This window comes from Sceloporus undulatus, chromosome 6 (genome assembly GCF_019175285.1).
Source record: "Sceloporus undulatus isolate JIND9_A2432 ecotype Alabama chromosome 6, SceUnd_v1.1, whole genome shotgun sequence".
NCBI lineage: Eukaryota > Metazoa > Chordata > Lepidosauria > Squamata > Phrynosomatidae > Sceloporus > Sceloporus undulatus.
In genome coordinates, this window is record NC_056527.1 from 102423411 (window position 1) to 102495139 (window position 71729).

Genomic DNA, 71729 nt, shown 5'->3' on the forward strand with positions numbered 1-71729 from the left:
GCACACATTTCACATAGTGTTTTTGTGTACATTTTTAAAAAAATCAAAGAACTGTATTGCAAAATTAGAAGTGTGAAAACACAGCTAATCATATTCCTGTGTGGGTATTAGTTGCAGGGGGGAGGGGATGTGAGTTTGGATTGTATTAGAATGCCGGTGTGAATGGCTGTGTGCCTTTCAGACACATTTCAGTAGCAAGGCTACTGTTGTTGGGCCAGCCCTGACAATATTTCATTTCCATCTTTTGTACTGAAGAATCTCTCCTTACTCAGACAGGTGTAGGTTTCCAGAGACAGAGGGGCTCTTAACATGAACTCCATCCATCTATCTGTCCATCCATCCATGTGATTAATGACCCAGATCTGTGAACAGAAGACAAGTGCTATCACCATCCCTTCATTCTACTTCAACCCCATTGTTTAATATCATTTCTCCTTTTGTGCTGTAGGAATGAAAAGTTCAGATCTGACAAAAATACAGGAGAGAGAATTGTTCTATAGCAGGAGTAGGCAGGCAACTGCAGAGAATCCAAGGCTTCCTTTCAAGGGGAAAAGCCTGAGACAGAGAAACAGGAGGAGTGTGAGTGTCCCCTTTTTAGACTGCTCTTTCCTGGGCTTTTTTTCCTGCAGAGGAAGCCCAGGATGGAGCAGCCTGCAGGGCTCCATGCAAGCCCTCCTCCTCCTCCATTGCAATAATTCTGGAGCAGCCAGGAAGGGGGAGGAAGGTCCACCTGGGTGTCACCCTTCTTCTTGGTGTCACTTGGTGTGATCTCAACCCCCCGCCTGCACCCTCCTAGTGATGCCACTGAGTGTGGCCATTCCCTGTGCCTCCCTGATGTCACACACTATTGTATTTCAACATGCTGCAAGTAACATGACATCACTTCTGGCTGTGATTTTGGCTGATGTTTGGCCTTTGGGGGGATTAGGGGGCACTGGGAGAGTGAGGGGAGTAAACTGCCACATTTTTGGCTGAGTCTGGTTGCTTTTGATTTGTTTTTAAGTGAAAAATAATGCTACAATTAGTGCAAAAAGTGGGATGTCTAGGGCCTTGGGGAGATTCAGGACTGCACTTTGGGATCCCAATGGTCCCATCTGGCACACTATGGCTCACTTCTGCTTTGTAATGAAAGATGTCATTAGAATCATTTGGAAGACTGAAATACCTGGTGTTTTAATCATCCTTCACTGGAGCAGAATCATATATGAGCTTCAGGGGAGAATGAAGAGACAGTAATAGCCATTTCAAGTACTTGAATAGCCACTAGTGTTTGTTTGTTCAAATCCATGCTTGGCCATGGAAATCCTCTGGATGACCTTGGTCAAGTCAGACACTCTCAGCCTTCAGAAAACTCCATGATAGGTTCACCTTAGGATCCCCATAAATTGGAAATGACTTGAAGGCAAACAACAACAAGCAGCTTTCAAAACACTTTTCAAGGGCAGCCCCACCGTAGAGTGCATTACAATCATCTAACTGAGAGATAACTAAGGAATGAACTACTGTGGCCAGATCTGCCTTCCCCAAGAAAGGGTGCAGTTGGTGCACCAGACAAAGTTTGGCAAAGACACTCCTGGCCACTGCATCCACTTGGCTTTCCAGGACCAACACTGGGTCCAAAAGCATACCTGATCTTTAAGAGGGAGAGAAATCCTTTCCAGAACAGGCTGCAATCCCAGGCTGGTTTTCCTACTGACTAGCACAACATCCATCTTTTTTAGATTAAGTCTATTTACCTGCAACCAGTCATTTGCTGCATCCAAACAATGATTCCTAAAAACAGTCTAAACTACCACAGCCTCCTTGGCATCAGTTGTAGAGGAGAGAAAGAGCTAGGTATCATGAGCATACTGATGACACCCATATTGGACGACAGAACAAGGGAGGAGGCACAATGGTATTGTCAGCTGCAACAGGTATAATTTTTAAATAAAAATACTTTCAAAAAATTAGCCTGCCCAATAGTTGCAGCTACTGTGACTAACAGTGGATGAAGAAATGATGAACAGTTCTCCCACTCTTCCTGGCAGAAAGGCAATGAATCATGCACATTGGATCTGCTATATAGGACTGGTAGGCTGCTGGGTGTTTAAGAAAACTGGAGTGACAAAGTATATATGTATACTTATGCTAGCTATTCCTCTATAGCAGAGCTCTTTATTAACTAAAGTTGTGCCCCTTACAGCCCTCTTTGTAGGGATAGGCAAATATGGATGACTTATTGTCCCAGCTGTTTCAAGACTTGATGAAATGCTCTATAATTTTATTCCTTTGAACTAAAATGTGTGTGTGTGTTTGTAAGACATGGATCTGAGTAACACAAGTTTTGATCCTTTCACTGTTCAAAATATGGTTTATAAAATAGATTTCTTTCTTAATCTTAGAAGGGTGCAGTCAAAAAGATTCTGGACTTTATTGCACTACTTCCGATTTGGAAAAAAAATGGCCACTGAAGTTATTAACACATCCTCTCAGCCTCAGAGGAAGGCAAAGGCAAATCCTTTCTGAATAAATTCTGCCAAGAAGCCCTTGCTGTAGATTCACCTTAAGATTGCCGTAAGTCAGAAAATATTTCAAGGCAAAGAAAAGTAACAACTATCCAAGTAAAATTGATGCAAGCTAAATGAGAACTGGAGTGAAGTAAGAGAAGGACCTGCAATAAAGAAAAAGATTGGAGGGAAGAAAAGAAATATCACTTGTGGTGCAGGGTGTGAGCTAACGTGTTTTGAATTCAGGTGGAGCTGGACTTTTTTTCCACTTGTCAATAGACATATGATACAGAGTCTCTGTCACAGCTGTCAAAGCATGAAACCAGCCAAATGAAACTTAACATGAATATTACAAATATCACGGGGCTATTTAGTTTTTAAAAGGTATATTTGGTTTTTTAATTTATTTTTATGTGTAAATATGCCTGTTACTTTCAGCATTATGTTGAGTTTGGAGGCAGAAAGTGCAGTGGGAATAAGAGAGCACCTGAGACCAAAGGCGTGGGACAGACTGCCCCAAAGGGGTGGCCTGCTGGCACCCTAATTCCCTCCAGAGAGAATACACAGCCACCAAACTGCACGGCTTCACTCCAGAGGAAAAAGAACCCAGAAAATAATGGGTTCTTTATGCATCGCAGGTCGGACGTCACGAGTGCGCCAATGGCGCACCCATGATGTAAGCGACACGTGATGCTGTGTGGGCAATGTGTGGCGCTTACGTCACAATGGCGGTGCCTGTGTACACAGGACGTCGCCATTGTTATGCTGCTGCACCATACTAGGGTTAGTACTAGGGTTGCCACGTGGTCCCTAACCCTAAAATAGGCACCAGCACAGTGCATTTGCGCAGTCTGTACCCCACCAAAGTTATCCAAAGGAGGGGTCTCCGCAAGAGCCAAAGCCTAGAGATTTGAATCAAATGCTTACAGCTGGTTTTGGGCAGGGCTCTCAAGAAGCAGCAAGGCTTCTTCCTATTGTTCAGCATGTCCATGTGTAGAAGTAGGTCTTCTCATGAGGACCACTCCTGACAAAGTGCCTGTAGCAGGAGACCTTTGGGAGTTCAGCTTGGTATGTCTCATTTCTAAGCATCAAGGTTCTGTTACTGGCTGTAGTTCTGATAAAGCTTGCCTAAACCCCTGCTTGTGATTTAACGTGGACTGAGTTTGAGTCTGCCAGTGGCATTTACCAGTGGCATCACAAGGGTTCATGCCACCCCTTTGCAGTAACTCATGGTGCTACACCCAGGCAGGCAGGCAGGCAAGCCCACAGCTCCAGTGAATGGGATCTGCTGGAGGGGGATCTAGTCTTGGATGCTTCCCTCTACCCATGGAGTAAAGACAAGGGCAGGAAGGGACCTGGACAGGGGGTCCCAAGAACTCCCACCCCTGGCCCTGCAGAATGGTGGAGCAGAGAAGAGAAAAGGATGCTACTGCTACCAATGTTGAAGCAGATCTGCCCTCTACTCCACAAGTAATGCATTACATAAGCAGTGATGTGTTTTAGGTTTCCAGCAGTATTTACTTGTGATAAAAATTAAGATAATAGGAGTCCATTCATTAGCTATCTTTTGAGTTAACATGGAGGGGTGGGTGGTCCAGTTTCTTTCCTTTGAAATGTATAGCCCCAACCATATTTTTTGTTCCATCAAACAGTGATGCCTTTATTGGCCAACCAAAATGCACAATATACATGTTGCAAGCTTTCAAAGCTTCACTGGCTTCTTCCTCAGGCAAGGTGTTACAAACCAAACAGCAGAAAAAAGACTGAAGATGTTAATTCTAGGCCTGCATTTTGCTGTTTTTGTTCTCAGTTCAGATGGTGTGGAGGGGCTTCTCTTGCAGGCTGGCACCTCCTCCTTGTGGCCAGGTGGCAACTGGGAGATTTTCAAAGTACAGGGAATTTTAACATCCATTTGCAATGCAAAGAAGACACTTCCTTTGCCATCCAATATGTCTCCATTCTTGTGAAGCTACAGCTCCTTTGTAAGGTGGAGGACACTGAATTTCTCAAGAAGCCTTCATGCTTTTGCATCAGGAAATTTTTAGATGGTGTTGAGGTAAAACAATCCAGCCCAAATTTAAGAAGAAGAAAAAATGTTTTACCTTTGTTTGAGGTGAAAGCCTCAAAGTCCACTGGTTCTCTTTAGGGTTCCCTTGTTGCATCTATAATGCGGTATCTTAAAATCCAGAAAATATATAGAGGTAACCGTGTTGGCCATATAGAAAATTCAATATGAAACCCACCAAACAACGATACCTTTGTTGGCTGTGTGCATATACATGTTGCAGGCTTTCAAAGCTTCACTGGCTTCTTCTTCGGGTAAGGTAAACTGACTGAAACTTTAGAGGCCTTTTTCACCTACCTACCTACCTACCTACCTACCTTTATTTATTTATTTACTTACTTATTTTTACTTATTTATTTATGTTGTCTTTAGGAATAGCACATACTGTTGTATTATAGCAAAGGGAATAATCACTTAAATCCTTCCCTTTTTTCTTAAGAACTGCTCTCTACTGTTCAGGTCTGGTCTAAGCAAAAGAATGTAACATTTGGGAGAAAAAATGCAACCCAATATTCCTGTACTGGAGGATAAAATGCAAAAGATCTCCAAAGCTACTGTACATTTCCCTTTGATGCTTAAATAGGTTGGAACAAAAGGTACCCAAACACTGCAGAAGACCAACATGCTGAAAGTAATGAATTTAGCTTCATTGAAAGTGTCAGGCAACTTCCTAGCAAGGAAAGCCATGATGAAACTCACACTGGCCAGGAAGCCCATGTAACCAAAGACACAGTAAAACATAATGATGGAACCTTGATTACATTCTAATACAATTTCTTCAGCTATTGAGTGCATGTCCATATCTGGGAATGGGGGATATGTTCCTAGCCATACAATACATATTCCTGTTTGGAAAAGGGAGCAAGAAAGAACAATGAGGATAGGTAGCTCCTTCCCAACCCATTTCCTTATCCTGGATCCTGGTTTGATGGCCATGAAAGCCAAAACTACTGTGATGGTTTTTGCCAAAATACAAGAAATAGCCACTGAGAAGATGATGCCAAAAGCAGTCTGTTGGAGGAGACATGTCACCTTCTCAGGCCGGCCAATGAACAACAATGCTGAAAGGAAGCAGAGCAGGATGGAGACGAGGAGCATGTAAGTGAGGTCCCTGTTGTTGGCTTTGACAATGGGGGTATCATGGTGCTTCATGAATACTGCTAGCATCAGAACTGTGATCAAAGAAAGCGTAAGAGCATAACTGGCTAAACCGATACCAAAAGGCTCTTCAAAAGTCAAGAAATTAACAATTTTGGGAATACACAAACTCTGATTCTTGCTTGGATAATCATTGACTGAGCATTTCTTACAGTCATCCATATCTGAAAAAGAAAATAAGTGGTGTTACTCTGGAGTGTGAATATGTTTACCTCTTTAGACTTTTAACTCTCAGGATCTCCTAGCAGCAGGGGGGTTCACCTTCCATAACAGCTGGAAGGTTCTGAGAACTGATGAACAAGAAACATTACTTTTCCAAACTGTGTTTTATCTCAGAAAACATCTCAATGACATGTTGTAGTTATATTTCTCACATAGGCAAAAATTCTTGATTTTACTTGCAGAATATGTTCAGCATTGATGGTGTGATTTGGGACCACCTGAAAGAGGTCAGAGGTTGTAGGTACAAGGTTTCTTTAGGCCAGGGATGAATTAAGAAATATGTCTAGTGTCCCATGATTGTTTAGAAATAACCTTCTGCATGAGCTGAAACAGTGTTTAAAGACTAGTCCAAGTAAAGTTCACTGGAAGAGTCCAGGGCAATATTTTCATAGAAGTCAATTATTGCTTATAGGAGTAGAGGAGAAACTTTCAGCTACCTTTTCAATGATTTTTCAATGTGACAGTTCTCACTGATGTTTAAGGAGCAATGTAATAATTCAGAATCTAATCCAGTAGTGGAAGCTAACTTCCATCTTTGAAAAGTGTGTCTAAATAGGGACACACCTTTCAAAGATGGAAGTTAGCTTACACTACTCGGTTAGGTACCAAAAATAATAAGGAGACAGGCTCCAAATGCTCTGAAGTAGTCAACTGTTTATTCCTTTTTGAAATAGCCCAAAGCATTTCAGCCTATATGGCAAAAGGCTTTCTTTGAGGTCCCTTGGAAGAAATCACTGGAGTTGAGAACACTCTCCAAAACACAGGATTATTGAATATAAAAAGGTATTTCAAAAGTGTATGCCTGTTTAGATACCACCAGATCTGCACACCATCCAACACACACACACACACACACACACACACACACACCACATACTGTGCAGCAATATCCTCTTAGGTGATATTTGCTCAAACTTTCCAATCCAATAAATATAGGTAACGGAAACTGACCACAATGTCTGCTCCTCTGAATTTCATCCATGATTTCTCACCCTCCTGATTTGAAATCTTCCCCTCTGGACATGGGATGCAATCATAACAGCAAAATGGCTCTCCTTCTTTTATTTTCTTGCTAGATCCAGGATGACAGCTCTTGCTACATACAGAAACTGGATGAACCTAATCCAGAAATGAAAGAGAACAATCCTGAAAGTAATCATAATAGAATTCTCCACATTCTGGATTTTTCCACATTTTATTAATTCCAATGAGGAGCATTTGAGATGCTCTAGGGCAGGGGTTCACAACCTGTTTGACATACGGAGCCCTTCTATGGCAGAGTCCCAAAGAGGCCTAGCCTATGTATTACAAATTAATGCTGTTTAGGAGTATATATTCTTATTCCTGAATTTTATTCAATTTTTATTTCTTTCATTTCCCTTGAATGGCCGCAGCGCCAAAGGGCTCCTCAGACCACAGGTTGGGAACCACTGCTCTTGAGTATTGTTACTTTATTGAAATTAACACTGTATACAGTTTATCTGCATGATATTTAATTTTTCAAGCCACCTGGAATCCTGATCTGGGGAGGAAGCCAAGATATTAAATAAATAAATAAGCAAGCAACAGATTATAACAATTTATCAGTTCCTTTATCTGCTTTTTCAGCTTTGTTTCATGGAAACTTTTCCACAGACAAATTTAATGAATACTATGTTATGTCCTTGTTGTTTTTTTATTATTAAAATAAGCAATAAAGAATTTGAAATACATATTTTTGGGTTGTTCATTTTACATCTGTATATCTGAAATAGTCTGTTTTGTTTTGTTTTATTTTATTGAGGTAGAGGGTTGTTTTTTTCCTTTTTGTAATTGTAATTTCATTAACCCTCTTATTTTATTTTATTTTATTTTATTTTTATCCCTCCCTTTCTTCCAAGTTGGGATCCAAGGTGGCTTCCAATAAACCACATTTTAAAAAACAATTAAAATAGTCAGATTAAAACAGTAAAAAGGTTTAAAAATTACAACATACAGAATTAATAACATACAAGGTTAAAAATAATCTAAACCAATCCCCCATCCCCCAATAAACTAGGCCTGTATGACTTTAAAAAGCTTGCTTGAATAAAAATGGCTTTGCTTGCCGGCAAAAAGCCAGCAGGGAGGGAGTTCAACAGGGTGGAAGCAGCCACTGAGAAGGCTCTCTCTCATGTCCTCACCAAATGAGCCTGGGATGCTAGTGGGACCTATATATATATATATATGATATATTTCATATCTCCCCATAGAACCACCTAGAGTCCCAAGATCCTCAGGAAAGGGCTAGAACATTTCTCTCATTCACTGTAGATGATATTTGTAATATGAAATTACAGCTTCTCTTAAATACATTTCTTGTGTGTCATGGCTATGCTTTCACTTGTAGTGAGTGAACAAATCTAAGGCTTTGATCCATCATCCTGCCATCAAAAGCCACCAAATTTCCATAGTTATGGTGAAGTTAGCAGTAAGCACACACAGCAAACAATACTACTATGTTGTTTGCATAGCACATCAATGTAAGATGTGATCTTTAGCCAGTGCAATACCTTGCCATTTTTGGAGTTTGAATGAATCTGTAATGTTACTTGGAGACTTTCTTCATATATTGTGCTCCTTTCAATCATCTATCAGTTTATTATTGAAATTAATCACTGCCCAATAAAATTGGCTTAAAACAGCAAGAGAGCCAGTGCCCACTGAAAACTAGATATCTTTGCAAACTGTGTGTTTAATGCCTGCAACTATCCAGGTCTCCACTGCCCTATTGTCATATTGAGAAGTCAGTTCTCCAAATGCCCCCTCATTCTGAAATTTGAAGTGGAATTTTCCTAGTTTGCTGGAAGTGAGAATATACCTGGTTAAACAAGTGGGGCCATGTTATGGCATCCTCATTGATGGTGAATGCTTCACCTGGATCTATGTGGGGATCCACCTGTCCAACTTTCATACGATTAAAAGATTGGTTGGAAGAAGCGATCCAATTGACCACATCAAATCCAGCTATTAATTCCCCATGGTCAGTCAAGGAAACTTTGTCCCCAACACTGTTGTTAAATGAGACACTTTTCAGAAAATGGTGGAGCTAGAATGAAAAGAAAAATGTAAGAATCTCAAAAAGTGTATAGCTGGATCTTTTGAACTAAGGTTTAATGGCAGCAATATAATGCTGTTATATATGGTTATTGTGAGAATATTGAAGAAGAATGTGCTTTTATGAATCAAGGATAGCATGATGGGATGCTAAGAAGAAAATTGCAAAATTATGAACCATTCATTGAGAATGTTCACAAGACACAAAGAAGAAAGTAGAGGCTATTTGGAGCATAGGCTGTTATTTCAAGTACACATGATATGAGGATGAAGGAAATAGTATAACAGGCACAGAAGAAACGTAGTCGTTCCACAGACTAGCCTGCTTGGATGTCCAAAATACAATTTTTATCCAATAAAGATATGTAGACCTTTACCTCCTGCCACAATTGTTGGTTCTGAAGCTTTAGTCTTTCTCTCTTCACGATTTCTCTCTGTTTGAGTGCAGATGAGAACAAGGAGTTTAAAGCATGAGCCACAGCATAGACAGCATTGTAGATGCTGTAGCTATGACCAGTCATACTCATTTCAAATAATGATGTTGGGAGACTTTCCAGCTTTTCATCGCCGGTGCATATATCCCCATTCTCCAACTTGTCCAGAATTGTATTTGGGATTACACAGTCAAAGGCCTGCTGCCAGAAGTCCTTGATGAAACCATCTCTTTTTGTGCTGTAAGGGTTTCTGCTTTCAGCAAAAGCCTTAAACTCTGGTGGGTTATTGGAGTGAATTGTGAAAGCAAGAGCACCGTGTAAGATCTGTTCTCCATCCCAATTCTTTTGGTACAAAAATGAAACAAGTTCTACCTGGGCTGTCATGATGTACACTTTGGCTTTGGGTTTATTTATCACATCATGTACAACTACAATATATGAGATCCATTTCAGAAACACCATAAAATCGGAGTCACCATAGAGAACTATGACATTAGACTTGCTACCCATGACCTGATCATATATTTTTGCCCCTTCTTCTACCATATCATTAAATGTATCATCAAAACTGTATCTGGGGATTCTTCCTATGAAGGCAAAGCAAATACCACTTTGAGAAAACTCTGGAAACACAGTCTGTACAAGTCTTTCTCCATTTTCATCATTCATAATAAGAACTCCAATCCATGTCCACTTAAAATACAGCAGTAAAGAAAGAATGCTTTTATGCTGAAGAGTTTCCTGAGGAACCATCTGATAGAACGAAAGGCCTTGACTTTTATCATTCATTACTGGAGCAAAACCATATATGAGCTAAAGAGAGATGAGGGGAAGAGAAATAATTATAATTACATAAGAGTTTCAAATCATCACGCGAGCTACAAATATGGATTTTAGACTCAATATCAGCATCCAAGAACTGAATTTCTTGATCTTTGAGTAGAACATATAGAGGAGTGGGAAAATTAACTGGAACACTGGGAGGCAGAAATTGGGGTGCTGGAGCAAAATATTTTGAGCGGTTAGAGATAGTGCTAATAATTTGACAAGGTGAATAGAATTTTCCCCATTCTTTTTTACTTATTTTAAAACGAACCAGTTTGATGCATTTAGTAATAGGTTGGTGCTCACTGTGTGCCAGCCATTTTTTGGGGGGGGGGGGCCCTCAATGCCATGTCTCATATCATTGAATACCAAGGTCAGGAACATCCATGCAATTGTACTTCTCTGGTTGTGAAAACTGAGCAGTGAAGAAAACTGATAGGAAGAGAATCAATTCATTTGAAATGTGGTGCTGCAAGAGAGACCAGGGTTCAATTCCCTGTTTAGCTATGAAGCTCACTGGGTGATCTTTGAGTGAGTCACATACTCTCAGCCTGGGGGAAGAGCAATGGCAAACCTCCTCTGAATAAATCTTGCAAGGAAAACCCCATGATAGATTTGCCTTAGGGTCACCATCACTTGGAAATGATTTGAAGGCACACAACAACAAGTTCGAAGAGAGTTTTGTGGATATCATGGACTGTCCGTGGACTGCATATCAATCTTAAATTCCCCTTAGGTCCAAATGGTCAAATTAAGGGTATCATACTTTGTTCATTTCATGAAATGACATAAGGTGAAAAGACTGCAATGCACAATAAAGTAGAAGGCAGTAGGAAAGCTGTAAGACCACATTTCAGGTGGATAGATTAAAATAGAGGAAGCCAGAGCCCTGAGTTGTCAGATTTTAGTAGAGCTGTGGACGGCAGGTTTTTGGTCTCTCATTCCCAGGATCACCATAAGTCAAAGTCTACTTGACAGCAGTTATCAACAGCCTCAGAAACATCATAAAGAAAGTTTCCTAGAGAAATATTTGAAAACTGCATCACTAGGGAAAGCAGGGGTTTCAGACTGCACCAGGTGAAATCCTAAGTGGGGGTGACACCACTGCTCCTCAAACACCTACCCTTTAAAGTGCTTTAAGAGATGGTGGGAGTGGGGTGAAGCTAAGTGGAAAATGAAAGGAGAGGCCCCAGAATTTAAAAAAAATCAAATTTCAAAATTTTAAATTTATTTCTTTAAAAAATGAAAATGTTAAAAAAAATATTCTTTTAATTTTTTCATGAAAACATCACATTTTAACCAAATCTTCACTATGTATATGTATATACATTTAGGTTGTGCTTCTGATACTGTAATTTGAAGGTATAATTTTAATTTTGCTAATTGTTTTTGTCATAACTATTAGCACTACATTCAGTGGTATATGGGAATTGTGATTTACAAGTAACATTAGTGCAAAACAGCATTACTTAGGATTCTGTATGGTGTGAAATAGGAGGAGGCCAATGGGGGGGGGGGGGGGGTGACACCATGAGTTCCTGCACAAGGTGACACCAACCCTAATGAAGCCACTGCTTTCTCAATACTACTAGATCCAACAAAATTCTTTTCTGATCTTATGATTCACCCACACTAACATGTGCAGAAGTCCTACCTGTGGAATATTATAGATTTGCAGGATATTTGCCAAATGAAGGGAGATATTGGAGTCCAGTCCCCCGATGACTGCTGCTAGATTATTCTGAATGCCACATATATAGTTGGCGATCAGTCTATCAATTGCTGACATTAATAGCATGGTGCCATGACAAGTCTTCCTTGCATTGCCATAACTACCATAGATGCGGAATCCCAAAGTGAAATTGGGTAAGAGCTGAAGGTTTTCATTTATCTCATTTACTGCAAATGCCAAGGCCACAATATGCTGGTAATTCTTAGGAATTAAACTAGAAGAAAAAATAATTCTCTATCAGAAACATGTCTCACATTTTGTTTAATTATGACTATTTCCCTTATCATTAGAATACGTATTAAAGAATTTACATATCATTTTTTCTCAAAACACTCTTTATTACTATCTGTCTCAGTGGCTGTACTTTAGCCCGCTTATGGTTGTCATCAGTGTGTTCTTTTTAAGTAGGTACTTTATGGTTTTAACCTTTACTGTAACCCAAACACAGAATTTCTTGTTGTTGGGTTATATATAAATTTTGTAAACAGATTTATTAAATTAATAAACAGTACAAGGAAAACAAAGACAAGCAAAATTAGTGCTCAGCTTCAGAAATAAATGTAATAATTCCTTTCAGATAAGGCTTCCTAAAATTAACTATATAAGTACTATTTTACATTCTAAAACAAATATCTACATTCATGTCTTCTCTTCTATAATAACCTTCTCTTCTCTTGTTTATAATAAAAAATAACATGGTATACTTGTAATTACATTTCTTATTTATTTTCTGCATAACCACACTTGTGAGAGATTGTACATGAAGGCTGATCTCTTCCTTTCCCTGAACACTGCCTCCCATCACAAAAACCCATATATTTTCATTTTGGAATATTTTTTAACATTAAAAAAACTTTTTTTCACCAAATCTTTGGTGAAATGTTTGCAAAGGGGTCCCAGAATATGGAAAACCTTTCAAAAAACTTATAATTTTGTCTGACAACGAGAGAACTTTGAAAATGTTCATTCTCATAGATGAGCATGAGATCAACAAAGATTTACTTCCTTAGTTAAGGGCTTCGACAACTCAGTTTGTTAATAGCTTCAACAACAACTCAGTTTCATCTCTTTACATATCTACTTTACTCAGAAAAAAATTGGGAAGGGGCACAAAAGAAAGTTATCTGTATTTACTCAGACACAAGAAGTATTAGATTACTCATGAGTAAACAAGTGCAGCAAATTGTGGAAGCATGCAATAGCACTGATGACAAGCCACAAAGCCACACAAAAACATTCATTTGCAAGGACATTCTCTTGATCCAGGTCCACCTTTACCATGTGAAAATGAATCACATACAATAATGAATGCAAATGGAGCAAGAGGGGTACAAAAAACCTGTCGCTTAGAAACCCATTGATCTGTTACAACAATAATCCTCATTGTACACAGAAGGAAAATCAATCTAATGGTGAAGATTATGAAGCCATGCCAGATCTATAGAAAGAATTACATTTAAAAGTTAGACTACATAAGGAGTACATATAATCTTAATGTAATTTAATTCTAACTTTATTATGGAAAAAATAATTATAAGGACCTCATTATTTGTAACGACGGAAAAAATCAAGTCCATCTCTAATTGACATTCATTGATAATATATTTATTGTGACATTAAGCCCTGATGCAGTTCCATGAGAAGTAAAATAATATCCATCCCAGTAAACGAAGTGTTACATACAACAGATTTATTTTCTGAACACTACTGTGCAGCTATGTAATGCGCACATAAGTACCATCTTATACCATAAAGCTGTATATAGTTATGCATAATATTTGCCTGGAACATAGACCTACAACCAAACTATACAGTGCAATCACATCTGTCCATATTCATCCCATAGAGACTTACAGCTCAAGGATTTTAACTGGGCATTTTTCCAAATTACATTTTCCAGAAAGTGACAAAACAGATCAACAAGGCCAGATCTGAATCTGGAACAATCTACTATAGGACAGACCCATAAAAGAAAACAGCAGCATAGCAGCTAAAAGCACTCAAATGTATACTCAGTTATACAGTTTGAAAAATATTATTATTAAGAAAACACATATAAGGAAAAATACTATGAAATCAGAGGGGGGGGGTTGTGAAAAGATCCATGTTATAACAAACTTCAATGTTATCACCAGCTTTATTGTTCAAAAAGTGCTCCATCATTCTGTAAATCTATTTTCAAATATTTCATTTTCTCTAAATTTTACATCATATGTTAATGTTCCTAATAAATCAAATCCTAGGAAACCCATCGGAAAGGCAGATTCATACTACAGACACTTTTTCTGCTGTGAATAACATCTATGCTTTCAATAGCCTTTTAAATCATTGAAAAGGATTCTAAGAGTAGCTATTGGAAACTCAGATATTTTGTAACAAGGGTGTCACTTGGAGTGTGTGGGCTGCACCAGGTGACACCGTAAAAGAGAGGGGGGTAATACCACTGCTTCCCAAAGGTTCTGCCTTTGTATCCATGGTACAAATTATCTTTTGGCAAAAGCAGGACTGTGGTAGTTGTCTGCATCCCTTCAAAATGCTGAAGAGATGGGGTGAGTGGGGTGAGGCTCAGTGGAAGGAGAAACGAGAGACTCCGGACTTTTTTTTAAAAAAACATAAATTTATTCTTTTAAAATTTTCTTTAAAAACATCACATCTTACCAAATTTTCACTTTAAGCACATGAAACTATGTACATGTAAATACTTTTGGGCTGTGCATATGATATTGTAATTTAGAGGTGTAATTTTAGCTTTGCTAGTTGTTTATATCACAACTATTAGCATAACATTCAGTGATGTATGGGAATTATGATTTATGAGTAACATTAGTACAAAAACGTTACCAAGGATTTTGTATGATGCAGCATGGGAGAATGGCAATGGTGGGGTGACACCGTGAGTTACTGCACCAGGTAATGCCAACCCTAGCAGTCTTTCATGCCCAGTTCCAAAACAGTTTGATCTGAACACAGATCTAGGGCATAGTTTCCCAAGTTCTTTACTTATTACTGTAAGACTTTATCATTTGGATGCCCCCTTGATTTTCTTCTCATCTCAAGATGACCAGGAGATGGGATGGGGTGCGATGGCATGTCACACAGTATTAAATTACAAGTGTCCTTTTAAAAGTTTCAGCTTGATTTGATACAATGCTGTCTTTGATCTCAGATTACATGCCCCCCTCTGCAGATATCTTGACCACTCTAGTCCCAGTTTGCATTTTTGCTTTACAGACTCTTTGGGGGCTATGTAGCCATGTTCTAGAAGAGTTTCTTCCTGACGTTTCACCAGCATCTGTGGCTGGCTATTATAGCACTTTGATATCAGTTGAACTACCTTGGTTGCATCCTATGTAATTCTGGGATTTGTAATTTGGTGAGCTGTGCAGAAGATATTTCTAAATACCTCCCTAAACTACAGGATGAAACCATGACTGTTAAAAGTGATATCAAAGTGATATCATTATGTTGTGTGAAAGAGCTCTGACAGGAGGAATTGCAAAAGGGCAAAGCTGGCAAATGGGAAACACTGGAATGGGGACAGGAAGGAAGGTATATGATGTAAAGGATCCAAAGGGGGACTTGATGTAACATAAGGCGGTGAGGGAAAGAAGTGAGGAAATGTAATTAATGGAAATGAGATAGCATTTGAAGGCTTAAAATGAAATGTATCCTACAATCACCTGCTCCAGTGAAGAAAGAAGCCTAATATGGTTTTAGAAACTATTCCTGTAACTGTAATACCTTCTTTATAGAAATAAACAAATAAACTATGATTCTGATGATGCACTTTTAGGATTCATCTTTTTAACATTACATATGGAAATAACAACAATGGCAATTAAATAGGATCTTACACAAGGTCTTCATACAGTTCTGGAGGTGGTTCTTCAGTGAAGATTGTTGGACTGGAGGCAAAGAAACCAGGAGTAACAATGCTGCCAATGATGAAATCTCCTGGCTGATAATACATGTGAAGTGGAGGGTAGGGATCGTGGATTCTGCATCTCAACAAGTGAGTCTTGCATATGAGGGAAGAGAATACTACTAGTAGCAAAACCAGTAAAGCCATAATTCTCCGTAAAAGTAGTAATGTCCTTCTTAGGTGCAATTCTTGATTTTTGTCTACGATGTTATCATTACAGTTGTTGCAAATAAAGGTGTTACATTTGAACCCTGATAAGCTTCATAGCAAATCCTTCTGTGTTCATGGCCCCATCTCTCCTTGTAGGACTAAATAAATCTGGACAGATACGTAAATATTCTCCATTGGAATGGTAACAGAAATTCCATTGGGTGAGGTTGTGGTGAGGAGGATTGGAGAGAAACAATGGAGCAAAACATGACTAGAAAAATAATTGTTATATTTAACTTTCAGGGAGCCCCATGGGATTACTAAAGAGAACTTGTGTGTTGCATCTGAAGATACTTTCTTATTTTCCATTCAAGTAGGAAGAGGGAGTGATAACCCACAGAAAGAAAATAATGGCTGAAACAATAAATTACAAATTGCTTTGTGGCCATGTTCTAGAAGAGTTTCTTCCTGACATTTTGCCAGCATCTGTGGCTGGCATCATCAGCATTTTCTGATGATGCCAGCCACAGATGCTGGCAAAACGTCAGGAAGAAACTCTTCTAGAACATGGCCACATAGCCTGAAAAACCCACAAAAAACTATGGATGCTGGCCATGAAAGCCTTCAACTTCACAATAAATTACTAGTGGAAAATGCAATAAAAATGGGAGGGGAAATTCTTCCTCATTTACCACATGTTGGGAATTTTTTTAGCATGAGAGCAAAAGAAGGGACTATGGTACCAACTATACCAACTATGGTAGTTGGTATGACAGAATATGGTACTTGTATCTATGCATACATCCTTTGGGTGTTTGAGTAGACATTGGGAAACCTCCCAAATTGACCAGCCTATCCCTCACATACATGCAACCACCCACCCATGCGCACACACAAATGGTCCTTCCCCAACCCCTTCATTCCCACCACCAGATGATTTAATATAGCCAGATGCTCCTGAGATTTCTCCCCACTCTCCGCCAGGCATAGAAATGGCTCCTTTGAAGAACTTCAGTTTCTCTACAGTAGGTCCAAGGGTAGTAAATTCCTCAGTGTAGTGTAGTTCTGAAACCATGCAGAATTGAAATCATGGTGTGAGACAACAGGCAGGGAATGGGAACAGGGCAGGCATGATCAAATCCCCCCCCCTCCCCGGACCTTGTATTTGCCATTCCAATGAAGCTGGACAATAAAGTTGCATTCAAGAACATATAGGCTGAGATTCTAAATGGTCCATGTGGAGTATAATTGCTTTGCACACCTAACTTGGGGCACCATTCAAAACAGGACATATGCATACATAACCCATGTTTACATCACAACCGAATCACTGCCATATTGTTTGGTAGATTTGTCTTCTTTGGGAAGTGTTTAGATTGAGAAGGAATTTAGAATGAGAAAACTTTAATGAAGATTTTTTTTCTGAGAAGATGGCTAATTTGCCTGTGTATTGCCCACATCTTTTTTTATTCCCTCCCCTAATCTTTATCCTTATCCTTTTCTTTCTCTTAAATGTATGTTCTGCATACCATAAGATTTACTGTATATACTCATGTATAAGTCTAGAAATTTTAGTCAAAAAATTGACCCCAAAAACCTAGGTCAACTTATCCACGGGTGAATGAAAATTCTACATTTTAACTCTTATTTAAAAGGGAACCTTTTCCTGGTGAAAGGCAAGAGAGCAATTTGCCCTGGGAACATTAACCTCCCTCTATTCTCTCTGCTATTCAACCTTTACTGTGAGCCAAAACAGTTATGCTTGCCATAATTTTGTAGGTTCTTTGGCATTGTTTTCCTTTGCTTCATCATTTAGACCCATTGCTGCATGTGCTCAAGTTTCACCCTCAACTTATCCAAGGGTCATATCAAAATCCATAATTGTCCCCAAAACCTACCCTCAACTTATACATGAGGTCGACTTATAGTAGAGTATATACAGTATTTTCCTTTTATAGAGAGGAATAAATGGTAAGGTAAAGGAATGGAAATGTTAGCATGATGCTGTGGTAAGATGGGAAGTCCAAGAATCAAAACAATCCCATTGTCAAAATCAGTAACATCACCTAAACTTTTCTTCTCTCCTTCTCTACTTCCTTTGTGCACTACTCTCAACTGGACAGCCTAGAAAGGTGAAATCTCTTCTCTGACAGAATGCCTTTATTATAAGTTTCACAGTTACTTTTTCTTTTGTACACTCAGGTCCTATGAGAAATGTTTGGTCCAAGACTAGACTGACAATCATTTCGCAGAGGACCTCTTTGTCTGCTGCCCCTAAAATGTGGACTGACTGGCCAAAAGAGATACAACCACTGAAAATGCTGACTGCATTGATCTAGTTTATGGATGGCATGCCTATCTCTGGTATGATAAAGGGAAGAACAACAAAGGATTTAAGAATCATTATATCAAATGCACCTCACTAAGGGTCTGGACAATATATAAACCAAACCAATAGTTTGTGAAAAAGCTTCCGACATGGGCTTCACCCCATAAAGCTCTATATAGAAGAAAAATGATTAAAGACAGGGGTTGGGCAGATATAAAGAATTGTTACAGAGAAGGTAGTAAAATTACATTAAAAACTAGATAAGAACTGGAAAAAGAAGGGATCCGGTGTTCGTATTTTTTTTATATAGGCAGTTATCTGAGACATATAAAATGTACATGAAATAAATGGGTGTAGAGACAGAATTGTTTGAATTTGATAGAATAATGTGTCAGGATAATAATCATGTAATTACTACACTATATAAACTATTGCTAAAATATGATATGGAAGAAGAATTGATTTGTGAGAACATGATTAGATGGGCCCAGAATATTGGCCGCACCATATATTTAGATAAATGAGGGGGAAACTAACATAAAATTTACTTTGACTTATAGATTAAGGGGAAATTGGTACAAAATGTTTTACCGATGACACTTAACACCGGGGAAATTAGGTACAATTTACAAATGTCAAACTAGCAGTATATTGGAAATACAAGTCTGGTGAAGGTATCTATTTTCATGTATTAATTTTACTTAACAGTATAATGTTGATAAAATGAAAAAGAACTAACAAGAGTAGAGACACTCTAGTAGAGCTGACTGTGAAGTGGTTTAACAGTTTTGGTAATTGGGTAACTCCTCTTCTGTTGCAACTATTTTTTCTATTAATTTTTCTAAAAGGGGCATAGACAGATGGAAATAAAGATAGAATTAGAAATAGAGGTCAAGATTAGAAGGAAGAAGGAGGAAGAAATGGAGACCAGAACATAGTAGTAAAAACCAGTTCTCTAAAGGTGGGAAGTACGTTTATATCTGTACAAATTAATGGAATATTTAATGATTTTGGAATTTGTTCAATTTTAATATGAAAAACAATTATAATAAAAAGAAAAGAAAAAAGAAAATGCATTTAAGACATCATTCAAAACATATGTCTTCCAGCAAGCATATCCAGTCAGTTTTAAATCATGACTTTTTAATATATATAATGGTCTTAAGAGTGTATTTTAATAGTTTTATAATATTATATTTTAACTGTGTATTTTTGTGTTTTAATAGTGTTGTGTAATTTAACATACCATGCCATGCCATGCCCCAAGTCTTGAGAAGAAGTGAGAAAGAAATTGTTGTTGTTGTTATTTTGTCCTGGCAGAAACCATCACATTGTGTCTAGATTTTAAGGCCACCAAACCAGGAGCAGCATGAAGAAAGGGCTATTCACCTCCATTATTGTTTCCTGCTTTCTTTTTCAAGTAGCCATCTGTACAGTATGGCTGGGAACCTCTCCCCCATTTCCAAATGAAGACATGGACTAAGAGGCTCATCTAATTTCACTGGAATGTAATGATGGGACTTTGTGCATTTGTGTATTTTTGAATTTGTGCATTCTTACAGATATTGATGGAGTGCACCTCCCATCATTTCTCACTATCGGCTGTGCTGAATAGAGTGCTGGCAGTTGTAATCCAACAACATCAGGAACGCTGCACAATACCCAACACTAATTTAAGCCAAAAAAACCTCCATCCATATCTGGGATATTTGCTATCCTCTTGTTTATCATTTCACTTTTTTCAGGCACTAGAGTAAAATGATATTTCAAAGTCATGCAACGATTATTCTTAAACTATAGTGTTGTGCTTTGTCTACAGAAAATGGCTTCATTTACTATTTTTATCCAAAAGAGATATTTCCTGATCAGAAGTCATTTTCCTCACAATAAAAGACAGTTATTCAGTATCAGTTGACTGCCCCATGTTTTATTTAAGGAGAAAAGAGTCACTGTATTTTGCCTATATTTCCACTTTTCCTCTGGGATATCTGCTATCCATTTCCTGATGTCAGTCATTCTAAAGTCAGGTATTCTTTGCTAAAGAAAACTTCAGTTTTGCTGTTATAAACATGTTTTTTCCAGTTATTCCACAGAGAATTTCTGATTTGGTGGTAATAACTACTTTCCTGTTGGTTTATTTCAAAAGAGGGGCTGTAATTAACTCCGGTAGTTTTAATCATCACGAGCAGAATTAATAGAAGGAAAGATGAAATATATTCCAGATATCCCCAGCACCTTTAAGAGTTGTAGGGATAGATAGAAGGTAGGGCTCCCAAGTGTAATAATCTTGGATACGCTGCAATTGAGGCCTGTCAGGGAAGAGTGGCATTCAAGTCAAGCAGTTTTGTCACAGAGATTCAAAATGACAGCATGACAGAATAAATGAGAATAAAATATGCCCATGTTAAGAGAACGGCTCTACTTGGATCTAGGATGGTGTTTTTCCTGAACTTACTACTGGTTTTCTTTCCTCACACAGTATGCAAGCCTCAGTTTTTTAAATGCAGGGTGCACCATCCACATCCTCCACCTCACAGGTACCATCAACCGGGAGACTTCATCATTGGTGGCATTGTTTTTCATGGTAGTTACATATCCAGGCCTATAACCTTGACTGAAATGCCACCACGGCGATTACCTGAAGACCTAATGTAAGGATTTCATTTTTTCTTAAGTTTGATTTACATGTGTTTTGTGATTGGAAAGACACAGTTCTAGTTCTGCAGCTTTATGGCATTGGGTTAAGGGCTTAAGATGATAACATAATCACTTTTAATATTCAAGACAAGAAGCTCCATTTTCTAATCAGTGAAAAAAGTCTATGTTGGTTATATTGAAGATTTTATATTTTACTTGCTTTTACCATATTCCCTTCATTATTCCATAATTTATTCTAAATTCCTAAAAAAATCTGCTGTCCAAACACTTTCTGATGCACACTGTAATTGTCATTCTAGGGTGCTGCCTAAGAATTACCAGCACATCCTTGTCTTGGCATTTGCAGTGAAAGAGATCAATGAAAATCCTCAGATCTTATCAAATATTACCTTGGGTTTTGACATTTATGATAGCTATGATGATGCAAGGAGGACATATCAAGCCACAATGCTGCTTCTATGTGGAAAGGCAAGACTGATTCCCAACTATCTATGTGAAATCAAAAATAACCTGATAGGCATCATTGGGGGACTAGAATCCCAGATATCCATGGATATAGCAACTGTCTTAGATATCTATAAGATTCCACAGGTAAGATACCTCTGCTTTCTTTCATTAGAGCAGTCATGGCATCCTATTAACTGTTCAGTTGCACTTGAATACAGTAAAAAAATAATTATCTATTACAATTTAGTATCATTGAAACAATAGATCAAGACTTAATAAATTGCAACAGACTTTGATATAATCCCTCAACAAACAACATTTTCTTTTGAAAAACATTGTGTGTTTAAAGTATTATTGTATGCTGTTATAATCATAGAAGAGAAAGAGGATGGAGAGGGGGATAAAAGAAAAAATTAGGAAGAGAGTACATAGCATCTGAACATGGGTGAGGCATCTGCATTAATCTAAGCTAACCACATTTCCACAAAAAAAAAATTGAATCTGTAGGGTCTTTGAATCACTGAATGACAGATGTGTTTATAGATGAATATTTCTCTTTCTATCCTTGGAGTATGGGATAATATTAGAGTATAAGGAAAAGGAAAAGCATAAGCATGAAAAGGACCATTATGCTGTAGTGCTGAGCTAATGCAGTTTGATGCCACTTTAAGTGCTATAGCTCCTTCACCCATGCTCTAATGGGGAGCAGAATAGAACCTACCCCTGCCCATGCTGTTGATGCCCACTAATGGAGGAGAGAGTCGCAATTGTGTCAATTGTGTCATTATCATGATTATGTTTAAGACCCCTGGTGGCAAAGTGGTTAAAGCCTGTACTACAACCACTCACTCACAGACCACAAGGTTGTGAGTTCAATACCAGCCAGGGGCTCAGGGTCAACTCAGCCTTGCATCCTTCCAAGGTCACTAAAATGAGTAGCCAGCTTGTTGGGGGCAATTGGCTTACACATTGTAAACCACTTAGGGAGTGCTTAAGTGCATTGATAAGCAGTAGAAACATACTTGCTATTGCTATTGCTAAGTAGCTATTGTGAATACAGGACAGTTACGAAGATTTATTCATCCTAAAATATTACCTATGCATGATCATTACTTAATCATGATTGTGACACTGTTGCCACAATCATAACTGCTTTCCCCAACCTATTTTTTCCTGGAATCGGCTGTATGAGAAAAAGGAGGTCCATCCTGTCTGCTGGGTGGGTAGGATAGTGTACTTAACTAAAAAGCTGATATAGAATACTGGCCGCCATCATTATCTGTTTTCTCCCCATCTCTCCTTAGCTCATATATGGTGCTGCAACAGTGATGAATACTAAAACTCCAGGCCTCTCCTTCTACCAGATGGTCCCTCAAGAAGGCCTTCAGGAAAGAGGGATTCTCGCTTTGCTTCTGCATTTTGGCTGGACATGGATTGGGCTTCTTGTTATGGAAAATGACAATGGAGAAAGATTTCTACAAAGTGTAGTTCCACTGTTTTCCAAGAGTGGTGTGTGCTTTGCTTTCATAGAAAGAATGCCCAAAGGTAATAATTATGATAACTTTTTTGAGGCTTATCTACAGTACACAAAAATGGTACGTAAAATGATGGGCAGCAAAGCCAAAGTAAATGTGCTCTATGGAGAATCGTATTCTATGGTCTTGTTGAGATTCTTACCAAATATGTCACAAATGGAAGGTGAGACAAGTAAAGTAAAAGGTAAAGTCTGGATAATGACAGCCCAGATGGAGCTCACATCACTAGCCTTTCAAAGTACCTGGGATACAGACATAATCCATGGAAGTTTGTCTTTCACACTTCACTCCAATCATCTACCAGGGTTCACCTCATTTGTTGAGCTGAGAAACCCTTTTGTCACAACAGAAGATGGCTTTCTGAGGGATTTTTGGCAGCAGGCCTTTGAATGCATATTCCCAAATACTGGAAGCAAAGTCTATGACAATATTTGTACAGGGGAAGAGAAGCTAGACAGCATCCATAGGACTGTTTTTGAAATTAGGATGACTGGCCATAGCTATAGTGTCTACAATGCTGTCTATGCTTTGGTCCATGCTTTACATGCCATGTCCTCACTTAGACTGAGACATCGAGCAATGACAGATACCAAAACACAAAAGCCTCAGAATCAACTGGTGTTGCAGGTAAATGGCTTTACCTCATAATATGACAGTTTACCATACCCTGATGTCAAGCAATTAATCACATATGTGCTGAATAGACAACCCAAATGTGTACGTTTTTGTGTGTTTTGTTTGAGCATGTATAAATGCTGGTTCATTTCATGACCTGTCTCTCTTTTTTAAAAAAATTCTTTTTATTATACATGAATGACACAATGACAAACATAAATATTTATTTACAGTATTTATACCCTGCCCTTCAGCGCTAAAGACTCTCAGAGCGGCTAGTTTATACACACACACACACACACACACACACACACATATATATATGATGAAAAACAATCATACAAAAACAAGAAACAAATAAAACAACAAAAGATATTTGATGTTTGATGTTTTTAATTTATTGCCTGCTTATTTTATCTAACTCTATCTTGTACTATTTTCTAGTATTTTGTAGAATGTACGCAACTGGCAGGTTTCATTTTTATCGATTTTATTGTTTGTATGTACGGCGCTATATAAATAAATCTACAGCACTATATAAATAAAATATAATAATAATAACAATGCTAAAGTAACACAAGGGAGAGAAGGAAGGAAGGAAGGAAGGAGAGAGAGAGAGAGAGAACATAAGGAAAGACAGGAGGGAGAGAGAAAGGGAGTCTGTTGTTCTTACAGTTTCAAGGATCCTGCAAAAACTTGTATATCTGTCTGGAAAACACTCCCAGTAATATGAGACTTGCTTTTGCATCCCATGAACTGATCATAAAACATGTACAAACTTTCATAAAACAGTCCTGTAGACCTCATCATATGAAATTTCTGGCTGCAACCATTTCTAAATATTTGCTCCCCTTTTCCACCTAGCTCCATCACTTGCTGAAAGGTGTCTCATTTAACAACAGTGTGGGAGATGAGATTTCTTTTAACCATAATGGCGAGTTAGTAGGTGGACTGGATGTGGTTAACTGGATTGTTGCCACAAATCAATCTTTTCATTGTATGAAAGTTGGATGTGTGGATCCTCGGGCTCCTTCAGACAAAATATTGACCCTCAGTGAGAATGTCATAACATGGAACAGGTGGTTTAATCAGGTAGGATGCACTCATTAACACTTGGGAAGACTTTTTCTGCAATCTTCTGTACAGCTATTTAGAAATAACACCCATATTTCCCAAAATTTTCATTCCCTACTAATTAAAAGTTTTCTTTTCTCCAAGCTACTTCTTTCCTTCCTTACCCAACTGTTCAATCAGCTTGTGTCACACGGATGGGGAGTAAAATCCCTTAAGTCTACCCCTTGGTCCATTTTCTCTTTACAGTTCCTCATTCTTTCTCTCTCCTTAAACACGTCTTTCTTTTTCTTTTCTTTTCTTTTTTGCTGGTCTTTTGCTCAGCCTTTCGCTTTCTTAAATCTTTACCCCACCTTTACTTAGTGCCCAGAACCACTTCATCCTCTCTCTCAGGTTTTCTATGTTCTTGTTCTCCAGACGCTGGTAGTCAAAAACTTATGCATACATCATATCTGCATTAAGGGAGTAATTGTCCTATCTGCATATCTACATCCTATCTGCATAAAGGGAGCATGCTTGTCAATCTTTACTCTTCTTTTTAATGCCAGCATAATACAGTTAGAAAGATCTGTCACTTGAATCTTTTAACAACAATGCCTTTTAGCATGCCTACATTAATTGTCATTCATGAAGTACAGAGACCAATAGATCACTCCACAAATTTAGACCTAAAAACCTGATGGCAGTCACAATTACTGCAGTGATGGGTTGTGTTAATACAGCACTGTATGATTACACTAGGGTGTTAGTCCCCTGCATCCATGATTGAAAGGTAGTACTGTATGCCTTTAGTTACTTGTTTTACAAATTCTTCATCAAATATCAAAGATGCAAGGAGCATATTTATTATCATTATAATTATCATTATTTTCTCCTACATTTGGGGTGTAGGCACTGCCTGTTTCTGTCTGCACTGAGAGTTGCCTTCCTGGGTCTAGCAAGCAAGTGAAGGAGGGAGAGCCATTTTGCTGCTATGATTGTGTCCCATGTCCAGAAGGGAAGATTTCGAATCAGAAGGGTAAAAAAAAAGCATATATCATGCAGAAATATAGAATAGGGTGAAATCATATTGAAAGGATATATGCAAGTATGCCTATATTTTCTTCTGTGTATGCAGTATATTTGAAAGTTTTGCTATGGACAGATTGCAAGGCTTCATCAGAAAAATTAAAAATCTAATGTATGCAGGAAGAGGAAAGCTAGTGGGAAGGGGTTAACATTTAAATTAACATTTAATAAGCTAAAGCAATCTACTTCAAATGCATTTATAATCAAAAGGGTTTTTAGATACTTAATCTAATGTTGAGGTACTGTTTACATTTATGTTACAATGTTGTTGTTATTTGCTCTCAAGCAGGCTTTGACTTGTGGTCACCTAATGAATATCTTCAAAAGGGCCAGTTATTAACCACCCTGGTGTTTCACATCAGGAAAACTGAGGGCCATAGCATCCTTTACTGAGTCAATCCATTGCAAGATTCAACCTTCCTCTTTTCCTGGTGCCTTGAATGTAATTTAATTTAGTATGCAGTATTTCACATTTAGCTTAATCATTTGGGTTAGATGAGAGCTGAAATTTGATTTGCTCTAGGTCTAGGACCTACTTATTTGGCTTTCTGTCAGCCTGTGGGATCTGTAAAGCCTTACAAAAATGATATCGTTTCCGTCATCCTTTATAACCTCCATATAGGTTTCCTTGCCTGGGAGAGATACACATTTGGTTGTGCATTTGGTTCCCATTCAAGCATAAAGCACGGCCATTCAACACAAGGATGGTGTAGCACAATTGTTGCAAAACTCCAGACATGGAGAATTCCACTTTGTAAGCCAGATGCAGGCTAGTGGCTATTGGTCCAAATTTAGATCCAGCACACATAGTTTGGGATGGATGGAGGAAATGATGACTGTGAGATTACCAGTGAAATTAGCACAAAATATTCTGATAGTGACAATTACATTGTGAACATTATCTTATCAAAAAAGCATTGCCACCAAAATGGAAAATCCTGGGCATGGAGTAAGCCCATTAACAATTATAGCGTGATAGCAAACCTTGGTTGCAATTCTTTGTATATGTACTAAACTGACAAAATGTCAATCAGAAATTTCTCAATCTAATCTTCCATGAATATTTCTATGTTGTACAATTGTCATGACCCTTCATGTGCCTAGTGTTTCTTGTAGTATTGCCTGACTTCCATCATTACCTTCTTACTTTGAAAATTGGGGTGAATCTCATGCATGCAAACACCTATGTCCAAAGCAGTCTGGCTTCACAGCTACATCACTGGTCTCCACAAACCTTTCCAATTTTTTTGTTCTCTGAGGTAGATTTCCATAGCCTTATTATCAATGCACAATGTTCTGTTTCAAACATCAATCCTCTCTCTCAACTAAGAAAGTGTATGTGTATCAGAGTAACCATTTTATTTATCGATGGCCCCATACAGACAGGCCAAAATGAAGCTGCTTCGGGTCACTTTGGAGGTATGCTGTTTCAATGGTGCATGTGTCTTTGGAAGCTGCACCAAAGCTATGCTCCAGTTCTTAGGACTGGGACGTGGCTTTGGTGCAGCTTCCAGACTCTTAGGACACATGCATCATTGAAACAGCATACCTCCAAAGTGACCCGAAGCAGCTTTATTCTGGCCTGCCTGTATGGGGCCTATAATTAGTTTACTGATTTATACTGTACCTTTCCCCCATGGTTGGAATGTAGGATGATACCACAATATATTAAAACTTTTCAATAAACACAAAACAAATTATAAGTATTAAATTACACATTGATTTAGAACTTCCATTTAAAAAAAATCTTATGAGACCTCATTCATTTTTAAAAAATTAAAAGATGAAGTCCAGCTCCTTCATTTAGAACCAGTTGGCCACGGAAAGCCTGATGCATAAATATATCTTTGTCTGACCTCTGAAGAACAGCAGGGTGGGGGGCTATCATGATCTCCCTGGTAAGGGCATGCCACAGTCTAGGAGCAGCCACCAAGAAGGTTCCTCTGATATTTGCACCAAAAATACCTCTGCAGGTGGTGGGATTGAGAGAAGGGTCTCTACTGTGTATACCTTAAATTCCAGGCAAACTCATACAGGGAGATAGGGTCATTTCAGATAACCTGGAAATGACTACAAACATTAAAAGTCATAGTTGTGAATTATACCATATCTGTGAGCTTCAGATCAAATCATTTCTTTTTCAGAAAGAGAGTACCCAAGCAAGAATCGGGATTTCTGTATTTCCAAGACCATAACTTTCTTATCTTATGAAGACCCTCCAGGATTCACGTTAGCCTGTTTGGCTCTTTCCTTGTCTTTGATCACAGCCCTGGTGCTACAGACATTTCTGAAACATCACAACACTCCTATTGTCAAAGCTAACAACAGAGACCTCACCTACACCCTCCTCATCTCTCTCCTCCTTTCCTTCCTTTGTGCCTTGCTGTTCATTGGCCAGCCCCAGAAAGTGACGTGTCTCCTCCAAGAAACTGCCTTCAGCATCATCTTCTCAGTGGCTGTTTCTTGTGTGCTGGCAAAGACCATCACTGTGGTCCTGGCTTTCATGGCCACCAAACCAGGATCCAGGATGAGGAAGTGGGTTGGGAAAAGAGTTGCCAATTCCATTGTCACTTCTTGTTCCTTAATCCAAGGAGCAATCTGTACTATGTGGCTGGCAACGTCTGCACCTTTCCCAGATATAGACATGCACTCAGTCACTGAAGAAATAGTACTGACATGCAATGCGGGATCTGTGGTCATGTTCTACTGTGCCCTGGGTTACATGGGCTTCCTGGCCATAGTCAGTTTCACAGTGGCCTTTCTTGCCAGGAAGCTACCTGACAGTTTCAACGAAGCCAAATTTATTACTTTCAGCATGTTGGTTTTTTGTAGCGTGTGGTTATCTTTCATTCCAACATATCTAAGCACCAAGGGAAAATACACTCTTGTGGTAGAGATTTTTTCTGTCTTAGCTTCTAGTGCTGGGCTGCTGGGCTGTATATTTTTCCCCAAATGTTTTATCATTATCTTGAAGCCAGAGCTGAACAACAGGGAACAGCTAATCAAAAAAGTAAAGGATCAAATAAGTCTCTAGCACTCTACAAATTTTCCTTAACTGAAAATTTCATTTTGAAAAGAAAATTCACATTGGATTTTCTTCTGTAGCACTCCCTCTAACAGCTCTATTTAAATGGCATCTTAAAAAAAATATGATTCCTTTCGACTGGTGTCTTCTGAAGATACTCTCAAAATAAGAGTGAGAATCTTTGATCCTTTCATTCCCATGTGCATGAACAAAAAATTCAAACATTTTCTTCCAGATCAGGGATATTATGGGAGTTAAAAAATCAGAAAATGCAGGTATTTTAATAAGCTTTCTTTTATCTGAATTGTCAGACAGCCTGACAATTTCAAGGAAAGTCACTGCTTTCATCATGTTTCTTTGCTTGCAGTGGTTTATTTCCCTTTTCTCCAACATGCTGTACCAGATCTCCAACAGATAGATGGTAGCTGTGGAGATCTTTCCTATTCAACCTCCAATACTCGGCTGTTTTGTTTAAGATGAAGAAGTAAATTCTTGCCCTAGGTTACAAATTGTTTTCAAGCCCAGTGTGCATGCATGTGTCTGCGAGTGTGGAAATTATCAGATGGGAGGACAAAGGATGGGAGCAAAGCTGATTGCTTCCATCCTTGTCCTGTCTTTATTGTGTGATTGCATGAAAAACTGGAGAGGAGTGACCAGTGGGGTGCCACACATTTCTGTTCTGGGCCCAGTGCTATTCAACATCTTTATTGATGACTTGGATGAAGGAATAGAGGGCATGCTTACCAAATTTGCAGATGACACCAAATTAGGGAAAATAGCTAATACCTCAGAAGACAGAATCAAAATTCAAAATGACCTGAATAGATTAGATAGCTGGGCCAAAGCTAACAAAATGAATTTCAGCACAGAAAAATCTTAGATACTGCACCTAGGGCAAAAAAAATGAAATGCATAGATATAGGATGTGGGATACCTGGCTTAACAAGGCTACGTGTGAAAGGAATCTAGGAGTCCTAGTAGACCACAAGTTGAACATGAGTCAACAGTGTGATGCGGCAGCTAAAAAGGCCAATATTATTCTAGGCTGCATCAATAGAAGTATAGTGTCTAGATCAAAGGAAGTAATAGTGTCACTCTATTCTGCTCTGATCAGGCGCCACCTGGAATACTGTGTCCACCACAATTCAAAAAGGATGTTGAGAAACTGGAGCGTGTCCAAAGGAAGGTGACAAAAATGATGAGGGTCTGGAAACCATGCCCTATGAGGAACGACTGAGAGAGCTGGGGATGTTTAGCCTGGAGAAAAGAAGGTTAAGGGGTGATATGATAGCCCTGTTTAAATACTTGAAGGGATGTCATATTGAGGAGGGAGCAAGCTTGTTTTTTGGTGCTGCAGAGAATAGCACATGGAGGAATGGATGCAAACTGTAGGAAAAGAGATTCCACCTAAACCTTAGGAGGAACTTTCAGGCAGTGAGAGCAGTTTGACAGTGGAACACACTTCCTCGGAGTGTGGTAGAGTCTCCTTCTTTGGAGGTTCTACCAGGGATGCTTTGATTTTGAGTTCCTTCATGGCAGGGGATTGGATTGGATGGCCCTTGTTGTTTCTTCCAACTCTCTGGTTTTATGATTCTATGACTATCACATCACTCTTATCCTGTTATTATCCTGTCAATGAAGTAGAATTGTCCTGTCACTTTTGAATAACGGAAACTTCTGTTAATGCAAAATGACAGGACAATTCCACTTCACTCATGGGAAAATGGTGGGATAAGTGTAACATCTTCTGACAGTCTTTTGTGTGATCATGCAATAAGGAAAAGGAAAAGGACAGTAAAAGGTCCCCAATGGCACCGCATGCATGCAGTCACATGGCCATTAGAGACAATGCTACTAAAGTCCTCCCTCCCTCCTTCCTTCTTTCCTTCCTTCCTTCCTTCCTTTAATTCTCCCTCCCTCTCTTTCTCTCCACTCCAAATATATACATAGTGATTGTTTAGATTTCAACAATGTCCATGGAGAAATCTGGAAGGTGTTTCACCACATATCCCACATTCTTTGGATTCTGTAGCCCACATTCCTAAGCTCCACATGTCAAATAAGTGCTTGTTTCCATCAAAAGACTTAGGAATTTTGGTACATCAAGAGGCCTCATACTAGAGTCTCGGGCACAGATGAAAAGAACGTTTGAAACTATCCATAAAATGGTTTTGAAATGGTTTTGAATGTTTAAAAAAAACTGATGAGAAGAATTTTCACTTGTGAAGAATTCCAAGTAAGGGTAATAGAGAAGAAATATCCTGAGGGATATAGATAGCCATGGGAATGCAGTGGCTCAAGTGGTTTAGACACTGATTCTGTTGATTACAAGTTCAGCAGGTTGGTAGTTTGAAGCCCAGGTGCTACAAAAGGGGGTGAGCTCCCATCACTAGTCCCAACTTCTGCCAACCCTAACAGTTGGAAAGCATGCAAATGCAAGTAGATAAATAGGTACCACCTCAATGCTGGCCACATGGTCACAGAGTAGTCTCTGACAATGCTGGCTCTTTGGCTTAGTAACTGAGATGAGCAATGCTCATAGTTGAACACGACTTGACAACCTTGTCAATGGGAAATACCTTTACCTTTACCTTTATAAATAGCCATAGTGGAAGGTTTATTGATTAGTTTCAAGGAAAGTAAGCCAGAAGAAGGACTGGGTGAGGGTCCTTGGTAACAGTAACTCTTATTCTCTGAAGAGAGTGGTGTAAAAGAAACTGTCATTGTAATAAAGTTGAAATTAAGAAAGTAAAACTCCTAAGCGAAACAAGTAACACAAATATATGAAGTAACAAATGTATTACTCACATATAATTAAGTATCTATTGTTTGAAACATCTGCTAAATAAAGTTCTGTGATTATTTTAATAAAATCTTGTCTGCAGCTTGATTAAATATCCACGCTACTAACAGTCATAGTATTTTACAGCATAGTAAAAGTGCATTTATACAAGAATGGAGCAGTTTCACAAATAGATTGGAAGTCATAAGAAAAGTAAAGTGACTTTAGGCCCTGGACAGACGGGCTCTTTGCGGCATCATAGCGACATGCTAGGGTTGCCTTGGGGGGGGCGCGTGCACACGCCCCGCAACCCTAGCAAATAATAAATAATAAATGACGAGGATGTCGCAGCAGTGCAGCATCCAAACAGCACAGCGCACCTGCGACGCCATCGTGCTGCCTCTGGTGGTTTGCGGTGGTGCAACTGCACCGCAAAAAAGGAGCCACTTCTGGGAGCTCCTTTTTTGCTGCGCAGAGGTATTGTGCAGTTTGGTTGCTGTGGTGCTGCTGCAAAGCAAAGAGAGGCCCCTCCCTACGTGAGGTAAACAATAAGAGGGAGTGTCACACACCCCACATGCATCTGGGATTTTTTGTATGGCTACTTCAAAGCCCCTTCTCTTTACCAAAGAAAACAGATTATATTGTTCAATTCTAGAAATATTCTAGTCCTAAATAAGCTAGACCTACTGGTTTGTGAAATGTACATAAATGTTGACTTAGGGACTGTACAGATGAGAAGAAAGAGGTGGACAGAGGCCGCTCCTTTTTGCCCCAGATCATGGCCACGCCAACCAAACAACACAGCAATGATGTGCCCAGAAAAAGGAGCCATGAAACATGGCTCCTTTTTCCACCAGTGCTGTGGCGCCATTAGTGCCCTGGAGTAGCAGGGTGATGTTCCTTGTGCACCGCACCATTTGGACATGGCACATGAGGCACATCATCATCGCACATGCTGTCTGAATGGGCATGTGCCAAGATGGTGCCCAGACAACACGGTAGGGCTCAGGACCTTTCTGATGCTCCGCTTTCCTGAGCCCTAAAATTGACTGCAGGCCGGCGCAAGGCACCTGTCTGTACCAAGCCTTAGCATTCAATAATAAGGTCTATGACTTTCCTTTGGTTGGGGCTACAAAGTGAATTTTGGCTAAGGATGGAATTTTTGCAGATGTTCCCAGCATTTCTCAAAATTGGCTGTGCTGAATGTGGCTGCTGTGAGTTGCAGTCCAAAATGTCTAGAAAGCTGCACAACTTCCATAACTGATTGAGGCCAAAGACTCCATCCATGTTGCTTATCATTTTACTTCTTTCAGGCACAACAGTAAAATGACATCTCAAAGTCATGCAACAATTATTCTTAAACTATAGTGTTGTGCTTTGTCTACAGAAAATGATTTTGTTACATTTTCAAAGAAATGTTTTCAAAGAGGTATTTATTGATCAGGTGCAGTTATTCTGGAGCAGGGGACTGCTCCAAGTATTGTATAGGGAGAAAAGACCTGCTGTATTTTACTGTAGATTTCCACTGTTCCTCTGAAATACCTGCTGTCCATTTCCTGCTGTCAGCCATTCTAAGGTCAGGTATTTTTTATTATCTAACAGGAAAAGAAAACTTGTCTTCTAGTGTTACAAACATGTTTTTTCCAGCATTCCCACAGGGAATTTCCACCTTGGAGTTAGTAATTCCCTTCCTACCAGCTTATTAATAAGGCTGTAATTAACCCTTCTTCTTCTCAAAAGTCTAAAAATGATATTCCAAATATACCCCACACTATTCAGAATTGGAGGGATGGGTAGCAGGTAGCATTCCCTAGAAAAATAATCTTGAGTTCTCTGGGGTTGAGGCCTATCTGGAAAGAACGCTATTCAGTTCAAGCAATCTCATCACAGAGACTCAAATGACAATGTGGCAGAATAAATAAAAATACAATTCAACAGCAAGGAAAGACATTTTATTGAACCAAGTGTTTAACTGATCATGTCAGGGGGTCTTTGTACAGGGTCAAGATAATTTTTAAAATTTTGTATATTTTTACGTCATTTTATATTACATTTAGCTAGTTGATTTGAATAGTTTTTAACTTTTTATTATACAATCTTTAAATAATTTTATCTTTGAGCTACCTTGGGTTCCTTCTGGCAAAAAAGGCAGCATGGAAATGAAATGAATAAATATGCCCATTTCCAGGGAAATGTTTTATTTCTACCCATGATGGTGTTTATAGTGAACTTGCTACTGATTTTCTTTCCCCGCACAGTAAGTAAGCCTCATTCTTTAGAATGCAGAGTGTGCCATCCACATCCTCCACCTGAAAGGTACCATCAGCGGGGAGACCTCATCATTGGTGCTGTTGTTTCACATGGTACTTTCATATCCAAGCCCATCACCTTGACTGAAATGGCACCACCACCATTGCCTGAGGAGATTCTGTAAGGATTTGATTTTTTTCTTAATTTTATGTACTTGTATTCTGTGGTTGGAATCACCCAGTTCTACTCCTGCAGCTTCATAACACTGGCTTAATGGGTTTACGATGTAGAAGATGTTAACATAATTAATGTTAGTGTTCAAGACAAGAAGTTCCATGTTATCCATGGAAAAAAACCCTATATGAGATATTTAAAATTTAAAATTTTACTTCTTTTTAGCATATTCTTCTAGGTTGTTTTATTTACTCCGTATTTTATTCTAAATCTCTGCACATCTTCTGTCCAAAATCTTGTGCTACTTTTCCTCTTCTCTCATACAACTATACTTTATTCAGTAGTTTTTTTCATACTGAATACATCATACCAGGATATTCAGTCATTGTAGGGATATTCATCACATTCAGAAACAGTCCGTTTCCTGAGCCAAAGTGAGATACATCAAAAGAGTTCTCGTTCTTTTTGAGACAAAGCAAATTCTCTCCAAAACCAACAGAACTGGAGGTGGGAAGGTGGATGCAGCACTTCAGGTTGATAAAGGCAAAAGCAAATACAAAACCTCTACTAACGTAGAATTTTATTCTGGAGAAATGCCCAACGTGGGTTAAAGGAGAGAGGAAAAATCACATTTATTGACTCACAGGTCCACCTCCTCATGCTGTGGGACATTTTATACCATGATATCCACTCACCATAGTTTTGGTGTAGGGCAAGATGGGACAGTTCAACATGTTTCAACAAACTTTTTGTTAAAAATTGACAATAAGCACATATTAAATGAAATAACCAGGTCAGATAAGCCTTGTATAAGTAAGGACAAAAAATACATGAACCTTTCACAGACCTCTTGAAAGCTTCTTCCAAAAGTTATCCAGAAATGATTTTTTTTCTTATCCCAGTCCCCCACTTTTCTTATGATTTCGATTTTTATGGACAATATGTTTGAGTAGCTGATGAAGCAGGCTTATCTACTTTTGCCTCTTCTCTGTTTTACTGTTTGCAGATATATGGTAAGGGATTCTGGAGCCAGCTGATGTTTACCTTGCATGCTGAAAGCATGTACATTGATCCTTCAGTCACTTTGTGTACATGCTTTCAACAGGCAAGGTAAATATCAGCTGGATGTTAGAACAGAATCACATTCTTGTTCTGCTCATGCTTTATTGGATTGTTCACTGCAGACATTGGATTGTTTACTGCATAAACTACAAATCTCAATGTTTCATAGTCTGGAGTCATGACAATTAAAATGGTATCAAGCTACTATCATTGTGTAGTGTGAAAGACTGTGCTTATGTGGTGTGTTATAGTAGTTGTAGGTGAGGCAGATTGCAATGGCAGCAATAAAGTTTCAGTGTTGCAAATCTTTCTGATACAAAATGTTATTGTAATTCTAGAGTACTGCCTAAGAATTACCAGCACATTCTTGCTTTGGCATTTGCAATAAAAGAGATCAATGAAAATCCTCGGATCTTGGTGAATCTTACCTTAGGCTTTAACATTTATGATAGCTATGATGATGCCAGGAGGACATATCAAGCCACAATGCTGCTTCTATCAGGAAAGGAAAAACTGATTCCCAACTATCTGTGTGACATCCAAAATAAACTAATAGGCATCATTGGAGGACTACAGTCCCAGACATCCATGAATATCGCAACTGTCTTGGATATCTATAAGATTCCACAGGTAAGATACCTCTGCTTTCTTTCAGCACTGTAGTTATGATATCCTATCAACTTTTGGCTGTTTCTAGAAACAGTAGAAATTTTAGTTTCCTATCACAATTTTAATACTATTGCTTTGAAATGACAGAGGAAATCTTAGTAAATTGCAAGATTGTGATATATTGCCTTTTAAAAACTCAGTTGTGTTTTTAAAGTATAATTATATAAATGGAGAGAGTGGGGAGGAAATAGCTATGGATATATATTAATCTATGTTAATTACACTTCCAGGAAAAAAAACATTATTGAATGTGATGTCTATAAAGTATATGTTCATGCATAGTTAAAGGAGTAAGGTTTTTGGACATTGAATGTGAGTGTTTATATATGAATGTTACCTTTTATAACCTTGGCATATAAAGTAAAAGTAAAAGCATGAAAAGAACAAGCAAGGTGTAGTGGATTGATCAGTGGAGTAAGACTCTTGAAGACCAAGGTTCAAATCTCAGTCATGAAAATCTTTTGGGTAACCTTAGGCAAGCCATAATGTCTTGTTGTGGTTGTGTGCTCTCAAGTTATTTCCAACCTATGTTGGCCTATCAACTGGGAACCACTCCATTTCTCCGTGTTTTATTCTAACAGTGGCCTCTTACGCTAAGTACAGATTTCTCCTCAGGACTATCAGATGTGTTGGCACTCCCATGTTTATAAAGGCATAGCCATTCTTATCTATGCACTTCTACAGCCTTTCATGTCTATGCAGTTAAAGGCTTTCCTTTAAGAACATGCTGATTTTCCTTTGGAGTTCCCTGTTGCACTCTGTTAACCCTCATATGTTTGCAATGTGATCCCTAGTGCCTCTTCCTCTCCTGAACTCCGCATGGACCTCTAGAATTTCTCTCTCTGTTTATGGTTGGAGTCTATGTTGCAGAATTTTGAGCATGGTTTTGCTTGCATGGGAGATTAGTTCTGTGGTCCTATGCTCAAATACCTACCAGTCCTAAAACAGACAAACAATGGCGCATTACAGACGGGCCCATGAGGCACTGTCATCGCACCATAATTACGCGTGAGGGGCGGCTCTTCCTGACACGCCTTGCCCCTCATGCGTAATGAGTGCATCAAAATGGCACCGCCGCATATGGATGGGCACCGCCATTTTGATGTCGTGGACGCACAGGGTCCGGATGTCGCAGACCGGAAGTGGCCCGGGGAAGAAGCACCATTTTGGCGCTTCTTTGTTGTTGCGCCCGGGAACTGCACGGTTTGGCTGCTGCGGTTCCCGGACGCAGCAACTGGCAGCGGCGCGAGACCACCACTTTTGGCCAGTTTGTAACGCGCCAAAGATTTATTGTTGTTGTTGAAGTGTGCTGTCAAGTCATTTTTGACTTATGGTGACCCTAAGGGGAGTCTATTGTGGGTTTTTCTTGGCAGGTTTCCTCAGAAAGGGTTTGTCATTGCCATCCTCTGAGTCTGAGAAAGTAAGATTTGTTCAAGGTCACCCAGTGGGTTTATATGGATGAGCCAGGATTCAAACCATGGTCTCCAGAGTCATAGTCCAATGCTCAAACCACTATGTCATGCTGGCTATAATGCTTTATCATAGTATGGACCCAAGGATTTAATTTATGGCAGGGAGGATTCCTAATGAAATTGTTATGACACAGGCACTGCTATATAAATGCCATTTCTTATTACTGGCCAGCATTCTGTATCAACTACATAACCCAGGCTGGCCCCCACCAAAATATGATGAAAACATCCTTTACCTATGTGTTGATGGGCAGCAGAAGGGACCTCCTTCTCCTACAGATGATACCAAGTAATGTACCTTGTGGTGAACAATTGTGACTGTGGTAATAATGTCACAAGTGTGACTATTGGGAATAGCACACTCTCTGTTCACATGCCTTATCCTCAACAGGAAAAAATAGGGTTTTTTTTTCACCTCACTTATGGCCAGGAGAATGCATCCCATAATGCAGCCTAGACACCAGCCGAGCTTATTCTGCGGCTTTTCAAGAACACAATTTTCCCATTCTTGAAAAGGCTCAGGATAAGCCCGGCTAGAATCTGGGCTGTTTACGGGACGCATTCACTTGGCCATGAGCAAGTGCAGTAAAATCCATTTTAAAAATAAATGTGCTTTTATTCCATCAGGTGCACTCATCACCTAAATAGCAATCAGGAATACAAAACAGTTACCTAGATTTACTCATCCTTAATTTTCCATATTCACAAACACTACTTAGTCATGATTGTGATGCTATTTCCACAATCATAACTCTTCACTGCAACCTACTTTTCCAGAGTTCAGCTGCGTGAGGAGAAGGGATTCCATTTTGCCAGCCATTGCAACCTAAGTGAATAATGTTTCCATTGGGTTTCAAGAGTCACATCAGAAGAGAGTACTGTACTTCTTAACTAATGGCTTATATCATTATCTGTCTTTCTCTCATTTCTGATTAGCTCATATATGGTGCTGCAACGGTGATGAATACTAAAACTCCAGGCCTCTTTTTCTATCAGATGGTCCCTCAGGAAGGCCTTCAGGAAAGAGGGATTCTCGCTTTGCTTCTGCATTTCGGCTGGACATGGATTGGGCTTCTTGTTATGGAAAATGACAATGGAGAAAGATTTCTACAAAATATTGTTCCACTGTTTTCCAAGAATGGTGTGTGCTTTGCTGTCATAGAAAGAATTCCCAAATGTAATACTGAAGGAATGATTTCTGAGTGTTTTGAACTGGGGTCAAAAGTGAAAGCTATAATAATGGGCAGCAGGGCCAATGTAATTGTGCTCTATGGAGAATCTTATTCTGTGGTGATGTTGAGGTTCTTGGAATACGTGTCGCAACTAGAAGATGGGACAAGTAAAGTAAAAGGTAAAGTCTGGATAATGACAACCCAGATGGAGTTCACATCACTAGCATTTCAACGTACCTGGGATACTGACCTAATCCATGGAGCTTTGTCTTTCATGCTTCACTCCAATCATCTACCAGGATTCACTTCATTTATTGAGCTCAGAAAACCTTTTGACACAAAAACAGATGGCTTTCTGAGGAATTTTTGGCAGCAGACCTTTGAATGTATATTCCCAAATAACGAAGAAAAAGACTATGGGAATATTTGCACAGGTGAAGAGAAGCTAAACAGCATTAATGGTGCTGTTTTTGAAACAAGGATGACTGGGCATAGCTATAGTGTTTACAATGCCGTCTATGCTTTGGCCCATGCTGTATGTTCCCAGTCCTCAATTAGATTGAAACATCGAACAAAGGCAGATACTGAAAGAGATAAGCCTTGGAATCAACATCTGTGGCAGGTAAATAGCTTAACCTGATAATCTGAAAGAGTTTTACATATTGGATATCATCCTGTTAGTCATATATGTGCTGAATTGTCACCCCAAAAGAGCTTTACGTACATGTGTGTGTGCGTGTTCTTTGAGGAAGTTTAAATGCTGGATCAGTTCAAGGGAAGGTGGATCAATAGATTTACTAGTCTTCAAAAGCACACTGAGTCATAACCAGTGTACTAAACTGATATCCTATATTGTGGATCTAATTCAAAAGTTTAAAAGGCAGACAATACAAAAATCAAGGGATCTCATTCTTAGCCATCATTCTTTTTAAGTTCTGTACTTGCAAGTGAAGGATCATGAAACAGAACTTTTGAAAGAATATGCTCAGAGAAAAGTAAATATACATCACAATCTCCTGCAGCTAGCTATATGCATGCCACATTGGCAATGAGGCCTGTTTTGGCTACATTGATGAGCATCAGACTGTTTGGCATTGTACCTGTTCTTTCTAGGTTAGCCTAGGAGGGTGCCCAGTTCAGACAAGGTGAATATTTCATTCACTTTGATTTTTCTTTTGCTTTTAATTCCCATTTAGTTGAAACCTTTGAGTCTGATGCTCACTTGGGGCCTATTCACACTGAGCTATTTGCGCTGGAAGGAACTGGGAAGCTTCGATTTTCTCCTCCCCGAATCCCTCCGGAAGCAAGTTCTGACTACCAATTCAGGGGTATTTTAACCCGAATGCTCTCTTGGAGAAATCGGGCTTAAAATGAAGGCGGCTGGCTGTCAATCAAATTTCATTTCCGCGATCGTCATAGGTGACGTTTACAGCACTCATTGGGGCATCGGAAGTGTTCTTCCCCCTCCTTTTTTTTTAAAGAACCAGGTGCCAGAATGCACAGATTTTGTCAATTTTTTTAAAAAAAACCTCCTGTGTGTGTGTGTGTATTTGTTGCAGGTATTTGGGTCAGTGCAGGTTATGATCTGCCCTTGGCCCCATTTTCAACCCCAAAATGCAAGCTAATGCCATCTCTGCATCCTGTATCCCCCCTCCTTGCCACCCCAGAATGCCTCATACACATGCAACAACAACAACAATAATAATAACAACAACAACAACAACAATATATTCCTCACCTCGGAATGCCAGAAAAGGATGTGACACCATGCATTCTTTGCTTTTCCTAGGCTACCCCTAAATTTCTTAGAGACAGTAGCAAAAGCATTCTGTGTATCAATTTGCCAATTTGCCAAATTGGAAAAAGAAACGTTGTAACATTCGCATTGTAGCATTCATTTGCAAAGGGGAAAAGGTCATGCAAAGTGCCCTTTGCAGCATTTCCCCTTTGCTGGAAGTGAAGAAATGAAAGGGAAAGGGAACAAGCAGCAGCTAGTCACATTCTATCTAATATATATCTACCTGAAGCAAAAAACATGTGCATTTTTGGCCAAAAATAATTTTTAAAAAATCAAAATCAAAAGAGAAAGTTCCCTGCTGGAGAGCAGAGGCTTGGCTTGCTCTGGCCCTCTGATCTGCCCTGAATTGATCCCATCAGTCACCCCAATTCCCTCTTTTTGACTCCTGTCAGATTCCCCTTTTTTGCATCCTTCCTCTGGCTCCTTTCTCCTTCTCCTCCTTCTTCACCCAATGAAGGGGAGGGAATGCTCTGCCCACTGCCATCCCTCTGACCTAAATCCCTCCCCTGAACTGGCCCCGATCATGATCGGGGACAAGTTCATATTCAGCAGAACCTGGGTTTTTTGAAAAGAGATGGCTTTTGCCCTGATTGCAAATGACCCACACTAAGGGGCATTTGCCACGAAATGCTTGTGCAAGCCTCTGATTCGCTTGTAAGAGATTCGGGGCCAATATGAACTTCACGTGAAAGAATCGATTTTTGATCTGGGGTAAAGTGTAGTCGAATGGCCCCTTAGAATAGGATCAAACACTGATCCTCCCAAAAAGCCAAAGATTCTAGTGACAAACTTCACCTGTTCTTTTTTCCTGTACTTATAGTACGGTTGGCCTTCCATATACATGGATTCCACCATCCAGAGCTTGAAAATCCCTGCCACCCAAAAAATTCAAAAAGCAAGCCTTAATTTTCCCATTTGGTATCAAGGCTGCCATTGTACTATTCCAATGCATATAACAGGACTTCAACATACAAATATTTTAATATCATCAGGGGGTTCTGGAATTAAACCCCAGTGGATATCAAGGGCCCACTGTATTTGTTATTCCAGGCTGATTTGTATCACTTGGCTCTTTGAATCCCACAAAATTCCTGCTTACAAAAAAGAAAACCCTTTTGTTGCTGTGATTAACTGGATCCTATCTGTCCAAACATGCTATTAACAGCGTCAGAGGATTCCTGATATGCATATAGTCCTTAAATATTACAAAATTATATTTCTATCTGGAAAACACTCCCAGAATATGAGACTTCCCTTTGTGGTTCATGAACTCACAATACAATATGTGTACAATTTAATCCCAAAACAGTCCTTTGGACAACTTACTATGAAATATCTGACTGCAACCACTTCTAAATATATGCTTCCCCTTTTCAACCAGCTCCATCACTTGCTAAAAGGTGTATCATTTAACAACAGTGTGGGGGATGAGGTTTTCTTTAACCATAATGGAGAGTTAGTAGCTGGATTGGATGTGATTAACTGGATTTTTGCCAAAAATCATTCTTTTCATCGTATTAAAATTGGAAGTGTTGATCCCCAGGCTTCTTCAGACAAGATATTAACCCTCAATGAAAATGTTATAACATGGAACAGGTGGTTTAATCAGGTAGGATGCACTGGTTGACACTTTGGGAAGACCTGTCATGCAATTCTTTGTAAAATTATTGAGTAATAATTCCCATTTTCTTCCCAAGTTTTAATTCCCTATTAGTTAAAATACTCTTTTTCTACATGTGATAGTGGCAATGTGGAACTACATAAATCTCGCCAAATTCTAACCTGCCTGTCTTCTCTCCACACCAAGCTACATTTTTCCTTCTTTACCCAAGCATTCAATCAGCCTGTATCAGACTGAGGTGGGATAAAATCCTTTAAATCTGCCCCTTTATGCATTTTTTCATTACCTTTCTGCACTCTTATTCATCCTTTTGACAAATCATTTTCACTGGTCTTTTGCTCAGACTTGCTATCTGCATAAAGTATCATACCCTCCAATCTTTCAGCTTTCTTGCAAAGACCTGTCATTTTAATCTTTTAATGACCATGTCATTTATCATGCCTGCATTTACTGTCATTCATGAAGTGCAGAGATCAAAAGATCACTCCAAAAATTTAAACCCAAAAACATGATGCCAGTGAAAACTAGGATTCCTGTGATTGGTTGTGTTAACGGTGCAATGTAGCAACAGTCTGGGTTATAAATCCACTTCATCCTTGGTTGAAAAGTAGTGTCCCTTTGTTAACTATTTAAAAATCCTAGAATATAAGCAACCCCAGGGACATTATATGAATATTATAATTCTCCAATTACATTTGTGGTTTAGGCACAACCCCTTTCTGTCTGCACTGAGAGTTGCCTTCCTGGTTCAAGCAAGCAAGTGAAGGAGGGGGAACCATTTTGCTGCTACGATTGTGTCCCATGTCCAGAAGGGAAGATTTCAGAGCAGAAAGGTAAAAGACAATGTATATGCCAGGTGGCAAGAAAGAGCAGGGCAGTGGTTCTCAAGCTGTTGGGTAGGATCCCTTGAGAGGGGGGTGAGGATTACTCAAGAGGTGCATGAGACATAGGGGACCTGGTTCCTCCTCTTTCCTGGGATTTTTACTTTTACAAAGCATTTTGGAAAATAAGCAATATGAGGTACAGTATGAGGTTTGCAGATGAGGATGCAATTCTAAGACCAACTCATCACTGGTTTTGTTGGTAAGGAGTGTTGAGAACATCAGAGGAGTTTTGCGTTTGCCGTTCCCTGAGGCTGAGAGTATGTGAGCTGCCCAAGGGATTGCATGGCTGCATAGAGAATTGAACCCTGGTCTTCACCTTTACTAATCTCGACACCACACTGGAAACTAGGGTTCAAATCCCTGCTCAGCCATGGAAACCCACTGGGAGACATGGGACAAATCACATGCTCCCAGCCTCAGAGCATGGCAATGCCAAACCCCCTCTGAACAAATCGTACATGATAGCTTCACCTGAGGATTGCCACAACTTGCTGACCTACCAATCTTACAGTCATTAGAGTCAGTGTCTTAACTGCTGACCCACCATGCCCACATTTGCAAATGAGCCATCTGAAAATTCTCACACCTAGATGATGAAGCACAATTCTCAGCTCCTACATAAAACAATTAAAAGAGTCAAGAATTCAACAATTTGTATGGCTGGCAAACCATGACGAATGATCATCATATCCATAGGTGGGGCTGAGGGACGCACCTTTCCTGTGTAGACCTTAAACTCTGGACAACCTCATACAGGGAGTACATTCATGAGAATTATAGCATCTATATGAGCCTCTGATCATATCATTTCTTTTTCAGATCTGAGTGACTGTAAGAAGTGCTCAGAAAGAGAGTATCCAAGCAAGAATCGGGATTTCTGTATTTCCAAGGCCATAACCTTCTTGTCTTTTGAAGACCCAATGGGTTTCAGTTTAACTTGTTTGGCTCTTTTCTTTTCTCTGATCACAGCCCTGGTGCTACGAACATTTCTGAAACATCACAACACTCCTATTGTCAAAGCCAACAACAGAGGCCTTACCTACACTCTCCTTTTCTCTCTCCTCCTTTCCTTCCTTTGTGCCTTACTGTTCATTGGCCAACCCCAGAAAATGACATGTCTCCTCCGACAAACTGCTTTTAGTATCAGCTACTCAGTGTCTGTGTCTTGTGTGCTGGCAAAAACTATCACTGTGGTCCTGGCTTTCATGGCCACCAAACCAGGAAGTGGGATTAGGAAGTGGATGGGGAAAAGACTCACCAACTCCATTGCCCTTTGTTGCTCCCTAATCCAAACAGCAATCTGTACTATGTGGCTGGCAAGTTCCCCACCTTTCCCAGATGTGGACATGCACTCGGTAACTGAAGAGGTTGTGCTGGAATGCAATGAGGGATCTGTGGTCATGTTCTATTGTGTCCTGGGTTACATGGGCTTCCTAGCTACAGTTAGTTTCACAGTGGCCTTTCTTGCCAGAAAGCTACCTGACAGTTTCAATGAAGCTAAATTTATTACTTTCAGCATGTTGGTTTTTTGTAGTGTCTGGTTCTCCTTCATTCCAACATATCAAAGCACCAAGGGAAAATACATGGTCATGGCAGAAATCTTTTCTATCTTAGCTTCCAGTGCTGGGCTGCTGGGCTGTATCTTTTTCCCCAAATGTTTTATCATTATCTTGAAGCCAGAGCAAAATAATAGGGATCAGATAATGAGAAGCCAGAAGTATTAAATATGCCTCCTGTACTTTCCAATTTCTCCTTAGCTGAACATTTCATTTTGAAAAGTGAATATGCATTTAATTTTCTACTCTAACACTCAGTCTAGCAGCTCTACTTAAATGGCATCTTTATTTTTAAAAAATGTTCCTTTCTACTGTTTTCCTCTGAGGATACTCTCAAATTAAGAATGTGACTCTTTGATCATTTCATTCTCATGTGCATGAATAAAAAATTCAAACAATTTCTCCCGGATAAGGGAAATTATGAGAGTTTTGCTGAATTGTTTGATTTTTTAAAAATAAAATAAAATAAATGATTGCCTGAAAATTTCAAACTAGTTCATTACTTTCAGCAAGTTCCTTTCTTTGGAGTGGTTTATCTTCCTTTCCTCAACATGTTGTACTTGAGCTCCAACAGAAATGTGGTAGCTGTGGAGATCTTTCCTTTTTCAATCTCCACTACAGGGCTGTTTACTTTAAGTCATGAGAAAAAGTAAATTCTTGACCTGGGTTATACTGTATATTCAAGGCCAGTGTACATGGTTGTGTCTGTGAGTATGTGTACACAATTAGATTTTTTTGTAAGAGTTACGCTCACTGTAGCTTCACCAGAGCTATTCCAACTGTCTGAGTTGAAAAACAAATTTGGCACACTGAATTAAGGTTTGAATATCGGGAAAGTAAGATCTGTATCCCCATCTATTTTACTGTGGAAATACTTGGAGAGGCTCTTTCTAATTAACTGTCTTCAAAATTACTCTTGTGATATCAACTCATGTGAAGATTCCCTGAGCAAGATATGTCTAAAGAAGTCTGCCTATGGTCATGATTCTCACCACTGAAAATGGTGTGTCTGAACCTTCAGCCCAATATCCAATGAATCAATATGGCTCATTTGAAATAATAAACTAGTGACATTTATGCAATAGTTGGTAGTCCTCCAATCAATTGTGGGAGAGAAGAATACAAATAGTACTGCAACAGAACTGCAACACTCAGACAGGGGGAAGGAAAAGGAGGAGGTATCCTGATCTAACCCCTCACTGCTGATTTCACTCCTGGACATTGTGAAAAATAAAAGCCACTTTGTGTTATTCTTCCTCCATCATGGGTCTGCATGCATATGTGTGTACATTTAAAATTCTCTCCTCCCTCACTGGCACTTCAAAGGGGGAGAGGGGATTGGATGCCTCTGCATCCAATCAGAGTGCATGGTGGTCATTAGATTGATAAGCATTAGATTGATAGGCAAACAATAAGGAGGATTGGCTGGTTGATTGAAGTATGCTGGGAAGCAGAAAAACAATGTGTTCCCCAGGGTGACATGTGTGGCCAGTTCTGCCAATGTCACTTCAAAGTACTTTGAGTGTGTAGACTTAACAGGGTTGCTGCAGGGTCTCTGCGAACAAGACAAATGCAACGTGAGAACAATATAATGTATTGGGAGTGGATAGCTGAGTTGCCAGGCTTCCAGCTCTGGACATGAGTCTTGGAGATCTGTGGTGACAAAACTTAAACCACTGGACCATCACCAAGATACAAATTATAGCTATTGGAGCTTTGGGTTCATGAAATGATGCCATGGCAGTGCTGCTTAACAAGTAAAAGAAGCTATGTTTTCTAACTACCCAGAAACACATAATGTCACATAGGAAGCTGAACCCAAAATATATGCACAATGATTGTTCAGATTTCAAAAATGTCCACTGAGAAATCTGGAGGGTGTTTCAAAAAATACCCCCACATGCTTTCAATTCTGTAGCTTTGTTCTATAAAGGCCCGCATTCCTGTGCCCCACGTCTATGAACCACATGTTTCCCTCATAGGAATTTTGGGATGTCAAAAGGCACAATATTGGAGTCTCAAGTAGGGCTGGAAAGAGTATTTGCAAATATTCATAAAATGGCTTCAAATGTTTCTTGAAAGTTATAAAACCCTGATGAGAAGAATCCTGGACTGATTACAATCTTTGCAGTTCAGGGCTTATTTTATCAAAAATTTGCACATGGTGTGTGCAGCAAACAGCATGTCTGTTCATGAAACAGCTTTTTTGCAACAAAAATAATATTTCAGTACAGAAATATTAATTCCTGCATGGAAAATGCTGTTTTCTGAATTAAAAAGTGCTGTAATTGGGGGATTCTTCTGTATAAAACACATGTTGATTTGCACAGAAATAAGCAAGGTTTGTCCAAATTGCAAACAGCCTTCAAAAAAAGCTTAAAGACTTAAAGAGGGCTACAATGTTTTCTCAAAATCACCCTACTAATTTCTGGACTTTTTGTATGTCTGCTTCAAATTTCCATCTCTCTGGAAAAGAAAACAGATTACATTAATAATTTCTAGAAGTGAAATTGAAGGCTTTCATGGCCGGCATCCATAGTTTTTTGTGGGTTTTTGGGGCTATGTGTTCATGTTCTAGAAGAGTTTCTTCCTGATGTTTCGCCAGCATCTGTGACTGGCATCTTTAGAGAATTTCTAGAAGTCTTCTCGTCCCAAATAAATTTAAAGCATTGAGTTAGTGGGATCTACATCAATGTTGACTTAGCATTCAGTAATTAGATCAATGAGTTTACTTTGACTGGTGCTACTAAATGGATTTTGGCTAAGGAATGGATTTGTGCATCCTTTCAGACGCACCTCCCGGTATTTCTCACCATTAGCTATATTGAATTGAGATTCTGTTAGTTCGGCCTACAACTCCACCCATGTCATCATCTTTCTTATCATTTCAAGGCTTTCACACAGTACAATGATATGTCAAAGTCATACAACAATCATTCCTAAACCACAATGTGGTACTTTGTCTACCAAAAATGGTTTGATTTATTGTTATTCCCCAAAAGGGATATTTTCTGATCAGTTACCATTTTATTCACAATAACAGATTCTGGAGCAGGGGACTGTTCCATGTATTAATGGGAAAAGATCCGTTGTATTCTGATGTAGATTATCACTTTTGCTCTGTAATAATTGCTGTCCATTGCCTGCTGTCAGCCATTTTAAAGTCAGGTATTTTTGTTATCTAATAGGAAGAGAAAACTTGTATTCTGATGTTACAAACATTCTGTTTTCCCCAGCAATCCCAAAGGTAATCCACAATTTGTAGTTAATAACTACCTTCCTACCAGATTATTAAAAAGGCTGTAATTAACCTTCCTACTTCTCTAAACTCTAAAAAGAATATTCCAAATATACCCAGCACTATTCAGAGTTGGAAGGATAGGTAGCAGGTAGGATTCCCAAGAGTAATTAGGCTGGATATTCTGGGGTTGAGGCTTATCTGGTGAAAGTGCCATTCATGTCAAGCAGCCTCATCACACAGATTCAGATGACAATGTGACAGAATAAATAAGAATAGAATATGCCAAGAGGACAGCTTTACTTGTATCTAGGATGGTGTTTTTTGTGAACTTGCTACTGGTTTTCTTTCCTCACACAGTATGCCAGCCTCAGTTTTTTAAATGCAGGATGCACCATCCACATCCTCCACCTCAAAGGTACCATCAGTTGGGAGACCTCATCATTGGTGCCGTTGTTTCACATGGTACTTTCATATCCAAGCCCATCACCTTGACTGAAATGCCACCACCGCCATTGCCTGAAGACCTTGTGTAAGGATTTTCTTTTTCTTCACGTTGACTTACATATATTTTTCAGCTGGAATGACCCAGTTCTAGCCCTACAGTTTCAAAACACTGACTTAATGGACTTAAGATGTAGAAAAGGTTAATATCATTAATTTCAGTCTTCAAGGCAAGAAGATACTTATAAGGAATACTGAGTTAAGGTTTGAATATTTTAACCCTGCAATGCAATGTACATCATACAATGTAGTTGTTGCTTATATTTTATATTTATATGTTTTTATAGGAACTACTTTTTTGTAATGGTATATGCTATACAAAAATAAACTTATCTATCTATAAGGAATACTGAAGATTTTAAATTTTACTTCTTTTTACTGTATTTTCCTCATTCTCCTGGGTTGTTTTATTTATTCTGTAACTGATTCCAAATTCCTGTACATCTGCTGTCCATACATTTTTGCTCCTTTTCACCTTTCCTTATACAACTATAATTTATTCAGAAGTTTTTCATACTGAATACATCATATCAGAATGCAGCATATCCATTCACTATATGAATGTCCATCATATTCAGAAAAGACCTGTTTCTTGAGTCAAAGTAGGACACACCAAGGGAGTTCGGGTTCTTTACAAGACAAAGAAAATCACCACCAAAAGTAACAGATAAGGTAGAAAGGCTGGTGTATACTTTGGCATTTCAAAAAGGATTTTTCCCCCAGCCCCCACTTGTTTTATGATTTCCATTTTGGTGGCCAGCATCAGATGTATGGAATTCTTTGTTATGTTGGGAGTAGCTGGCAAGGCAAGCTTATCAGTTTTTGCCTTTTCTCTGTTTTGCTGTATACATATTGCAACAAGGGATTCTGAAGCTAGTTGCTGTCTCATACTTTACTGGATTGTTTACTGAAAACATTGGATTGTTTACTGAAGAAACTACAAATCTCCATATTTCATAGAATGGAGTCATAACAATTCAAGTGGTATCAAGGTGCTGTAATTGTGAAAGACTAGGGTTATGTGGCATGTTGTTAATGAATAGCTGAAAGTGAGATAGAATGCCAGGAATGAACCTTACATGTAAACCCATGCGTTTTAACCCCATGTGATAGGGTCATATATGTAACAAATTTTTGATCCAAAATGTAATTGTCCTTCTAGGATACTGCCTAAGAATTACCAACACGTTCTTGCCTTGGCATTTGCAGTAAAAGAAATCAATGAAAATCCTCAATTCTTATGCAATCTTACCTTGGGCTTTGACATTTATGATAGCTATGATGATGCCGGGAGGACATATCAAGCCACAATGCTGCTTCTATCGGGAAAAGAAAGACTGATTCCCAACTATCTGTGTGACATCCAAAATAACCTGATAGGTGTCATTGGGGGACTAGAATCCCAGATATCCATGCATATTGCAACGGTCTTGGATATCTATAAGGTTCCACAGGTAAGACACCTCTGCTTTCTTTCAGCACTGCAGTTATGATATCCTATCAACCGTTTGGTTGTTCCTGGAAACAGTAGAAATTTTAGTTTCCTATCACAATTTAATACTATTGCTTTGAAATGACAGAGCAAATTTGAATAAATTGCAACAAATTACGATATATTGCCTCCAGAGTGTTATGTATTGCCTTTAAAAGCTATAAGATTCCACAGGTACAATACTTCTGGTTTCTTTCAACACTACAATTATGGCACCCTATCGATTGCTGAGTGTACCTGAATAGACTAAAAAAAAGGTTTTGATTACAATTTAGTGTCATTGCTATTGAAACAACAGAGCAGGTCTAAATAAATTGCAACAAACTGTGATATAGTACCTCAACAGACAACTTTAGAAAATCAGTCGGGGTTTTAAAGTATGATTACGTAGAAAAGAAACCAAATGGAGACGGGGGAAGGGGGATGTAGTGCACATAGAATTTGTACATGGGCTAGGCAGATACATTAATCTAAGCTAACTAGATTTCCACCAAAAAAATGCATTATTGAATTTGATGTTTATAAAATACATGTTCATGCATAGCTAAAGGGGTAAGGTCTTTGGACCACTGAATGATCAATGTTGGTGTTTATCTTAGCATATCAGACAAAAGTGGTGCATAAAGTAAAAGTGGACAGAAGGTAAAATGTATTACAAGGTAAAAGTATAAGCATGAAAAGAGCCAGTAATGTGTTGTGGTTTGAGCATTGGACTAGAACTCTGGGGGACCAGGCTTCAAATCCACCCTTAGCCATGGAAATCCATTGAGCAAATCACACTTGCCTTAGAAAAAGGCAATAGCAAACTTGCTCTGAAAAAATCTTGCCTATGACAGTGTCACCATTAGTTCAAGCCAACATCCCATAAGAATAAAAGGCAAAGGATCCAAAGATATTGACCCTCAATTTGATTCCATCAAAGGAATATAATTTGAAGGAACTGAAAGTCTAAAAATACTGTCCCCCAAAACAACCTAATACTAATGCATTCCTAACACATCCAAGTGGAAAGGGGAACCACTGAACACAAAACCATGATATGCCACAAGGAAGAAGCATCACAACATATAACTAAAGTGTGTTTTTTCTAAAAAGACATAATAATGTTCAGTATCTAAGTCCTAACACAAACATACAATGTTTTCTCATAGCATGACAAAGATTTTAATTTATGAGGGACAGGATTCCTAGCTTTTTATCTTTTGCCAGTATTATTTATAGCTACATACTCCTGGCCTGCATCCATTAAACTTACCTAGAGTTACTCATACTTCATTGTTCCACATTCACAACCACTACTTAGCCAGGTTTGTGATGCCATTTCCACAATCATAATTCTTCCAGCCAACGTACTTTTCCTGGGTTCACCTACATGAGGTGAAGGAGGTCCATTCTGCCAGCCATCACAACATGGGTGATTGATATTTACATCAGATTTCGGGACAGCTAGGCCAAAAGAGGGTAATAAACTTAACTAAGTAGCGGATACTGGCTTCTGTCATTATTGGTCTTTCTCCCATCTCTCCTTAGCTCATATATGGTGCTGCAACAGTGATGAATATTAAAACTCCAAGCCTCTCCTTCTACCAGATGGTCCCTCAGGAAGAACTTCAGTACAGAGGGATTCTAGCTTTGCTACAGCATTTCAGCTGGATATGGATTGGGCTTCTTGTTATGGACAATGACAATGGAGAAAGATTTATACAAAGTGTAGTTCCGCTGTTTTCTAAGAATGGTGTGTGCTTTGCTTTCATAGAAAGAATAACCAAATGTAATACTGACAATAATACTGTGGGGGGTATTGAACAGGCATCAAAATTAAAAGCTAAAACAATGAGCAGCAAGGCCAATGTAATTGTGCTCTATGGAGAATCTTATTCTATGGTGATTTTGAGATTCTTGCCATATTTGTCAGAAATAGAAGATGGGACAAGTAAACTAAAAGGTAAAGTCTGGATAATGACAGCCCAGGTGGAGCTCACATCACTAGCCTTTCAAAGTACCTGGGATACAGACATAATCCATGGAGCTTTGTCTTTCATGCTTCACTCCAATCATCTACCAGGATTCACTTCATTTGTTGAGCTCCGAAATCCCTTAGACCCAAAGGAAGATGGCTTTCTGAGGGATTTTTGGCAGCAGACTTTTGAATGCATATTCCCAAATAGTGGAGACAAAGACTATGGAAATATTTGTACAGGAGAAGAGAAGCTAGACAGCATCCATGGTGCTGTTTTCGAAACAAGGATGACTGGCCATAGCTATAGTGTTTACAATGCCGTTTATGCTTTGGCCCATGCTGTACGTTCCATGTCCTCAATCAGACTGAAACATCGAACAAAGGCAGATATCAAAAGAGAGAAGCCTTGGAATCAACAACTTTGGCAGGTAAATGGCTTAATCTCATAATCCAACAGTGTACCATATCTTGGATGGCAAGTAATTAGTCAACATCTGGGCTGAATTGTCACCTCGAATGAATGTGCGGATCAAATACATAAACTGAAGGAGCAAACAACACAGAGATCAAGGGATTTTACTCCAGTTAGCCACCATTCAATTCCTGGCATCTGGAAGACCATTAAGCAGAGCTTTGGTAAGAATATGTTCAGACAAAGATCAGTATCATTCACAATCTTCTGCAGCTGACAATACTGCATACCACATCGGTAAGGAACTTGTTGTGGCAAAAATGATAAGTATCATTCTGCTTTGAATTGTTCCTATTGTTTTTATGTTAGCCTGGGACTGGCCCCAATTCAGGCAAGATGACACTTTCAGTCACCTTGAATTTCCTCTTTCTTTTTAATTCCCATTTGGCTGAATGCTGTGAGGGTGATGCCTACTTAGAATAGGAGCAATAATGGAGACAGGTACAACAGTAATCCTCACAAAAAGCCAAAGATTCTAGTGACAAATGTCACCTGTTCTCTCCCGTCACCCAGTCATAATTACAGTACAATACAACCTTCTATATCCATATATTATGCACCCATGGATTCCACCATCCACAGCTTGAAAATATTACACACACCACAAAAAAATTCCCAAAAGCCAACCTTGATTTTTCCCATTTGTTTAATAGGACTTGAGCATACACAGGTTTTTGTATCCAGGGGGTCTTAGAACAAACCCCACTGTATTTCTTACTCCAGACTGATTTATCTCACTTGGCCCTTTTATTCCTACCAAATTCCTACTAAGAAAAAAAACTTTTTATTACTGTGATTAAGTGTCACGTATCTGTCCAAATATGCAATTGTCAGTGTTCAAAGATTCCTGACAGGCATATATTCTTAAAATATTACAAGTTTATAATATCAAGAAAACATTCCCGGTAACACTTCAGGTGTACACTTTAATCACATAACAGTCCTGTGAGCATTTTACTATGAAGTCTCTAACTGCAACCATTTCTGAATATTTGCTTCCCCTTTTCAACTAGCTCCATCACTTGTTGAAAGGTGTCTCATTTAACAACAGTGTCGGGGATGAGGTTTTCTTTAACCATAATGGGGAGTTAGTAGCTGGACTGGATGTGATTAACTGGATTGTTTCCACAAATCAATCTTTTCATCGTATCAAAGTTGGAAGTGTGGATCCCCAAGCTCCTTCAGACAAAATATTCACTCTTGATGAGAGTGTCATAACATGGAACAGGTGGTTTAATCAGGTAGGATCCACTGACTGACACTTTCAGAAGACTTTTCTTTCTATCTTCCATACAGTTTTTTTCAGATTGTTCCAAAATTTTAATTCTCTAGTAGCTCCCTTTTCTCAAAGCTATTTCTTTTCTTCCTCATCTAACTGCTCAGTCAGTTTATGTAAACTGAGGGGCTGTACAGACAGCCCCAATGGACCAGTGTCCCGCCATCCCTTTCTGCGCCAGATTGCAACTGCAGCAACTGCACACCACAGCCCCAATCTGTCCCTTTGCCAGCTCTAAAAGAAATGGCAACACGCCACTCCTTTCAGGCCTGGCAAAAAGGTGCCCTTGTCGCCACAACTCCACTTTTCGGCACTCCTTTCAGCGTGTCTAGTATAAACGCCACACCAAAGTAGTGCCATGACGCTGTTTGCTGTGCAGTCAGGCAGACAGCGTGATGCCAACATGGGGGCGGTGTGCAGGTGTGTATCATCCAAATTCCACACCCCCATGCCACCCCCACGCTGGTGCTTCAACCCGGTCTGTACAGCCCCTGACATGGAACAAAATCTCTTACGTCTACCCTCTCATGCATTTTCTCTTTACCTTTCCTCACTCTTTCTTTCCTTTTGAACATATCTTTTTTGCTGGCATATTCCTCAGTCTTGCCCTTTCTTAAATCTTTACCCCATCCTACCCAGAATTCCAGAATATGGCCAGAATTCCCAGTTGACAAGCGACCAGATAGTCCACAAGCAAAGGACAGAGTCAAGCAGATCTTTGCTTCCCAAAGAGAATCATTTAGGATTATATAAACATTTAGCACCAATGGATCAATAACATGGATCAATGGATTATACGTTCAACAGTCATGGGTCAATAACAGTGCTTAAAAAGAATCCCTCATGCTGGTGGGAGGAGTCTGGGAGTCATAGTCCAAAAAAGTACAGTGTCAGAGCTGTGCTGGATTACTCAGTACAGATCCACACATCACAAAACACAAACATCAGAATCCCCCTGTGCCATGTTTGATCATTAATTAACACCATGTGGAAACAATGCTGGCATATTTCTCAATCAGTAAAGAGAAATGCATAGGGATCAAGAGAGAAAAATCCCTTATGTTTAGTAAACAGCAGTGAATAATCACCACATCCCTAATGTCTGTAACAACTGTGACTTCAGTGATGAGTTGCATTAAAACTTCAATGTAGCAAGAGTCTAGGACCATGCCAGCAAACCTGTAGCATGCATACTCTCTCTGGCAAACGAAGCTGTTTCTGAGGGCACATGATGGCCATAGCAAGTAGGGACAGGGGACGGGGCATGCATGCTTTGCCTGGCTTCTTGTCACGTCTCAGTTTGCCTTGGGAGAACCAGGTTGTAGCAAGGAGGGCTGCAAAGCCACATATGGCCGGCCCAACACCTTGTCATGGAAAACCAATCTCTCTGGGTGCAAGCCCTGTCCCTTCCAGCCAGAAGACCTGCCCTTTCCAGCTGAAAGCTTTGGCCCTACCATCTGGAAGGCCCACACCTTGCTATGGGATTCTGGGAATTGTAGTTTTGTCAGATGTAATGAGGTCATCCATGGGGTTTTCTTGACAAGATTTCTTCAGAGGAGATTTGTCACTGCCTTCCCCTGAGGCTGAGAAAGTGTGACTTCCCAAGGTCTCCCAGTGGGTTTCATGCCTGAGCTGGGATTCGAGCACTGGTCTCCAGAGTCACACACTCAAACTGCTGTCTTTCTTTGTTCTTGTTATTGTGTTGTGCCTTCTGTGCTTTATTATGCTTGTTGTTATTGTTGTTGTTGTTGTTGCGTGCCTCCAAGTCATTTCCAACTTATGGGCCCAGAGCACCCTCCCTCTCTTCTGAGCTCTGGTTCCTGGTGACCCTAAGATGGAACTAACATGGGACAAGCTTTGTCAGAGGGGGATTTCCAATGCCTTCCTCTGAGGCTGAAAGACAGTGACTTGTGTCTGTGGTGCCTTCAAGTCATTTCCAACTTATGGCAACCCTAAGTTGAAACTATCATGGCATTTTCTTAGCAAGTTTAGTCAGAGGAGGGGTTGCTATTGCTACCCTAAGTTTGGGAAAGTGTGCCTTGGGTTTTCCCTCTGGAGGTCCCACCCCAGAAATCCCGCCCCTGGAAGGCAAATGTTCTGCCCCAGAAGTCCCACCCCTGGCACCCGATGACACCTGGTACAGGACTGAGTTCAGATACTCGGTCACTAAATCACTGGTCTAGGTTGTTAGTTCACTTCATACTTGGTGGAAAGTTAGTATCGCTTTAGTTACTTGTTGAAAAAATCTCGGAATATCAATGATCCTAGGAGCATTATACTGACTATTATTACTTTCCTTCTACACTTGTAATTTAGGCACAACCTCTTTCTGTCTGTACTGAGAGTTGCCTTCCTGGTTCTAGCAAGCAAGTGAAGAAGGGGAAACCATTTTGCTGCTACGATTGTGTCCCGTGTCCAGAAGGGAAGATTTCAAGCCAGAAAGGTAAAGAAAAGGAAAGACAAAAAGCATGTACCAGGTGGAAATATAGAATATAGGGCACATTGTCACTGAAGGGACATGAAAAAGTATGCAGATATTTTCTTCTGTGTTTTAAAAAAAATGTTTGAAAGGTTTGCTATGGACAGATTAAAATACTGCTGCAGAAAAGAAAGAATCTAAGGTGCGCAGGAAGAAGAAAGTTAGAGAGAAAGGATTAATATTTTTAATTAAGCAGTAATAAGATTAAATAATGATTTCAATGGTATTTACAGTCAAAACAGAGACATTTAATACTTAAACTAATGATAAATTATTGTTTGCATTTATGTTACATTGTCATTGTTATATGCTGTCAAGCAGACTTTGACATGGTGGTCCAAGGAATGAGACATCTTCAAGAAGCCAAATTATTAGCCACCCTGCAGTTTCAGGTCTAGAAAATAAGGAGTGATGATGACTTCTTTTATTGAGTCAATCCAACTGTTGTTTATTTATTTATTTATTTAGTATGCTGCTTTTTCTCCCATGGAATTCAGCCCTCCTCATTTCTTGATGCCTTCAACTTTTCCCATGAATCATCTCTTATCATAATAATTCCAAAGAAACATAGTTTAGTCATTTGGACTAAATGAAATGTCATGTTTGATTAGCTGCAGGACAAATTTATTTTCCTATTGTATATGTCAAGCCTTGCAATATAAAGATTTGTCCATCCTTTATAACCCACATATAGATTTTCTTAGATGAGAAAGATACTCATGAAGATTTTTTTTAAAAAAAATGTAATCTGATCTGCTCTTTCATTTTGCTGAGTTTCATTACATCCATCATATGAAGAAGGAAAAGATACTCTTAAAGGTATCAACTACACACAAATATTTTGGGGGGGATTCAGATTCAGCATGACTGGTTGATGACTTTAAGTTAATTTCAGTCCCTTGTTGCTAAAACTATCACTAGGCCTGGAACAGACCACTGCTTTGCGGCAGCCTGGGGCCAAAATTAGGGTTCGGGAGAATGGAGGAACCGCACGCTTCTGAACCCTAGTACGCGCCGGAGGTGCCATCGTAGCTTGGCCCCATCTACATGGGGGCTGCCATGATGACGCACATGCCGTGCAGTGGGCAGATGTCACTCCCAGGAAGTGGCATCATGGCAGCGCCTTTTCCTGTTTACGGTGCCACAAAAAAGAAACTGCTCTAGGCAGCTTCTTTTCGGCAGTGCATCATTGCTGTGCTATTTGGTGGCTGCGGCAAAGATGTGGGGCAATGACGGGCAGGAGCTGCCCATCTGTTGAGCCCCACTAGATAGATGTATTAGTCTGCCAGAGCTCATACACCAAAGAGTCCTGTGGCATTTTAAAGAATAATATATATGTTATGACCTAAACCACACAGATTATAACTCAGTTCATCAGCTGCATCAAGTTATGTCCAGAAGTTAATGCTGGAATCCTGTGGGTGTCTTACACATTTGTAAGTTCCTCTAGAGAAGCAGCTGGATATTTCTGTCTGATGTGAAATGTCTACATTCACTTCAAGATTGCAGAAGCAGAGTTGTGGATATGGTGCCATTGCGTATGTAGGTACATAAGTACATGTTCATGTGATGCACTAAATTTCACATTTTGTTGTGCATTTTGTTCACATTCAGATGTGCAACACTGACATTTAAGACAAAGGTTTTATAGCACAATTGATGCAACATCCCACATGTGAAGAATTCTGCTTCCAACCCCAGAGGTAGAATATTGGCACAAATTTTGATACAGCACACATAGTTTGCAAACCATTTATGTGATTCAATGTACAGTCATCCCTTTGTATCTGTGGGGGATCCATTCTGGACCCCACCCCTGACAGATAAGGAAAAACACGGGACCTCAAGTCCCATTGTTCCCTATGGCATGCATGTGCATCCATTTAGAACAGCAGGGCTTACCAAATCCCCAGATGGCAAGCTAAGGGGTTATGAGAGCCTACTGTATATGTGCTAAACTGACGAAAAGTCACTCAGCTATCTCTCAGAATAATCTCTCTACAACCTTTCTTTGCTGTACAATTGTCATGACCCTTCATAGGCCTACTGCTAGATGTACTATTGCCTAACTTCCTTGGCATATGACAGACTAGGAATAGCCACCAAGAAGTTATCTTCTGATGTCCCCACCAAAAGTACTTCCAAAGGTGGAGGGATGAAAAGAAAGGCTTTTCCTGTGTAGACCTTAAACTTTAGGTAACATAGAGTCATTTCAGATAAGTTTGAAATGATTAGGATCATTAAAGTACATTCTTGAAAATTATAGCATGTATGAGCTCCTAATCACATCATTTCTTTTTCAGATGTGAATGACTGTAAGAAGTGCTCAGAAAGAGAGTATCCAAACAAGAATCGGGATTTCTGTATTTCCAAGGCCATAACCTTCTTGTCTTTTGAAGACCCAATGGGTTTCAGTTTAACCTGTTTAGCTCTTTTCTTTTCTGCGATCACAGCCCTGGTGCTACAAACATTTCTGAAACATCACAACACTCCTATTGTCAAAGCCAACAACAGAGGCCTTACCTACACTCTCCTTGTCTCTCTTCTCCTTTCCTTCCTTTGTGCCTTGCTGTTCATTGGCCGACCTCAGAAAGTGACATGTCTTCTTAGGCAAACTGCTTTCAGCATCATCTTCTCTGTGGCTGTTTCTTGTGTGCTGGCAAAGACCATCACTGTGGTCCTGGCTTTCATGGCCACCAAACCAGGATCCAGGATGAGGAAGTGGGTTGGGAAAAGAGTTGCTAATTCCATTGTTACTTCCTGCTTCTTAACCCAAGGAGTATTCTGTACTATGTGGCTGGCAAGTTCCCCACCTTTCCCAGACATTGACATGCACTCAGTCACTGAAGAAATTGTGATAGGATGTAATGAGGGATCTGTGATCATGTTCTATTGTGTCCTGGCTTACATGGGATTTCTGGCCATAGTCAGTTTCACAGTGGCCTTTCTAGCCAGGAAGCTACCTGACAGTTTCAACGAAGCCAAATTTATTACTTTCAGCATGTTGGTTTTTTGTAGTGTTTGGTTATCCTTCATTCCAACATATCAAAGCACCAAGGGAAAATACATGGTCATGGTAGAGATCTTTTCTATCATAGCTTCCAGTGCTGGGCTGCTGGGCTGTATCTTTTTCCCCAAATGTTTTATCATTATCTTGAAGCCAGAGTGGAATAACAGGGAACAGCTAATCAGAAGACTGAAGCATTAAATATGTCTCTTGCATGCTCCAAATTTTCCCTAGCTGAAAACTTAATTTTGAAAACTGAATTCACATTTAATTTTCTACTCCCTTTAGTAGCTTTTCCTCAATTCTCCATATTTTTTCTTTAAATTTGGCTCCCCTATTCTCACTTCTCCTGAGGATATTTTCAGAGTAAGGGTTGAATTTTTGATCATTTCATTCCCAACTAGTGAGCGAAACAGTTCAAACATTTTCTCCCAGATGAAGGAAATTATGAGACGTTTCTTTCTTTTTCTGATTTGTTGGGTTTTTTTTAATCAAATTGTTATTAGGTGGTTTCAATGAAGTTCATCACATTATGTTTGTTGCTTTTGTGGGCAGTAGTTTATTATTCCTTTTTCCAACACACCTGAGTTTCAACCGAAAATATATGGTAGCTTTGAAGGTCTTTCCTTTCTCAACTTCAGGTTCTTGGTTACAGTCACACACCATGCCCCCAACCCAGTAGAAATAGAAGCCGTGAAACGCGGCTCCTATATGCATCCTAGAATGGGTCATGGCATGGCCTTATGACACCTCTCATGCGCAATACCATTTGTTAGAAGGTACTAGTTGTTATGTTCTTACTATTAGCCAATTTGTCAAATGAATAGAACAAAAAACAGTATATTACTGAAGATACAGAACATAGTTTATCTTACTGTAGAATATTATTCTGATCCATAATGCAATTCTCATTATAATACAACACTGAAGAATTACCAACACATTCTGGCCTTGGCATTTGCAGTAAAGGAGATCAGAGAAAACCCAATCACTTAGCCAATTTCACCTTGGGCTTCCGTATCTATGACAGTTATGACAGTGCAAGGTGGACATATGATAACACAGTGCTCCTAATATCTACACAGAAAAGATTTATCCCAAATTTATCCCAATGTCCAAACTACATTTTCTTTTCTTTTCTTTTCAATTTTTCCAAACATGCCAAATTCAGCTGCAGCAGGAGGAATGTAGACTTGGATGTCATTTCATCAGTACCAACCAAGCACACAGTTGCTAAGTTCAGGAAAGCAAGATGTTCTTCCACATTTGGAACAGGAAAGCCCTGAAGCATATTTTGAATTCTCGCTAGCTGTGCCTTTCCAGTTTTAGAGAACACAATGTCCAAACATTTCACAATGTCTGGATTCTTAAAAATAGAAGAACAATGGAAAAGGCAAAGAAATAGAAGAAACAGATGAGTATAGTTAAAATTAAAGAATAGCAACAACAAAAAAGAAAAAAATGTTGGATTACAAAATAATATTCTTTTTATGATTTTGTTTTTCTCAATACTGTATGTTTGTAGAGGAAATATTGATAATGATGTATAGTTGTTTATGTATGTGAACATTTTTAATACTAATAAAATTTAAAATAATAATAATATTCTGCCTGCCAATCAGGAGAAGAGTTTTATATATGTAATCTGGAATGATATAGGAAAAAGAATGTCTAATATACGGCTATCTGAAGACGCAAATGCTGTTTCAAATTTAACATATTGGCCAGAATTATGTATCAAGTACTTAGTTAAGTATAGAATTCAAAGACACAACCATATTAGTATGCAAAAGGGAGCTTGTGACAACTTTGATACTAACTGAGAGAAAGAAGTTGGTAGCATATGCTTTCATAGACTAAGTATACTTCCTCAGATGCATGGAGTAAATGAATGAGTAGGTTGTGTGTGTGATTAGCAACAGAAAAGCAAAACAGATGCATTTGTATCATGTGTATGATGATGAGGTGACAAGTTCAGTTTTAATGATGGTCATGGGGCAGGGGGGAGCAAAGGTGGGAGGAAAGACTAAAGCCAAGGTGAGTAGATAACCAGTGATGGGAGTTATTGGAATGTAGTATTATGCTGTCTGTGGACAAGAAAGGGTATGTGATAAAAATGAGCAAGAATGCCCTCCTGAAACTGAGGAACATTTTTATAAGATGTGCAATGTGCCAAGAAATCATTGTTTCTGTTCAATCCACTGTCAGCGGACTGGAAGTTGTGGTTATGTTCCAAATCCTGCTGTATTTATTTCCAGTCTTCCTTTGTAGCCCCCCATCCTGCATGGACTGCTGTTCTGAAGTCCAGGTCCAGGAAGACTGAAGTCTTCTGCAACTATTGTGTATTCCCATTCCTAATGTCTGACTTAGAGCCATTTATCCTCTGGTACAGAGGCTGGCCTATTTGCCCAATGTATAGTGCTGAAAGACATTGATGACAGAGAATGAGAATGAACAAGTGAACATTCCTCTGATATCGTGGGTGATGTGATTACGTTTCCTGAGTGTGTGCAGTTGACATCTGGGTTTGTGACAAGATCATGTGCCTGTTTCCCCATCTGTGGTGTGTGTCCTCCTGCAAGTAAACAAATTGTTAAAGATTGGTAGGCTGTCTGTAGGCAAGTGAAGACCTGCACCAAGAGCCTTTGACAGTGCAGCATTATTGTCCAGAATGGGTTGTGGTTCATTGATGATGTATCTGAATGGTCTCAGGTGGGAGCTGTATGTGACCACTAGTGGGGTTCTCCCATTTCCTACCTCTAGTCTGCTCTGTAATAGATTAATCCTAGATTGTCTTGCCTTGTTGATTTAGTTGGGGGCGGGGTTACTTCATATGCTGGGTACTGTACCTTAAGGAAAGCTTGTAATTCCGTGAGTTTGACGCCCCTGTCATGTTGGTCTAAGCAGATGCAATTGTATTGGAGGAATTGGCTGTAAACTATGCATTTGGTAGTGTGTTCAGGATGGAAAAAATGTATGTAAACGCAGCAGTCTGTGAGTTTGCAACATAGTGTGATGTTTAGATATCTACTGTGTAGCGGTACTTGTTCTGTTGATCGTTCCAGGCTCTAATTGATGGTAGGATGGAAGTTGTTGAAATTCTGTTGGACTGTTTTGAGTGATTATATTTAACTCGCTAGCCTCTCCTGGCCTGACAACCTTAAACCTGATGGAAGCATTATTCACCTGTGCCCCAGTTGCTGGCAAAATGGACTTCCTATTCCCCATGCAGGTGATGTCTGATAAAAGTAGGTTGGGGGGGATTACAATCATGTGTCACAATCATGACTTAGTATTGATCGTGGATATGAAACAATTACAGATTAGTAAATCTAGATAACTATTTTGTATTCACAATCACCATTTGGTCATGATTGTGACGTTATTGTCACAATCACAACTCCCACCTCCACAAACGTTCTTACCAGATATTGAGTGAATGGGGAGAAGGAGGCCCATTCTACCAGTGATTGGAGCACCACTGAATGACTAAGTAGTTGATACAGAATTACGGCCCTCATTTACAGATATCCATGGTGATGTTCATTAACATAAGATGCTTTAAAACAAGACTGCACAATTTGTGTTCCTTCAGATGTTGTTGGACTGCAACATCAGCCCTTATCGGCATTTCTAATAGTGAAAGATATTGGCAGTTGTAGCCTAACAATATCTGCAAAGACACAAGTTGTTCACTCCTACTTTAGAGTTTTGACAATTTCGTTCATGAAAAATATGGGCCTGTTACAGACTGCCAAAATAAAGCTGCTTCGGGTCTCTTTGGAGGTATGTTGTTTAAATGATGCATGCACCCTAAGAATCCGGAAGCTGCACCAAAGCTGCACTCCAGTGCTTAGGAATGGAGTGTGGCTTTGGCGCAACCTCCGGACTCTTAGGACCCATGCATCATTTAAATAGCATACCTCCAAAGAGACCCGAAGCAGCTTTATTTAGGCAGTCTGTAACAGGCCATGGTTACCTGTAGGTATTGGCCATGAGAGCTAGTTGAAACTGGCATGATACGGATAATAAAATTGATACTGAATGGTTTTTATTCTGGAAACCAAGATATTCACAATGGTTTATATCAGTGTGAAATATATCAATGATTGAATATGAAGGTATAATTATATGAATGATTATCTAGCACATTCTTCCATTTCCTTTCAACCACTTGTCATTTCAACCTTCTATGCAGCACAATTAAAATACTTTAACAGAAATGGAAAAAAAGGATTTTATTAATATGATTATTTTTGCAAAACACACTAAGTATATGCTGTTGTGTTGAGAACATGAACTTTATTCCCCACAAATTTCCTCTCCTACAGGCTCAGTGCTTTGCATTACTTTACCACAAAATTCACCAAGCAGGGCCGCTCCCACTGCTTTTGGACTGTAGCTCCCATCATCTGCACCTGACAGAGCCAATGGCCATGCTGTCAGGAATTATGGGTGTGTAGTCCAATGCATCTGGATGATGTCAAGGCAAAAAGTGGCAAAGATTGCTTGACAAGATTCTTCATGACAATTTCCCAAACAAAATTCTGGAGCTAAACTGACTGGATCCAGGAAAAACAGACAGCTGCTGAATATTTCCCCTTGGTTGGGGGCATGCCATATAACTGGGGATAGTGGCTTTGAATCCAACAACCCCAAAGTCCGCTCATACCATGCTTCTGATCAGCCCCATTTCTTTCTCTTCTTTTTTTTCCTCCTCCTCTCATGGAAGCTCCAGTGTAAGGGCTGCAGACATGTCTAGAATCTCTCCCACTGAGGACTGATCTTTGTGCTTTTCCTCAGATGTCCAGATGACCCTATGTCCCTTAGGATGTCTACCGAGGGACCATAACATTACATTAGAAATCATTTTGCCCTACTGGTTTGGCGAAATACAGTTCCATGAGGAGCTTATAAATTTTGCCCAGATTAATAATTCCAAAGACTGAGTGACAATGCAATTAGTAATAAGTCACTGCATCTTTGTAGGGTAGATAGTACATAAAGGTGATGGGATAGGATTAGTAAATACACTACAAACCCCTCAGAAGAAGACCTGTTTCAAATATAGACATTCCAAATAGCCTTTTTCTTTGTATTTGGATGTTCAAATTCTTGAATTTGAACATACAAACCTTAAACTGAGTCTTGCAATAATGATTTCACACATATTTTGATACCATTTCAAAATGTCAGGCTTCAGAAATTCAAACGTATCAAAACATGTTGTCTTTGCTGTGGAGATTTGATGCATTTAGAAGCACAAAGAGACTCAGAGGTAGAAACTGCTATTCTGTAGATCTATGAAACTTCCCTCCGCAACTATCAATCAAGTTCCCTTCTTCTAAATTTCTTCTTTTGCAAAAAAAAAAAAAAAATTGAAAAAATCTAAAGTTGTGATTCAAAACAGGGCTGGGCTCTACAGTCTTTATATGTCCCCAGTATTTGCAAATGATGTAGTGATTTGAGCATTGGACTAAGACTCTGGAAACCAGGGTTCAAATCCCTGCTCAGCCATGAAAACCCACTGGGCAATCTTAAGGCACATCACATTCTCTCAGCCTCAGAGGAAGGCAAAGTCAGACTCTCAACAAATCTTGCCAACAAAACCCCATAACCGCATTGCCGTAAGACACCCAGCAATAACAACAAATTTCCTAGGTTTACTTATTTTCTGACACTACCACCTAGATCCTGCATCATTAGGCTTCATTATTTGTTTCATTTTCACATGCGGGAATCAATAATCTGATAGTTCTCCTCCCTGCTGGAGGAGATGACACAAACTTTCACATATTTTTAAATTATTTTTTAAACTTTGAGACTTTTTTTTAAAAAAAATCATTTGCACAAATAATGGCTTTAGCCACAAAAAAGGGAATACGAATGGCTGGGTTAGACCTAGCATAATTTAGTACTTTTTAATTGGTATATTATTTAGTATATTAATTTGTGTAGTTTGTATAAGTATTTTTCCCTATATATTCTTTTACAATATTAAAATGTGTGTGTAAATAAAATATTTTTTAAACTTGACTTTAGTGCAAAAAAGTGTATTTCGTGCAAAAAAAAGTGATTGTGGGACAACCAATGTTTATGCACTTTTCTGCCACAAAAAAAGGGGGGGCTGTCCCCAAATCCAAACAAGTTCACAGCAGTTGGCTATTTTCTTAGTGGGAAGTCTTGAATGTCAAGACACCCTCTTTCATCAAGAATGAGAAAATTTATGAGTATTGCTTGTAGCTCTGTTGCAAAAACTGAGTAGCAATTACCTTAGTAGCTAAATGTTATGCATAGGCCTGGGGTAGGACACTTCTTTTAGATAGGACAATTGATGAAAAGCAAATGGCAAATCAGATTTGGTCAGCAACTTCCATACACATTCATCATTAATTGGGATTAGAAGTGACATCTGGAAAGCTGCTAGTTGTCCACCTTTGTGAAGCCTGAGTTCTTGAAATATAGCTCCTTCAGCTTCTCCAGGCTCTGTGTATCCAGTTGTTTCATTCTTTTAAGGGCTTGTTTGTAGCAGTTTCTTGAATCTCCAGAACTGCTCTTCAAACATTTTAATAAACCAAAAGCATAGTTTGCTCTGGTGATCCTATGGTTCGAAGAGGGAATTTTGTTCTCCTTTCGTCATTATTTTTTTCCCTTAAAGTTATAGCATTATAATTCAAAAGTACAGTTTCACTGGTGCACTGTAACACTGTAACTCTAAGAAAAGAGAAGGTGACGTTTTTGTTCTGATACACCATGAAATTAAAAATTAAAAAGAAATCCACTTAAAATGTCACAGGTGATGCTCCAGAAATAGTCTAGGACAACAAATGTCCTACATCAAGAACAACAGGCAACCTCCTGAAACATTTGACCCATCTGAAGGATTCACAAACTGCAAATGAGATGTGCAGCTATATGTACATAATGCCACTGATGAATGGTGGAAGAACTATAGTGGTCATTAGAATATATGCCATGCAATTTATTTTCATTGTACTAGTGTTTCTATACAGCAAGGGGGGGGTGATATGAGGGGTGGGAGCACTATCACTTGGGGCCTTCCATTGTGATGTGGAGTGGCTGTTCACATATGCAGCTTGCTGTGCCACTCACACCACACATTGGTGAGTCACTTGTCCTGAGGTCAGAATGAGGTGCCCACCATTGATCACATGGCTGGGTTCCTCAGAATGAGTGATTTGCCATGGTGGCAGCAGGTAGCACAGCAGGACACACAAACTTGTGTTACAACTGAGGGCTCCAGATCTTCTGGGAAAATCTGGAGGAAAAGGTGAGTAATTTATACCCATTTTAAAGGTGGGTACATGGCAGGTTCGGTGATGAACTGACTAGATGTTGTCCAGACATTTCATACCAGGACAGGGCATTATCAGGACTATTCACCATAAGAACAGATGCAGGATGTTTTATTTGGCCCGTGTGGACAACCCTTATAAATTGAATGATATCTCTTTCTCAGAGATGATTTCTTCTTCTAAAATAATTCTGCTCCCTAACTTTTGAAAGAAATACTTTTAGATGGTTATATTTGTATATCTGCAGCTGCAAAATCTCCTACTTCCAAAGGCCATCATTGGGGAGGTGTGGCCTGTGATATAACAACAGGCCTTGAGGCTTGTTCAGAACTGATTTTTCCACTCTCCTTGGCTCCTAACCATCCATTTACAATTTAGCAGATTTCACCTTCTACTTATCAAAGTTTATATCCTCCCAAGGTGATCACACTACGATTCCACCCAGATGTGGCATACACTTGGTGACACAATTGGAGATGTTTCTGAGATTCCCATAATCCGTGATAATGTTGGTTATAAATAGAAAACTGCCTAGGGGTGACATAAATAATCCAGTGAGGCTCAGACACAGTTTAGGCAGCCTGTGGAAGAACAGGTTATGTTTTCTTGACAATTTAATTGAGGCTTAAGCTAGGTGTGTGGTCCAATGATGTGGTTCTTCTCCCAAAGAGCTTTTTGTTGCTCTTGTTGTTGCTATTGTTGTCATTGTTTATGCAAAACAGCCCCACAGGCTAAGATTAAAAATGAAAAGAGCTGCTCAGTCCCCTCCTATTGTGACTTTGTCTGAAATGTACCAGCCAATGTCCTGCCTAGAAGCACAACAGATATGGAAAGAGGGCTTACTTTTTTTTTTTTTACTTTCACAGGTGGAAGGCAGAAAGAATTTGAGGCAGAAGCAAATAGCAATATATCCCTTCTAAAAGGCAAATGGCACTGTATCCCTATCCCTATGAAAGCATTTCAGGAGAGTGTTTGCATGTGCTTTACAAATAGGAGGTCCTAGATTCACCTCTCAGTTTGAAAGGCAACAGGTGTTGGCAAGGACCACTACCAGATGCCTTGGTGTCACACTGTCATCAAAATAGACAATAGTAAGCAAATAGTTTAGCCAGTAAAGAATCTTTCAAGGCAGTTCCCAAGGGTGATTTGCATTCTAAACATCAGGGGGATTAAAAAAATAAACATTGTATTACTGTATATCATTTGATCCACAGTTAAAATTGTTGGTAGATCCAACACCATTCCTTAGTACACTGGTCAATGGCATGACCTTTCACAGAGGCTTTTCCAGAGGTCACCCATAGTTTCTATATGTGTAATGTCTCAAGTACAAATGATAAGAAATCACAACTGGGATCCTGCACCGCCCAGCACAACAAATGACTGTCAAAGTGGAACTCTCCTACAGCCCACCATCCCCTGGACTCATGGTTTTCCTGTGATAGTTCCTCTGAATGGCCATTTACATTTCCTATGATAACTCCCTTGCTAAAAAGTGGGGTATCAGAAAAGAGTCTGGCTATGCCCAGATGCAAACCAATAGCATCTTCCATCCCAAGATTCTCCAGTGTCTCAGCAGATTATGCTATCTGTCTCCATCTGGAGCACAGCTAGATGCTTCATCCCAGGTCCTCCACCAGCCACGGAAAAGATGTTCAGGGCTAATATCACAACAAAACCTTGAGTCATGGGGGTGGTGGCAGAGGCTTTAGTTGTTGCAGGGGGTGATATAGAATACCAACCTCTTCAATGTCCAAAACAGACGTATGCATGTATATGTCACTAGCGGGATGCTGATTCTTACCTATTTTAAGAAAATATAATGTCTAGAAAAATCTGAAATGCCAGCTGTCTTCAGAAACAGCAAGGGGGAAGTTGATGCATGGACAGTGATGTATAGTGAGATGGGAAAAAGACAGATTTAGTTGGCTGGTGAGAAAGGATATTGCACACAAACCTCTGTTGAGCAGTTAGTACCAAACTATCACATATTTCCAATCTGAGATGCATCTCCTTGTGCAAGTGATGTTAAGGGTGAATAGAGGGGCAATTATGACAAAATTAGGAGTTAATGAGAGATGGACAGGAGATGAAAAGAGGAAGAACTTCACAGTGCTGTCCACCTGTGATGAGTTTTTTCCATAGACTCTATGCCAGTGCGAAGACATTATTGAGAGTCCACACCAACAACTTAAGCAAAGCTATGAGGAAGAAGGTATGTCCCCTCCCATCATTTCTACTAATGCCTTGATTGTTGATCTTGCCGTTAGCCTTCCTAGCATTAACAAATTGAAGATCAGGAACAATTCTATGAATCCAATCCTGGTATGAAGTCAGGCGGATGTACACACCAGGACGGTTCCTCTCAGCACAGCCTTCTCCCCAGCTCACAATACCAGCCAAGACCCATTCTCGGTTCATCTTGCACATGAGGGGGCCACCTGAATCACCCTAGAAAATACAAAGTTGGATGAGAGATGAGTGGAATAGTCAGCATAGTGTGATAGTTAGAGAGTACTTTCCCCAGCCTCACTGTGATGCAGATGTTTTGGACTATAACATGATTTCAAAGATGTGTGACCAGCTTCTCCCTAAACGTCCTTGAAAAATTTCATTTCCTGGACCAATACATACATAAAACTAGTTACCCAACAACTGCTGTACTTCATGAAGGATCCATCTCCCTGCTCAAAAACTTTATCAAAATACATTTTAAAAATAATTTTCTTCTCAAGAAAGAAATGTGCATTAAATGTATGTTATGAGGGGGAAAATGCATCTTTAGAACTGCATATTTGGAGAAATAATAGGGCTGAATGATATTTCAGTATGTATTTAAATATAATTTTAAAACAAAGAAATCACAGGTTAAGATGGCAGTGGGATACAATAGACTTATGAGTGAAACATGTGAAAATCACAGAGAGAAAATAGACGGGTTCCTCAGTCACTGCTTCCTGATTGACATTCTTGTTTCACTGTGACGTAGGTTTCACAACTTGGGGAGGGGTGCAAACTTAGAAAACTTACTTTGGTGATTACAATTCATAGATGAATCCAGTCAGTCTGACCACCCCAAATGTAACCATAACCAAATTTGGGGTATGATGGGGACCGGGGGGGGGGGGACTAACATGATGAGACCCTTGTAGGCCTAGTAAGTCATCTTAGCAACTACAGCTGTAAGATGAATGAGTGAGTTCTGACTTAAACCCAGAGCTGAAGAACCGAAGAACCAAGGGATTGTGCTTTAAACATAGCTAAAGGACCAAACAAGATGGTTCCGCGCAGAGCATTGATGTGACGAAAGTATTTGGCAACCGAGGCGAGGAAAGTCTGAAAACTTGGAAGCTGAAGTGGGGTGCTGTCCAGGTGTGACGAACCATGACCGGGAAGAACCTTATCTCCTGAGTCGCCATGATGAGGAACTGACAGGACAATGGAGAACTTTGAACAGAACGAGTAGCTTTGAACACAGACTGATCTGAACAACCTGTCTGTCCTCCCAGAGAGGAAGTTGAGTAATGGGCTGCAATATTGCAAGACTTCAGCAGCCAAGAGCCAGAGAGAAGAAAAAGTATAAAGACCCTGGACTTTCATCTCCATTTTGTTGGCATCTACCGCGGCAACGGTGTCATCCCCAGCCTTCGAGAATAACTGATCAATGTTCGGCGGAAGGAAAGTGTGTGTGAGTATTGTATGAATGTGTGAGTGAAAGAGCTCTTGATAATCAATGGTTGTGTTACTTGTGTGATTCAATAAATGTTACATGCATGGTGTTTAAAACCAAATTTGGTGTCTCAATGTCTTTCTCAGCCTTGCTGTGAATAGGTCCACGGAGGGAGAGGTTCTCATTACATGCTCTCAGGATAAACAGGTTGCCCTTACAATCTTGGGCATAACACAGCACCCTAACCTGATTATTCTGAATCCTTCCAATGCCTCTTGCTCTCCCAAAGAGTTTAAGAGGACGTATGAGAGGAAGTTTCAGAGGGATGTTTTCTGTGATTTTTATCAGTTTCATATTGCCATTATTGCTACAGGTTGAGTCTCTCTTTTCCAGAATTCCAAAATCCAATATATTCCAAAAACCAAAACTTTTTTCATAGGTAACTTAGATAGTGCTATCTTTGTTTTCTGATGGTTCAGTGTACACAAAATTTGTTTTATGCACAGAATTATTTAAAATATTGTATAACATTACCTTCAGGTTATGTGGACAAGGTGCATCTGAAACCTAAATGAATTTTGTATTTTGACTTGAGTCCCATCTGCAAGATATCTTATTGTGTACATGCAAGCACTGTTATTCTAAAATCTAAAAAATAATAATCTGAAATCCAAAACACTTCTGATCCCAAAAAGTTTGGATAAGGGAGACTCAGCCTGCATTTTGTTTCCACATGCCAGGTTGACTTTTTTTTATTAGAAAAATTGTATACTAATTATCTATTTTAAAGATTAAATAGGAATGGATGGCAAGGAGACAACCCAACTATGATATGATATCAGAGGGTGGACTGCTTAAAAGATAAAAAATTATGAGACCAGTCCCACACCTTGCATGTATCCTTCATGCCCTCAGCATATCCAGCACACATCATATCATCTTGGATTTGTTTCCGGGGCAGGCTTTGGCCCATATCAATGCTGTAAAGTTTTCTACAGGTCTGGCTGTCTATTATGGGCACCTGGAGCTTCTGGAGCTTCTTTGGAGAGGGTAGGTCCTCTGGAATAAAGAACACAAGTTATTGAGAAGAAACCCAAAAACAGGTAGCAAAAGGAACTGGTGGTGTAGTGGAAAGTTTTAAAGAACAGGCACCCATCCTGACAGTCCCTACAGCTACGTGTATATCGCCAAAGAGTGTCCAAAAATGCAGGCAGCCTTGTTACTACCTATCTGTGTGTATGTTTGTTTTACCAACACAGTAATGACAGCACTGCTGTTTATAAGTTTGCTATTCTATATCAGTTCATCCTAAACTGATTATCATATATTGCTGTTCTTTAATGTTTGTTACAAACACATACTAAAGTGCAACCATACACAATTCTCAATCAACTAGGATGAACTGACAATCACAGAACAGTGAAACTGTAAATGGCAGTGTTGTTATTAGCATGTTGTTGTTAACATTGATGACAGCTGCTTTTTTCTTTTATGGAAACTCTCCTCAGATACCAGCAGCCATATAGGGACTACTACTTTGAATAGCATTGGAATAGATGACCTCCAAGACCCTTCCAGCTCTTGATTCTATGATTCCATCACACTGTATTATTTACATTTCTCCCAAAGAAAACAGAAATGTGGACACATAATAGGGCTCCCAGATGAAATACAAAATAGGGCTCCTGTACCTTTAATGCTCATGTGACAAGCAACACTTGCTGAAATTCTGTCTTCTACACAGAACACTAAAGATGCAGGAGCCCTGCCCTGTATTGAACCTGTCAACCCTGGGAGGCAAATAAGCTACAAACAGCTTTTCTAAAAAGATTTATAGGTTGAGCCTCCTTTATCTGGAATTCTGAAATCCAAAATACTCCAAAAATCAAACCTTTTTTCATAGGTGGCTTTTTTCAGGGTTCTTTCTGATGATTTAGTGTGCACAAACTTTGTTTCATGCATAAAAGTATTAAACATGTGCTTTAGGCTATATCTATAAGGTGCATCTGAAACATAAATGAATTTTTTGTTTTGACTTGGGTTCCATCTCCAGAG

The 71729-nt window shown here is 39.4% G+C and overlaps 5 protein-coding genes across 5 annotated transcripts in view; 3 read left to right on the plus strand and 2 right to left on the minus strand.

Annotated features, from left to right (window-relative positions):
* Nucleotides 1–4968: 4968 nt before the first annotated feature.
* LOC121933030 (vomeronasal type-2 receptor 26-like) lies at nucleotides 4969–10196 on the minus strand. Its single transcript, XM_042472236.1, has 4 exons — nucleotides 9387–10196; nucleotides 8774–9001; nucleotides 6927–7053; nucleotides 4969–5876 (listed from the first exon to the last, which is right to left on the minus strand). The coding sequence occupies exons 1-4, from the start codon at nucleotides 10194–10196 to the stop codon at nucleotides 4969–4971; spliced, it is 2073 nt and encodes a 690-aa protein (XP_042328170.1).
* Nucleotides 10197–21020: 10824 nt separating this feature from the next.
* On the plus strand, nucleotides 21021–28829 carry LOC121933779 (vomeronasal type-2 receptor 26-like). Its single transcript, XM_042473768.1, has 7 exons — nucleotides 21021–21052; nucleotides 21359–21650; nucleotides 22811–23668; nucleotides 24111–24128; nucleotides 24521–24748; nucleotides 25619–25745; nucleotides 27913–28829. Exons 1-7 carry the CDS (start codon nucleotides 21021–21023, stop codon nucleotides 28827–28829), a joined length of 2472 nt encoding a protein of 823 aa, XP_042329702.1.
* A 3115-nt stretch (nucleotides 28830–31944) lies between these two features.
* Nucleotides 31945–44428, plus strand: LOC121933780 (vomeronasal type-2 receptor 26-like). The gene is made up of 7 exons (XM_042473769.1): nucleotides 31945–32010; nucleotides 35033–35136; nucleotides 35427–35718; nucleotides 38166–39023; nucleotides 41581–41808; nucleotides 42527–42653; nucleotides 43524–44428. The coding sequence occupies exons 1-7, from the start codon at nucleotides 31945–31947 to the stop codon at nucleotides 44426–44428; spliced, it is 2580 nt and encodes an 859-aa protein (XP_042329703.1).
* A 3459-nt stretch (nucleotides 44429–47887) lies between these two features.
* LOC121933782 (vomeronasal type-2 receptor 26-like) lies at nucleotides 47888–58889 on the plus strand. The gene is made up of 6 exons (XM_042473770.1): nucleotides 47888–48030; nucleotides 49165–49456; nucleotides 51025–51882; nucleotides 52940–53167; nucleotides 55519–55645; nucleotides 57985–58889. The coding sequence occupies exons 1-6, from the start codon at nucleotides 47888–47890 to the stop codon at nucleotides 58887–58889; spliced, it is 2553 nt and encodes an 850-aa protein (XP_042329704.1).
* A 9263-nt stretch (nucleotides 58890–68152) lies between these two features.
* LOC121933783 (serine protease 27-like) overlaps nucleotides 68153–71729 on the minus strand; it is a 23122-nt gene continuing 19545 nt past the window's right edge. Inside the window, exons 5-6 of the mRNA XM_042473771.1 lie at nucleotides 70564–70733; nucleotides 68153–68455 (exon numbers count right to left, since the gene is read on the minus strand). Coding sequence (XP_042329705.1) covers nucleotides 68153–68455; nucleotides 70564–70733 — 473 coding nt within the window. The remainder of the gene's footprint in view (nucleotides 68456–70563; nucleotides 70734–71729) is intronic.

What these genes read in the sequence shown, in the direction of transcription:
- LOC121933782 (XM_042473770.1), top strand. Translation starts at nt 47,888, where the DNA reads ATGCACCATCCACATCCTCCACCTCAAAGGTACCATCAGTTGGGAGAC. An exon ending in GGAACAGGTGGTTTAATCAG is followed by an intron (nt 53,168 to 55,518) that starts GTAGGATCCACT and finishes CTTGTAATTTAG; the next exon opens with GCACAACCTCTTTCTGTCTG. An exon ending in GAAGATTTCAAGCCAGAAAG is followed by an intron (nt 55,646 to 57,984) that starts GTAAAGAAAAGG and finishes TTTCTTTTTCAG; the next exon opens with ATGTGAATGACTGTAAGAAG.
- LOC121933780 (XM_042473769.1), top strand. Translation starts at nt 31,945, where the DNA reads ATGTCGCAGCAGTGCAGCATCCAAACAGCACAGCGCACCTGCGACGCC. An exon ending in CCATCGTGCTGCCTCTGGTG is followed by an intron (nt 32,011 to 35,032) that starts GTTTGCGGTGGT and finishes TACTGTTTGCAG; the next exon opens with ATATATGGTAAGGGATTCTG. An exon ending in GGAATCAACATCTGTGGCAG is followed by an intron (nt 39,024 to 41,580) that starts GTAAATAGCTTA and finishes CTTTTCAACCAG; the next exon opens with CTCCATCACTTGCTAAAAGG.
- LOC121933030 (XM_042472236.1), bottom strand. Translation starts at nt 10,196, where the DNA reads ATGGTTCCTCAGGAAACTCTTCAGCATAAAAGCATTCTTTCTTTACTG. An exon ending in GGCCCCACTTGTTTAACCAG is followed by an intron (nt 7,054 to 8,773) that starts GTATATTCTCAC and finishes TTTCTGGATTAG; the next exon opens with GTTCATCCAGTTTCTGTATG. An exon ending in GAAGATTTCAAATCAGGAGG is followed by an intron (nt 5,877 to 6,926) that starts GTGAGAAATCAT and finishes TTTCTTTTTCAG; the next exon opens with ATATGGATGACTGTAAGAAA.
- LOC121933779 (XM_042473768.1), top strand. Translation starts at nt 21,021, where the DNA reads ATGCCACCACGGCGATTACCTGAAGACCTAAT. An exon ending in CGATTACCTGAAGACCTAAT is followed by an intron (nt 21,053 to 21,358) that starts GTAAGGATTTCA and finishes TTGTCATTCTAG; the next exon opens with GGTGCTGCCTAAGAATTACC. An exon ending in GGAACAGGTGGTTTAATCAG is followed by an intron (nt 24,749 to 25,618) that starts GTAGGATGCACT and finishes TTTGGGGTGTAG; the next exon opens with GCACTGCCTGTTTCTGTCTG.